This window comes from Neodiprion lecontei, chromosome 7 (assembly GCF_021901455.1).
Source record: "Neodiprion lecontei isolate iyNeoLeco1 chromosome 7, iyNeoLeco1.1, whole genome shotgun sequence".
In the NCBI taxonomy this organism is placed as follows: Eukaryota; Metazoa; Arthropoda; class Insecta; order Hymenoptera; family Diprionidae; genus Neodiprion; species Neodiprion lecontei.
The window spans coordinates 11860545-11929923 of record NC_060266.1 but is presented as its reverse complement, the minus strand read 5'-3'; the positions used below and the strand labels follow the sequence as shown (position 1 = coordinate 11929923).

General features: G+C 39.8%; 2 protein-coding genes and 1 long non-coding RNA gene across 3 annotated transcripts in view; 2 read left to right on the top strand and 1 right to left on the bottom strand.

Annotated features, from left to right (window-relative positions):
- The first annotated feature begins 25834 nt into the window (after positions 1-25834).
- LOC124295540 (uncharacterized protein K02A2.6-like) lies at positions 25835-30076 on the top strand. Its single transcript, XM_046745951.1, has one exon. It carries the CDS (start codon positions 25835-25837, stop codon positions 30074-30076), a length of 4242 nt encoding a protein of 1413 aa, XP_046601907.1.
- A 14598-nt stretch (positions 30077-44674) lies between these two features.
- On the bottom strand, positions 44675-59638 carry LOC124295290. The gene is made up of 3 exons (XR_006905197.1): positions 59628-59638; positions 56676-56679; positions 44675-44991 (listed from the first exon to the last, which is right to left on the bottom strand). It is a non-coding gene; the product is annotated as an uncharacterized LOC124295290 (long non-coding RNA).
- Positions 59639-68984: 9346 nt separating this feature from the next.
- LOC107226483 overlaps positions 68985-69379 on the top strand; it is a 618-nt gene continuing 223 nt past the window's right edge. The window contains exon 1 of the mRNA XM_015667307.1: positions 68985-69379. This exon is cut by the window's right edge and continues 223 nt beyond it. Within this exon, the coding sequence (XP_015522793.1) occupies positions 68985-69379 (395 nt within the window).

Genomic DNA, 69379 nt, shown 5'->3' with positions numbered 1-69379 from the left:
TTTCAGATATGTAGATGACATAATTACAGCTGTCCCTCCGGATAAAGTTGCAGAAATGCTATCTGTCTTCCACAGTTTTTATCCGAGACTACAATTTACCTCTGAATTAAAGTCTAATCACCGAATTAGCTTTTTAGATGTCCTGATCATCAATGATAACCAGCTCATCAAAACTGATTGGTTTCATAAGGCTACTTGGTCACAAAGGTATTTAAATTACCATTTTCACTATCCCAGATCCTACAAAATTGGAACGATTAATTGCTTGGTTGACAGAGCGATCCGACTCTCAAGTATGGAATTTCATAACAAAAATTTGTCCTTGATTCAGCAGGTACTAAGTAAAAACGACTATCCACCTCGCCTGCTCAACGAACATATACAGTTCAAATACGATTCCATCTTGTCATCGACCAGCCCCAACAATAATAACGATGCATCTACTGCACAAGCTAATCAAAAAAACTATATTTCTATCCCATACGTTGCGGGTTTGTTTGAGTCACTCAACAGAATATTCGTTAAGTATAAAATTCAATTTGTGGGTAAATGTGCACATGATCTATCCTCTATGTTTGATTCTGGTAAGGACCCCTTACCCCCGGGTATGCGTTCTTGTGTCGTTTACAAAATTCCCTGCAACCAATGCAACATGTCCTACATAGGCCAAACTAGTAGGCAACTACACACCAGGATAACCGAGCATAAACGCAATATCCATGAACACGAGGATAATTATACTGCACTGACGAGACATGTCATCGATTTCGACCACCCCTTCAATTATTCTCAAGCCAGCATTATTGACGTTGAACCGTTGTATTATAATAGGCTATTGTTAGAAATGTGCAATATTGTTGCACATCCTAATTCCGTCAACCGAAAACAAGACATAGAACATCTGAGTAATATTTACACCTCTGTGATACGACCATTGTAATTATCCATTACCGACTGAGCTTGCTCTCGATTTTGCCTCCTTAACAAAATTTTGGTTTCCTTTTAACCCGTTGACTCTGCGTTTGCTCTGATAACTATCGATATCGACCTCCCCCTCACTACACATTGGACGTTCCACTTGTGCAAATGTGCTCTGGATTCAACCTATAACGGCTGTGTGTTTTATTTTATTTCATCAAAATTAACAACAAATATGAATTCTAGGGAACTACGTGTCGCGAACGCAGTGTGTTTCGGTTTTTGTTTTTTATTGTTTTTATTGTTTCTATTCATTCATTAATTACCAACACGCATTCGATGTAATTGGAAGTGTCATCCCATACTAGGTAATTCCTCTCTTTTATACTTGCTTAAACATCCTTGCATATTATCTATACCACTATGTTTAATTTTGTTAAAACCTAGTTGTACATTATTTTATTTTTGTTCGTGACAAATGTTTAAATAAATTGTTCTGAGGAGGGCCCCCATCAGGGCCGAAACGTAAACACCATGAAAAGTGTTTTGAGTTGTGACCTTCATATCCAAGAATAACATTAATCAACAAATCATCAAGGTCAAGATAAATCGTCTTGATCAGTATTTGTCGTCCTTCGTAGAGCAGAATCAGAGAAACTGGGACTTCTGGATCCCTTTCTTCCTCTTATCTTACAGATCTACGATTCATGAGACGACGAAGCAGACGCCAGCCCTCATGCTTACTGGAGGAAATCTTCGACTTCCGTCAGATTTAGAGAAAGGCCCTGTTCCTGTGCAAAGACAGCATCAAACAGATTATGCCTTTTTATTACAACAACGTTTAGAAGAAATTCATCACGTTGCTAGGAGTAGAATTTCTATGGCTTCAGATAAATTAAAAACTCGTTATGATATTCGAGCCAGAGTTTTAAAATTTAATCCTGGAGATTCTGTCTGGCTCTTTCAACCCCGAAGACAGAAAGGACGATGTCCAAAACTACAAAGAAATTGGGAAGGCCCTTACTTAGTGGTTAACCGGATAAATGATGTTGCTTATAGAAACCGAAGATCTCCTCATTCGCGTTAGAAAGTGGTACACTTGGATCGTCTTGCTTCATTTAAAGAAGATCAACCTGGAACAGTCTCTTCAAGACCAGGAACATCCTTCGAGGTTAGATCTTCAGACGTACACCTTTGACGACTGTGATCGACTTGACCTTCTTTACAGTCGGTCATCAATTGGGAGAAGAATCTGCCTTTTGGAATTCATTTGAGTAAAACTCGATCGCTTACGATCATTATTGAAGGGAATATCGGATGCGGAAAAATAACTTTCACCAAGAGGTTTTCAGCAGATCGCCAGGTCTGTACACTTTTAGAACTTCTTGACGAATATCGAGACGTAGCTGGAATTAATCTCTTAAATTTTATATATCAGGACCCAGATCGTTATTGCTATTATTTTCAGCATTTCGCTCAGATGGTTATATTGGATAGACATCTTCAGACGACTTCATTGACTGTAAAGGTGATGGAAAGATCGATATTCAGTAGCAATTGTTTCGTAGAAGCTCGTCGAAGGTTAGGTAATTTTCGCGACTTCGAATCTCATTTATTGATGAAAAATTTCGATCTTCTCATTCGCTCGTCTGAGCTTAGAGTAGATTTGATTGTTCATTTGCGAGTTTCCCCCGAAACTTGTTTTGCTCGAGTAAGTTCCCGTTCTCGTGGGGAGGAATCGAGCATTTCTTCAGAGCTACTCAGAACTATTCATGAGGTTCGTGAAGATTGGCTAGTAAAACAAACCTTTTCTCATTTATCGGCTCCTGTTTTGGTTATCAATGCAGAATCCACAGCCGATCAAGTTTATTCTAGCTTCTGTCTTGCAAGGACACACGGACAAAGTTAAACCTTTGAATTTAATTTTTATTCCGAAAAATTTTTTAAATCAAATATTTACATTCACATAAATATTTAAACTGAGTGATTGGGAAATAAAAGGTAGTTTTAATAATTGTTTTTAGTTCAGCTTTCACAGCCTCGCATTTCTGACATCCTTCGGTTCGCTTCTCGATAAAGATTAAACTTTCTTTGCAACCTCTACAAGACGTGTTATCCTTAAGAAAGGTCACATGTAGGTCTACTTCATCACGCAGATGTTCGGGACTGGAATTTTCAAAGATTTTCAAAAATTAAAAACAAAAAAAAATTAATCAATAAGGAAGGGTCGTTTCTTGTGTTTGTTTTTCATTTACCTGTGGGTGAAACATGATGAGCAGAGGAAACCAATTCTTCCTTTTGCAATTTTTCCTTCGAAAAACCCGCAAGAAAACTCTTTCCATTTTTCTTGAAATTTGTTCTCCAACTTTTCCTCCGATAAGTTTTTGAAACTTGAAAAATCGAAAGTTTGAGCCAAAATTCCGGCGTTAATCGAATTATGAATTTGGGACATGTTTCTTCTAATAAAGATAACTCGATAATGATTTGTTATTTCTGGGTTATTAATCAACTCAAAATTTGTTTTCTTCGGTTGTTTTTTTCTAGAACCTTCTTCTCTGGAATCGAGTTTTGTGTCGGATAGGCTTTGGTTTCTTTTGAAATGTAAATAGAGCCACGATTATTTTTCGAGGTCAATGAGCGATTGCTTGATTTTCACATTTTATTAACCTTGAGTGTCAGTTTTGGTGAGCACTTTTTCAGGTTATTTGACACAGCCTTTTCCTTCCAATCTTTCCCGATTCCTGAGGATTACTGGTGGCCTTATTTTGAAGAAATACACAAAAATGATTCAGATAATATCGCTTCTTTTCTTTTGAATACATATTCAATTTATTTTATTCGTGCATTTTCCCAAATTCACTGAGTGAATTTAGTTATTATACCACCACTCACATTTGTCCTCTCAAACTCTATGGTGTGCTGTTTCTGAAGAAGACTAGGATCAGTCACCCATCTATTTCCCTGTTTGCTGTGTGAATTTTCAAAAAGGAATCTGCCTTTATCCTGTTTGGTCCTGGAATTTTTGGTTCCCGCCTCGATGTTTTCACCCGAACCTGTTTCGTTCGAACAATCCTTCATGAAGAGGATTCGATTTCTTTTCGACATCGATCTGGACCGTTGCTGATGACTTCAAATTCATGAAGCTACATAACACTTAACAACACTTACCGTTATAAAACAAGGCACATAAATTTTTGAAATTATTTAACGCTCAAATATCTGCTCAAGTCTTTCTGTGATTTACCTTGAGACTGTCGGCAAATGTCACATAGTAAAAAAGGGAGTCTTCGAATTTTTAGAGCCACAGCTCCAACTCACCTTAAGCACTGACTGCTAGATCACTTTTATAATTGTTTCATCTTTTCCGAGTCGGGACGACTCTTTTCCTCTGGGGGGAGTAGTGTTACAAAGGGTAAAATCACCCGTTTTGCCCCTTTTTAATGATCTAGTAGTCATCATAGATAAAAGACGTTTATAAACCTCTTATGTCTTTCAAAAGAATAAGCTTGCTGCGTCAACCAACATTATTTTAAAAACAGTCTTGTTTCAGACTTAAAACGAGAAACACATATCTTGCAATTAAAGCTTTTTCACGACATTTTATTTACGCCTTTGATTTTGGCTTGATAATCAAACTCACGGATCCATATTCATTTCCGTAACGTCTAAGAACGTTACAATATATATATGGGTCATTCCATGTCAATTCGACCAATCGTTGGAATCGACCACCTCGATTAGGCCGAATTTTAGTCAGGAGTTTTCTTTTATCCTATTACGAAGTTCTGCCGAAGGAAAAAAATTTGAGAAATTTTTCTCAAAAGATATAAAGAATTCAAAATTTCACAATTTTTCATATTTTTAAACTTATATTTTAAATATCTTGAAAAGTATTGCAAATTAATGAATGATTGATGGTTAATTCCAAACAGGAAACTTAGGGCTGTGAAAAGAAAAAATCGCGAAAAAAAATTTTGAAAAATTTGTGAAATTTTGAATTTTTAAAAGTTCTCAAAATTGACGCTCGACAATAAATTTTTGACTCAAATTTTTTTGTATATTACCTTGAACCAATCTTTAGAGATCCTGAAATTTTTGAAACAGTATTTTTTGATTTTTCCAAAATATGAATTTTTGAATTCTATTAAAAAAAAATTATTTTCTTGCAGAAGGTTTTTTCTCATTTTTATTTCAAATGTGTTTAGTAAATCGTGTGAGTTTGTAATTTTGAACCATTAAAACTTTATTTAGGGGCATAATGATGAGCAATAAAAACATTGATGATATTTTAGTGATCAATTTGGAAATCATACTCTTTGAGAAGATGACTGTGACACCTGTAATATCATTTGATGTTGAGAGTAATGAATAGAAGTGGTGACATCTTCGGATCAACGTATGAACCTCTGAAAATAAACGAAGTTAACCTTTCTATCTTCCAATAATAAAACAGTTATCATTCACAATAACAGTTCAAAAAAATTTCGCTTCAAATCCTGGACTGACAATAATTATTTAATCAAGACTTAAATTGGAGGCTATTATTTACCCAATATTTTAAGTGTGGAACTATTAAAAAATGAGTGATAGAAAGTACAAAATGTTCAATTGGATTATTCAAAAACGAAACATGTTCTGAGGAAAAATTTATAAATTGTAAAAATTTTTCTGATGAAGATCGGATTGCTCTAACTTTGAGAAGTGGTACAGACGTTAGTTTTATTTGTTCTAAACATGACAAACGGTATCGTATTAATTATACTTCAAACCAGAAAGCTTGTGCTGATCCCTTCAAATTTCATGACAGTACAGTTTGTAGATCTTCAAAACCAGTCAGTTTTAAGTTGTTTTAACAGTGTAAGGGTAGTGTACCTTCTGTTATACCCGGAAGTAAGCTATGTATTTCATGTACAAAGCAAGTTTATAGCAAATTACCAAAACCTCAAAGTGAAGTTTAAACATTTGAACAGACTGTTGTCCAATCATCGAAACTATCTCAAACACCGGACCAAAAAGGAACTCCACTACTCACTCAAAACTTCATGGACAAAAAAATGTCTTCTAATTTATCTGAAAATCTGCAGTTATCACATGTTACGACTTCAACATCTGAAATATGCAGCTCGACCAGTGAAACTTTTACACCTACTGAAATGCATCTCGATCGCCTCAATTTCCCTGCCAAAATCTTCAATTTGCCTCCTATTAAAAGGAAAGATCTAGATCGATCACATACATATGCTGAACGGAAATATCATGATATGACATCAAAACTGGAATCATACTTTGAACATCTTGTAAGAAACGATTCTGATAGTATGAGAAATAAACAATTGAACATTGACGATAATCCTGCATTAACTGGAAAAGAAATGATAATGCAGTTGAAAGAAAAATATAATAACTGCATGAAAGCAAGTGGAAAATTACAGAGTTTATCTTTTGTTCTTTCAAGTTGGTCAACAAAGAAAATTGTCAAAATTTTCGAAGCATCTACATACATGGTGAGAAAAGTAAAACAAAAAGTGAATGAAGACGGTATTTTATTCACCCCACAAATAAACAAAGGTCACTCTTTATCAAAAAGTACTTAAGAAAAAATTCAACAATTTTATCGAAACCAAGATGTAAGTAGAAAGTTAGTGGTATAGCAATGGGGGTTCTACTTACAGATTCCTGTTACCGACACTTACTGACATTCTCCCCAGACTCAAACCCTTTTCCGCGATGACGTCACAGTCTGCCGCACCGACTCGAGGTCAAAACCAGGCAACCTTACCGACAGTTGTATCGGTCGACGGTAAAATTCGCACTGCTTTATCAACAATTCTTATCGGCCGAAGGTCAAAATCGAGCTGTTTTACCGACAATCTTACCGACCGAAGGTCAAAGTCTTTATGCAGTGCTCGTCTGCCAACGGTAGAGGGTGCAGCGGGGGCGAGAACTTTTTTACCGTCCCGCATTCTTTTCCCACGATAGGACTGCTCATATGTGACATTGACCACTCGAAATTCCTTTCCCACGGTAGGACTGCTGATGTGTCACATCAACCACCCCCACATTCTTTTCCAACGTTATCAACCACGTGACATTCCAAAATAATTGTTCCGAAAATTGTTTTTTATCCACTCGGATATCGCTGATGTGTAACATCAACACCTTACATTCCTTTCCCACGTTATCAACCACGCGACATTCCAAAATTGATGGTTCTGAGAATTGTTTTTCACTTACTCGGATGCCTGTTTGACATCAACCACGTGACATTCTTTTTGGCTTGTAACTGTCATGTGAACTCAACGATGAATTTTGAACGGGTTCGGTCAAGACCAGAGTGCAAGGTCGACCGATAGCCGCGGTACATTCAGAGCCATGCATCTGCGGTGTTGGGTTACTATCGCTCTAAAAATGCGAAACATAACTCGGTTTGAGTACAGCTCGGTCAAGGATGGAGAGCAAGGTTGAATTTTACATAAGCTTCGTATTGAAAAAAATTCTCTCTTAAGAGCAAAGGTGAAGGTGAAGGTTTGAGAGTACTTCACGAATATTCTTCAAAAAACAGTTTTATTGAGTAGAATTTTTAGGGTACAGATGACAATTACTTCACAACGATAGTACAATAATTCTATTCAACAGTATCATAACCAGAATGATATATTCGCCAGAAATGCGGGACCGTTCTTCAAGATGCTTCTGCGCAGAAACACAAATCGTACACCCTCGCTATCCAAACGGTATGATGATTTTGTTGCCAATTTTGAAGTATCAAAACGTTTTGTGCTGCACAAATTGCGTTGGGTATTGTATGAACGTCGCATCGCAGAGACACAGCTAAAGTTTTTTGCAAGGTTTGAAGCGACGGACAGTCATATTCCAGCATATCGATGATTCGAACCTTCGGGAAAATTTTCAGCAACCGATCTCGTTTTTCATCTCCTTTTACGTACACGGTTTTAGCTTTGCACAGCCTGTCTTCAATGGTCCACTCAACTTCCTCAAACGGTATGGCTCCAAGGTGAACCGCGAAAATCGCGTTCTAACCAAGAATTTTGGCTTTTGTATTTGATGTCCAGACAATCCCTTTCGTGAGGTGGCTTGAAGAAAAACATTGATAGAGATGCTTCGGAGTAGATTGAAATTGTAGCCAATTCTTCCAATGTGAAGGTATTGTTAAAAGGTCTACGAAAGCCTTGTATATCAACGATGAACTCCATCTTTGAACTGTGTTAGATGGTGGGAACGGGTCAGCTTTTATACGAACTTTTTGACCCCACCACTGAGCGGGTTGTATCCGACAATACGATCGTGAGCAATCAAGCGGTACGCCAATGTTTCAGCAGATAAGTTGGCTTCAGCTTCAAATTCAAGACAGATGTCGACAGGTCCGTACTTCAAAGATTCGTTTTGGTTTGAACAGTCGATAACGAATCAGGGGACGTCTCGAAGGAATTCACTCTTTGTCAGCAACGGCTCGGGGTTCTTGTCGTAGTAGGTAGCTTGGAAGTTTGCGTACATCTCGTACAGGAGCGCGTACAGGTTACGATTCATGTTAAGGTTCAGGTTACCGTACGGATAAGATTGAGAGTTTGAAAATAGCTTCACGTCCGTGATATTGCAATGATCGAAGTGACTTGCGTTCTTGCCGGTCTTGTTCTTTCGACTTGTTTGGGAACCCAAAATGACGTAACGAGGTTTTTCAAGCCGAGTGGAAGTTTTCACAGTCCAAACGTGTTTCGATGTTGTGGGAAGTAAAGGATATTCGTACAATTCCCAACTGCGGAAGCTCATCGAAATAGGCGGATCTCTCTGAATAAAATTTAGTAGGTCAACTTTTTTCTGATCCGCGAGTTTCAAATACGGTATTAGCCATTTCACCGCATTGATCGTAATTTTGAATTCCTCCTCATGAGTCTGCATGATTGCGTTGACGTCAGTTTTTGATCCCGTCAGAATTAACTCATGTTTAGCGTTGACAACGATCTTGCGGTAGTCTTCGGTGAAACTCAGTATCATGCTGAGCGGTATCAGTACGTCAAAATTACCCTCGGCATCGGTTGATTTTTTCCTCTTTTCTACATCAAGCCATCCAGTGTTCTCCATCAGACAAGTCTGACCAGGGTGCAGGGAAGCGTAACCCTTCATGAAACTTGTCAAGCCAACGTTCTTGCTTCTATCAATCTCAACTGCATTAATTTCGTAGCGAATTTCTTCAAACACATAACAGATCGCGTTGTTCACGAGCTGTGTGTTCACAGTAGCTGTACCATCAGGTTTGAGGAGTAGTCCATGGATATGAACCGAACTATCGCTGGGTAATATGCTTAAATCCTGATACTGAACGGTGATTCTAATTTCATCGCTGTTGTTGAAAGTTGACGAGGCGTGAGGCTTGCGAGCGTGAATCTCGTAATGCGCAATGGATTCGTCAAGGACGACTGGTGTTTGAATGTTTAAGATTTCTTCCTCCATGGTACGTAGCAGATGATGAAACAGCAAAATCGGATTTTGAGTTGTCGGAAATTCCTCTTCCAATAGTGGTCAGTTTCAGACCCAGGGCTATCAGGAACTCCACGTTTTGAGGTATGAACGGTTCGAGAATCGATCGATGACTGACTTGATCGGGGCATGCCGACTTACTAATATACCTACTCTTTGACAGTCTGTTATATACAATTCCCACCGTTTATTGCGATTTGATATGTAGTCTCACAGTAATAACCTCTCCACAAAAATCAACCAGGTCTCCGTCTTGATCCACCAACCGAAGCTGAACGTGATCTATGGTCCTGACGGTGATCGGAAGGTAAATGACGTGCGACGGTCCTTCCACGATCTTATATCCTGGTGGGACAGTCTAGAAAAACTCGTGAATAGTGTGTACTTTGTGTCCATTGACCCAGGCGCCCATCGTCATGCTACATTCGACTTGCAACGCTTTGACCTTGAGTATAGTTACAGGCACGTCTGATTCGTAAATTTTATCGACCTCCGATACACGTGGTGTGAATCCCAAAAGTTTAGCAATGCAATCATTCGGCTCAAAGTTAATCGTGTGGTTGCATGTGATTTCGATGCGAGATGTGTTATTGTTGGGTTTGATGGCGAGCCTGATGTCTGTATTTCTTAGCACGTTTTGAAGATACTTCTCTATGTCCTCAATCTCGTAACTGCCGGTAGGTATGGTGATCATTTTATAAGCTACGTGAATCTTATTGTGACCACCATCAAAATTGGGAATTGAATCAAAGGTGAACAATTCGACCAAGGCAAGAGCATAACTTCTATCTCGAGCAATTTTGATCGGTGGAAAATATTGTGCCCCAAGAATAGAAGAGGTTCCCGAAATCGTGAACGTTAACGAATCATCCATGACTGCGAGTGGTAGACTGACTTTGATGGATCACACACCATGTTTTTATAGCTCACCACTCAGAAATTTCAGACACAAGTGTCCGCATACAAATGTATCATAATCCTGGTACCTTTCATGATTGTATTTAACATTACCAACGCTGAGGTATTTTATGAGGTCTGAGGGTGGTTGAAGTTTGCCGAAACTGTCAAAGTAATCGATATTATTGTCGCGTTTCTTATATGCAACCCAGTGTGTTCCCAGACCGTCTTTATCGTCAAGGTTGATTATAGCTGACTCGTTTTTTTGTGGACTGTTTTCGAGCATTTCGTTTCTCATGAAAACACCGCGGAAATGCGGAACCTCAAAAATTTTTGCATATTTTACCGAGTCACAATCAGTAAACGCTCGACGTGGTAGCATCGCGTCCAGTTTTTTGAAAGATGAAGAACAAGACCTGTTTTGTACGGATTCATATGAAGCCTTTTGCCCAACGCGATAGCTTCCATAGTTTTGTTGTGTCGCTTGCTCTCTCCCAGTTCTCGTCCAGCAGCACTTGCATCGTTCACAGCTTTCGCCATACCTGCTGCACCACCGGCTAACGCGCCTGTAGCACTAAGTCCAGCGAGAATAGGAATCAGAAACGGTAAACAACTACCGACTTTTGAAGGTACTGGTAGGATGCGAGGTGTACGCACTCTACATTTATCACCCGCTTCTTTAACGGCGTTCTCAGCTCCCTTTAGTGCAGATTATATAGCTACTTTTGCTTTGTGCTTGGAACCATAGAACGTTTCGCAGTATTTATAATTTTTTTCAAGGTCACATTTTTTGATTTTCGAATTCCCATTTCGAGTTTTGATTTTACTTTCATTGCAGTTATTATAGCTGTTGCCCAAGCGGCTGCCTTCTCACTCAAATTCACGTGACTTGCGAGAACCGATCTCCAAGTTCTCTCAGCCAACACCCTGTTAGCCTCGATTTTAACTTCAAGATTTCGACGATTCTGCGAGTAAGCAATGTCGTGGTCCTTGCAAGCTGCGTCAAGAAGATTGATTCCCGGATCACCCCGCGCAGGTCTCTTTGTCAATTTTGTACCAGGCCCACACTATTGATAACAAGGTACATGCAATTTGACTGGAAGGCTGTTGATGATTTTATTCACCGGACCCTTGCCACGGTGTTGCCGCCTGCTGCTTCGTTCACCCCTGTACGCAATCATGTTCGTGCGTTAACTGAAGAAAAGTGCTTTAAAACGAGATATTAATAGCAAATCCGATCAGTCATGTCCGAGATGCGGTTCGAGAAACAACCTTCTAAGCTTCCCGTGATGAATTTTGACAAACTTTAGGAGCAAAATGCCAAATGGCACGAACGGCATGGTGAATTTCTCCCGAATAGTGTACGTGTCATATTCTGTGGACCGTCGAATTGTGGTGAAACTAATGCGTTGCTCACACTTTCAACCCATCCCAACGGACTCGGATTTAAAAATATCGACATCTACTCGAAATCTCTCAACCAACCTAAATACCAATTGTTGAAGCAATTGTTGGACTATGTTGAGAATACGGAGTATTTTGCGTTTACCGAGCGTGAGCACGTGATTACACCGGAAGAAGCAAGGCCCAACTCAATAATGATATTTGACGATGTAGCGTGCGAGAAGCAGGACAATATGAGAGCTCACTTTTGCATGGGTAGACATCACGACGTTGACTGTTTCTATCTTTGTCAGACGTACGCGCGTATTCCCAAACATCTCGTGCGCGACAACGTGAACTTACTCGTGTTATCCAAACAAGACGACATGAACCTCAGACACGTATACAACGACCATGTCAACACCGGCATGTCTTACACAGAGTTCAAAAGTGTGTGCTCTGCATGCGGGAACGGTGAGAAGTTCGGGTTTCTGGTGATCGACAAAGACAGTGAGCTCAACGAAGGACGATACAGGAGGGGATTCGATTCTTTTGTTAGCCTGGAGTAGAGATGAAATATAACGTTTTAGAGCAAGAGACGCAGTAGCGTGCAGACTTAGTCGCGTCAAAATGCAAAGCTCTGAAATTTCCAAGCACAAAGATGTCCTACATCAGATCGCTCAAGTAAGTGCTGCGATTCGACGAAAACACAGATTGCTCAAGTCGAGCAAGTAATCCACGACTCAGAAATCAAGTAACGTTTTCAAACCAGTAGTGACTCCGCTGCAAGAACTGGTGAATGGTACGAAAAATTTTGATCCTGTAAAACAAAAGGTGAAAGAAATTAAATATGAAATAAAGCAGATGAGAAATGAAACGAAAATGGAACTGTCTCGGAAATGGACGATTCCTTTGCTTCGGCAGGAGATGACACAAACGTAGAAACACCGGTCGAGAAAATTGAGGATGAGTATTTTGCACTGATGAGAGATGCGAAGACAAAAGGTGAATTGGACAACGTGTACGGTGTATGCAACCTCTCTGACGGACCGATGATTGGTGGTTCGTTGATATCTTTTGAGAGTGACTACATTCGTATTGGCGATACGCTTTACCCGAAAATGAAGGGTTTGCTGGAACTTTTGTTCAAAAAGAAGCCCGACGGTTCTTCTGTGAGTGCCGGAGATCGGAAAAATTTTAAAAACATAATCCTCGCAACGAACGCACATAAAAAGTATTACTCATCCGATGGGGCTGTTCGGAACGATAACAGTTACAAATTTCAAAATGTCATTGTCGAATTAATGGATTATTCCCCATCACCTCGCCGAAGGAGTGAAGGTCTACTTCCGCAAGCTATGATCACTCGACAAGGTGTCGAAACGGAATACGTTTTTCGGGATAATCCAAACGAGTTAGTGGGGCGTCTTTGTTTACTCCTGGCATCTTAGGCAGCGTGAAATCCGAGTCACAATAACGAAATAATCTCCATAATCAAAGAGCCACGCGAAGCAGGAATCATTTATTAGGCAGTTCCCATCGTTTTTGCATTCATTACCGAGATAAGCATCGACGTGTTTTGACGGCATCTGGATGAAAACACGGCCGCGAGCACTCGCGGTCCTCCGGGTGTCGGATTTCAAATAACAGCGATTGGGCATTACGATATATGGAACAAGAGACTGTGCAACGTCGCAGATCCCGCAGAGCCGAACAATGCTGTAACGTTAAAAATCTTGAGACGAAAATTCAACGTGCTGCAAAAATAAATCGACAACCTCGATCAAATGATCAAAGCTTTAGAGCTCACCACGGAGAAAGCCTTGGATACCTTTTACACAGACTTTCAAACAGGCAGAGGTCTGCCGATTTAAAACGCTGGTAACATTTCTCAATTGGACACCTGAATAAGAGCGTTGGAATATGAACGAGGAAAAGCAAGCACTGGTGACAGAACTGCACAAGTCTGCACGCCGGAATAACCCGCGTCGACGTGTAGACGTGCGCGGCATCGACAAGACCTGACAGGCGGATCTTGTTGATATGACGTCATACGCAGGATAAGACAAAGGCTATAAATACATGCTCACAGTCATTGATATCTTTTCAAAGTATGCGTGGGCTATACCGATAAAGAGCAAGTCTGGAGATGATGTTACAAAGGCAATGGAATCTGTTTTTGTTCAAGGACGGGTGCCGAAAAATTTACGCGTCGACAGCGGAACGGAATTTCACAACTTGAAATTTGAATCGCTTATGACACGCTACGGAATCAAACCTTACTCCACGTACAGTAATTTAAAGGCTTCGATCTGTGAACGTTTTAATCGGACGCTGAAAGGTAAAATGTGGACAAGGTTCAACATGCAAGGAAGTCACAAGTGGCTCTATATCTTATCTGATTTGGTTTTGGCTCACAACAACGCCAAACACCGAACCATAAGAATGAAACCGTCGGATGTCACCGTTGCAAACAAGAGGCTGTTATTACGTAAGGCGTACGGAGGGCTTCAAGCGATACCTCCCATATCGGCAAAATTCAAATCCGGTGACAAAGTTCGAATCAACAAATTCAAAAATGTCTCCGAGAAAAGTTACACTCACAATTGGACGACTGAAATATTTACGATAAGTCGAGTGGAAAATACTCATCCTGTGACGTACAAGCTCAAAGACCACCGGGATCAACCCGTCGGTGGTGGTTTCTAAGAACAAGAGCTCCTCAAGGTTGAACATTCGGATATCTATCTGGTGGAGAAGGTGCTCAAGAAGCGTGGAAGAAAAATATACGTTAAATGGTTAGGTTTTGACAATACACACAATAGTTGGATAAACGAATCGGACATGTAACATTTGAATGAATGAATTTTTTTGTAAAATACGTATGTGTCTCTTGATTCTATACCCGACACATAACAATTATGCATCTTTATTTTTTAGACAATCGACAGACATATGCATCGTTTTACAAATTTATATATTCCGGAGCGTTCTTATTCACTATCCTACATAATAATATTTCATACATCATGGTACAGGTATAAATTACAAAGCCAAGGTGCAGGCTTGTAGCCCCACGGAAGCATGTCGGTTATGTTTCGAAACACGATCCGCTTGTCGTCATTCCAGCTCAGCGCCACTTTCTGCTGTTCTACGGTGTATACCTCGTGCTTTCAACTTAATATCAAATGCTGATTTGTAGACAAATTTTCACGGTCCAAAACACATTTCAAATAATTGTTGAAAGTCATTTCTCTCAACGCTGATCACTTGACATCTTTGGCACGTTTACAGTCTTTCTCATCTCTCAAGACTCGGAATGCGTACAATTTAGCTCATCATCCTACAAATTCTAGCATTATTTTTTCGTTATTCTCATCTTTCATCAAACCGAGAACTTTCATGTTCCCTACAGGCAATCCATGAACGTTGCCAAGCGGATAATCAGCGTATCGAATTTATGCAAGTCCTCCTTCATATGTTCGTATATGTCGGGGACGGTAAAATTGTAAATCAAACTGTCGGTATCCGTGTACATTAATTCTGCTCGGTTGCCAAATTTCCGTTCAATATAATCATAATGAAAATCGTAGATATATGTTTTAGCCAGATCCATGATGGAGAAACCTGCATTCAGCGGTTTATTCAACTTGACTTCCGTCTTACTCATTTCGACGATAATTATATCTTTGTCGAAAACGGTGCAGCTGTGAAAATTGGGTCTGGCTATAGTAGCTCTAGCACCGTATCTTCCATCCCATTTCGTGGTTAGCCTGACATCTCTATACTTCCTAACATTTTCCATTGTTTAGCCAAAAACTGCGTTGTTCATCAGTATATAAAAATTTTTCTCGAATTCGCTGAGATTTTTTGCGCAAATCGGTATTCAAATCCATTATTTTTTGATCCACCGGGTCTGTCTCAATTTGAGGACTCTGTGAATTTTGAGTAATTTTGAGCCTAATTGTGAGCATTGTTTCAAAGCGCTACAGCGAACGACGAATTTTTACTATTCGAGATCGTAGGTATATAGTGCTCCAGACACAGTGGTAAATCCTTATGAATTTCAAGCAGTTCCTCAGGATATTCCAAATCCACCTCCAGTGTGTAACCAAACTCCGCATCGTCCGAGATGGTAAGAACGTCGTATTATCTGAAGTCTGATACCCATTCGAAGGAACTGTATGGCAGAGCGAAGCTCAACGTTAAAGTACATGAGATAAGATTCTTCGACCTCAGGATCGAATGCCTCCCCCATGTACCTGTTGTCAGCCTTTGCGTATCTGTTAGAGCACTGTGACACACCACAACGAATACCTTTTCCGATTGTGACGGGTTTTGAGTCCGCACGAATAATATGGGGGGGGAGACAATTAGAGACGGGGCGGATATAATTGGTAAAACTTGATGTGTATATTTGAGCAAAAGGGGCCGACTTAAACTAAGAAAATTACAAAGGGTTGTACACTCGAACGGGGGCTGATCACGCCTCAGCCCTTAGCGTTTCTTAATACTAACTTACAGGTAAGCGCGCGGGGGGGGGGGGAAGAGTGGGTGAGGTGCCGGGGAGTGTGAAGTCGGGAGGGTTGGTATTGCGAGGGGATGGGGTGGTGTAGCGTGACGTGGAGTGTGAGGTAGAAAGGGTCGGTATTGCGAGGGGAGGAGCAGATCGGCGGTATAATGCAGGCTGACCTGGTGTCGTTGGCGTGTGTGTGTAACGGTGTTGAGTGGGGCGTCTGTGTTCCCGGTCTCGTCGTTCTCTCTCTCTTTTTCTCTCGTTCTATCTCTCTCTTCCTCGTTCTTTCTCTCTCTTCCTCGTTCTTTCTCTGGTCACGTCTATCCTGCAGGTAGGGTGCTGTCGTACTGAATCTGGCGCTCGGCTCTGCCGAGCGTCGGGGGGGCTTCGGTGATGTTCGGGTCTTTCCCGACGGGACAGGGCTCACCCGTTCGGCTCTTCCCCGCGGGTTTGGGGTTTGTTGTGACTTGCACTCTAGGTGCAACGTCACACGATAAACATAACCATATTCATGTCGGTGAGAAACTCAAGCTCGATGTCGGTACACTTTAACATCGCATCTAACGACAGACCTGGCGCGGTGTGATAATGTAACGACTGGCTGGCGTACCGACACCGAGAGTTCGGCGCGTGCCCCCAAATATTGTGCTTGGTGGTGACAAGCCCAAATCTCACTACCCACTCGATAACCCCACCACATACCGGTAATCCAATCAAATCGCACGATTTACCGTACCCCTTCTTCAGGGGACGCGGCCAATATATATATGGGCTATTCCGCGTCAACCGGATCAGTCATCTCTCAGATATTTTTTTAATTTGGCATGTGGATTGTGTAAGGGGAGTTAGATTTTTGTGCCAAAGCGCGAATCTCATAATGCAAAATTCGATTTTTTATTAACAATAACAAATTAGACTCCCATTTTTTTCAAAAATTCATAACTTCGGCAACAAATTAGATACAATTTTTTTTTTTTTTCAAATTACGCGGAAAGCTCCATAGAATTTAAAAAAAAAATACGAAATGGTAAAAAAAAGTTGTTATCAATTGTTTATTTAACAATTAATTTTTCAAAGATTTTTAAAACAGTGACCGACACGATCAAAAAATTTTTTTAAAATTCTGACATGTTCCTTGAACTGTACTACAACCTGTGAATTAATTCCAGAGGGGTGTTTTTCTTCGTTTTCGAGTAAAAAATCATTAAAGGTGTCGATGCGCATGAAATTGCGGCGCGTCGAGTCTCTACGTAATGGCGGGCGGCCGGTTGCCGTCCACCGCTACCCCGCGGCGGCGTCGCGGCGTTATTTTAGAGTCATTTTCACGATGTAGGACATGATTGAAAAATCTGAAAAAAATACTGTACCTTCACAAGGCCTGCTCAAAGCGATAAGTGAAGTTTCAAGAATGTGTTTTTCACCGTTTTTTTATTACAGAGATTCAAAATAACAGTTACGCACCATGAGAGTGCACATAAATGATAATAATTACATAACTTGCTACTTATTTTAGTACTTATAATCACCCCCGAAGATATGTGGAAGCTGCGAAATGAACGCACTTACAATTATATATTTCATACAAATAAATCGCTTATTCTATGGATACAATCTATTAATCTTTGATCAAACTGGGCATTAAACTTAGAAATGTGAGCAAAGGTTTTCGTCATAACTTACATGGCTATCTTAGCGCATAGATTTACGGGTAAATGACTCATCAGAGGAAGAGTAAACCCTACATTCTACAGTTTTTATAGATAGAGGTAAAAATGAATGGAATCGTCGAGTGCCTTCAACCGTTATTGCTTGGTTCAATCGCGGCTTCAATAATTTTTCATGTTCTTCGTGTTCGCTGTTGCTGCAGAAGTCAAATGCGATATTTTTTAATGCACTCACACTCCATTCGAATAATTGCCTTGGAGTCAAAATAAGATTTTCATTGGGCCGCTGTAGGCTTGCACGTGCAGCAAATCTTTTCACAGTTCCACCAATGCCATCACATGGACTTTTTCCATGTGACGTTGCAAAGAAATGCCATTCAGCCTCGACATTGAAGTCGTCAAAATGATGAGTCAAATTAATGAAGTTGCTTTTATTTTTATATTGTGCACTAGCACCGTCAGTAAAATAAATCATTTTCTTGATAACTTCACTACCGAAGAACTCAAAAAGCTTACCGATTAGTTTCTTCTGAAACAGATGGACCGCGACTGTATTATGTTGTAGATTTTCTGATATGATAACGAAGCTTTTATGCTTTAAGTCCTCATTTTCAACATAATACACAACAAAAGGATGGATGGTAGCTTGATTGTTATTCCAGTGGAAGCTTTGAATTTCATCTTGAACAACAAATGCATAGTTTTCAGCAAAGTCACCCAAAACTAAGAACTCCCCTGGTTGTAGACGATGTTTTCTGTCTTTCAAATATGCACTTTGCTGTTTAGCAATGAAATCATGTTTCTTGAGGGCTATCGTCTGTTCCTTTAGCGTCTCGAGGAACGTTTCCGTTTCTTGCGTGATCGTTTCTAAAACAGATCGATCCGTATGAGTCCACCGTTTGTAGCTAATACTTTCTACGAAATTATCGTCGAATAAACTTTCCATTTCGTGTGTAACCATATCAAAACTTGGACAACTACTACAATCACCGAGATAGCACAAAGGATTTGGAGAGTCACACGATATCTGTTTTATCAAATCGTGGTACGTTCTTTTGAATGTCTGACAAATTGAGCTAACCGCCACCAACATAAGTTTCACATTCTGGTGAATTTTGCAAACACAAACTGTATGTGTTCCTGTTGGTCCAGCTAAAATACACTGCTTTGGGCGGAGTTCCGCGAATTTTGTAAATCCAATTTTATCATTCGGATGCTGTTGCTTGAACGCGGCGTAAGCTTCCTTCAGATCACACAAAACAAGTCGTTTTTGGACTTGATGTTTTGAACCATCCACATCGCGAAGAGTGACAAAATCTTTCTGACCAGGCATGATCCGACTTATTTCATCAGAACAGTAAAATTCCACTACATGAGAGACAACATCATCACAAAGAGTGCGAGATGGTCTTGGATCTGGGGAGGATCCAAATCCACGCTCACTTTGCAATATTTTAGCTTTACGAGCCATTCTATATGAACAATCAAATTGTAACTCCAATTCTCTGATGGACCAACTACGAGGAGTCATTGTGAGATATTTAATTTTGTCCGCGACACACTTCGCGTTGATAAACAATTCTTTCACATCACACAACAATTCTTGCCCGATATCATTCTCAAGAAACATTTCCACACTGCTCTGTTCACTAATTGGTGAAGGTGAAACAAGATCGTCACCACTCGCATAATTATGATTCATATCACTTACCTCGTTTTTATCAGATGGAGTAATTGTGTTGCATTTGTACAATTTTATTCGACAATCCATGCACACATATTCTCCTAGGTCCGGAAACTTTTTCCGTAATGCTGGTGTCACTGGCTTTACCAAATTTCGCACCCAATTATGGCCAACTCTTTGGAAAGGATTACAGCACCGTTTCACATCTGTTGTAGACATTGCTTTCAGAAATGAATTACTTGTGTGAAGAATGAGACGATGTATTGCACTGATCGCTACACTGGTATTCGATTGAATGTTATGCATTTTGAAATGCTCGAAATTTATACTCGTTCAGAATAGTGCTTCACCCACCCAACAACTCTTCTGATTGGTTGAATTCCACCAATGGGGCTAACATAATGAAGGTGCATTTCAATGTACCTGACTTTAGCCAAATGACCCCTTCGCGGAATCGAGGTGGTGACCCGGACTACCTGGATAATGAAGGATTTAGGTGACGCATGCACAGGTGGACGTATTCCATATCCTGGAATATAGTGCTTCACCCACCCAACGACTCTTCTAATTGCTTGAATTCCACCAATGGGGCTAACATAATGCAGGTGCAATTCAATGTACCTGACTTTAGCCAAATGACCCCTTCGCGGAATTGAGGTGGTGACCCTACCTGGACTACCTGGATAGTGAAGGATTTAGGTGACGCATGCACAGGTGCAGGTATTCCATATCCTGGAACAACACTTGACCTGTGTTCGTAATTCATGTTTGAATCATAATGCGTCATAACAAATTTCGAATCTCTGTAATAAAAAAACGGTGAAAAACACATTCTTGAAACTTCACTTATCGCTTTGAGCAGGCCTTGTGAAGGTACAGTATTTTTTTCAGATTTTTCAATCATGTCCTACATCGTGAAAATGACTCTAAAATAACGCCGCGACGCCGCCGCGGGGTAGCGGTGGACGGCAACCGGCCGCCCGCCATTACGTAGAGACTCGACGCGCCGCAATTTCATGCGCATCGACACCTTTAATGATTTTTTACTCGAAAACGAAGAAAAACACCCCTCTGGAATTAATTCACAGGTTGTAGTACAGTTCAAGGAACATGTCAGAATTTTAAAAAAATTTTTTGATCGTGTCGGTCACTGTTTTAAAAATCTTTGAAAAATTAATTGTTAAATAAACAATTGATAACAACTTTTTTTTACCATTTCGTATTTTTTTTTAAATTCTATGGAGCTTTCCGCGTAATTTGAAAAAAAAAAAAAAATTGTATCTAATTTGTTGCCGAAGTTATGAATTTTTGAAAAAAATGGGAGTCTAATTTGTTATTGTTAATAAAAAATCGAATTTTGCATTATGAGATTCGCGCTTTGGCACAAAAATCTAACTCCCCTTACACAATCCACATGCCAAATTAAAAAAATATCTGAGAGATGACTGATCCGGTTGACGCGGAATAGCCCATATATATATATGTAAGTTTGTGGCCTGTCTACCCAAACTTATCTATGAAAAACAACAAACACGCTGAACGGGTTACGGAAAGGATAACCAAGAGTGACCATCGCGGAATCATCGCCTCGGGAGAGAGGGGAGTGATTGACAGGCGCTCGAGACATCCACTAGCGTCATAGTGAATGCTCTGTAAAATATATTGTAAATTATATTGTAAATTATTCTTATCATTGTCAACTAAGCCTACAATCCCGATCGTTAAAACCGACATTGTTGTTGATTTAGGTGAATATAAGTGTTATAATTATTTTTGTTATTATTTATGTAATTATTTGTGATTGGTGTTAATATAATGTTTTAGTATCGTTTCTACATCAACCCAAGTCGTTGAGACTCAGGAATTATTATTTCCGCAACCCTTTTAAGTTATAAGAGTCACGCTTATAACTTAAATATATATATATACATATATATAAATATATATATATATATATGTAAGTAGCAATTCAAGGAGAATTCTTCTTACAGATTCCTGTTACCAAAATTCACCGACATCCTCTCCGGACTCAAACCCTTCTCCGCGATGACGTCACAGTCTGCCGTACCGACTTGAGGTCAAAAACGTGCAACTTCACCGACAATTGTATCGGTCGACGGTGATAATCGCACTGCTTTACCGACAATTCTCATCGATCGAAGGTCAAAATCATGCTGCCTTACCGCCAGTCTTACCGACCGAAGGTCAAAGTCTTCACGTCGTGCTCGCCTGCCAACGGTAGAGGCCAAACAATCTCAAATCTATGAATTCACCTAAAATTATTGAATAATATAAAATAAAACAATATTGCTAGAATTTATCGGTTCTGCTCCTGGTTATTCACACGGGTCAAATTTTCTAATCTAATGGCTCTTATGGAATATTCCCTGTTGCTCTGGACATCCCGTGCTATCGTGGATTCCATCCACTTATATGACTTTAAATAGGAATTAAGCGCTTTGCTTGAAATCCCTTATCACAATCTATTGAAGCTCAATCCGACAAAGCCCTCCGGACGAGGAACACTTTGTTATCAAAAACCTGAGTGCGAAAGTTCAGCGCTTTGCCGGACAACTGCCCTTTCTATACAAAATCTACCCTGTACTGTGAGTCAGTTAGGCGCTGTGCCGGATAACTGCTCTTTTACAAAATCTATCCGTGAACAGTGCATCAGTTAGGCGCTGTGCCGGTCAACTGCTGGCGATGCTCCCTGCGGTTCTCCTATTTATACTCGTTTTCGAGTTCTCGTCCCGCTACATTCCCGTCGTCTCCTCCCCATCCACGACCTTCGAGTCAGGTCAACGAGGCGTCGGTCATCATCCGTGGTTGTTGTGATTTTTTGTACGTTATGGGAACTGCTGATGTCGATGGCGGTCTCAATCAGCTGTCTGTTATAGTTGTTGCTGTGCTTTTGTGTATGTTACGGGCGATCTTGATCAGCTGTACGTTACACTATTGCAAATTAAAAACTCAACTAAATCAACTTACAAAATATTTTGAGCAAACACGAATTAACACTGACGATCATAGACTTCTCAAAACTGAACGAAATCGCGCGGCTGGAGACGTTTCTGCCGTTGAAAAAAGTTTCGAACCTTGAAGCCTACTTCGAATACAGGGTCAGCGGTGTTCGTCGGGTTTAAACGAAATTTGGTGATAAAATCGTTTTGGATTGGAGGACTAGTTTAAGAGTTAAGTTTAAGATAAAAGTTCTCCAAGAAGATGATGATATATTCCAGATGATGGTGACAGACCGCAACTAACGACATTCGGTTGAGTCCACGCTATCTGGGTGAGCCATATAATCAACTTGAATTTGTTTATGTGTAATCTGAGTATCATATTCACATATTTTATACCACTCAATAGTAGGACGTTCAATATTAAACAAAAAATATCAAAAATTATATGTATTTGTCACTCAGCGCTAAGCCATCCTATTCACCTTCAACCCAAAAAATTTTTGTGATAGTAATTCAAATTGAGTTTCACAATCTAAGAAAGTGCTATTCTGAACACTAATAAGCTAAGACGAAGGTTTTTAGGCTGCGTTTGAACCTCGTAACTGTAGCGTGAACTCTATGATGAGGTTTCAGCGGACTCAGTCAAGGATAGAGTGCTAGGTTGAGACGCAGTTAGGATTTCATTTGACAAGTCTTTATTCATTTTATACAATGTAACTATTCTAGTGCGTACCGCTCCACGAACACTGACAGCTTCACGCGCATACCCAAACATATGTATAGCTGCCGTATAAAAAGGACGTTTATCACTGCAAATGATAATTCAGTATCAACTTATCAAGTATATGTCAGGAAAAAGCTAAGGATGGAATTCACGAAGTGTTTGAGATTGATGGATATTATGGAAACGGCGTACAAAATCTTAGGCAAATCATCATAAACAGCAGAAATTCAAAAATGGATAAAATGCGGAAGTCAAAATATTTGGCTTCTCAACAAAATTTTGTGAAAGGCTTCATCGATTGGAGAAAATATCAGAATTATCACAACGATCGGACTCTTAAAAGCGCTCACGGAAAATTTCAAACGTCTTCAGAAAACGAGTGGAGGTACGCAGAAAGAAAGAAGAAGCGATCGAGTTCACTGCGAAGTTTTGGAATCAGCTTCAAGGGGAGAATTCGAACTATATCCATCGTCAATTTGAAGCATGAAGATGTGAAGAGATTTATAGAATACGCAAAGGTACGAGCCGTGACAAGACTAAAAAACGCTTTGAAGAAAAACGGGAGCTTGAAAGCCAATGTTATCCTGGCTCGTAAATGTAAAGTTAAAAAGGATGATCACACGGTGGAAGAGATCAAATTTGTTAATACGAGGAATGAAATCATTCTCCAGACAACGGATATTAACGAATGGTTCATCGAAAAAGCGACAGGGCATTTGTTGAAAAAAGTGGAAGATTTCCAGGAAAAGGATTCAGGCCGGTTGTTACTTGAGATTATAAATCTTGCCGTCAACATTAACAAGTATACACCACTACGAGGTGGTCTGTATACCCACACCCCGTTACCTAAGCATATCAGTAATAAGAAGGCTGTGGTAAACATCAGAAACAACGACTCTTACTGCTTTCTTTGGTCGGTCAGCACAGCTCTGTTCCCAGCGGACAACAACAATCCCAACGCGACCAGCTCATACCCGCATTTCAGCTCAGTGCTACGGTATGATGGTATAACATTTCCTATGTCTCTAGACAAAAACACCATTTCAGAATTTGAGATACCTAATGGACTTTCCATCAACGTTCACGGTATAGACCAAGGTGATCGGGAAAAAAGTGAAATAGTACTGATTCACCTGAGTCAGAATGAGTCTGATAAACCTGTGATTCATCCTTTGGCGATAGAAACTGGAATCACTGACGATGACGTTAATATGGAAAATTATGAGAAAAAAAGAATCTTTGATTTCACTTGTATTCGAAATCGGTCTCGATTAACAAGTTCTCCAATTTCTAACTGTAATGGTCGTACTTGGTTATGTGATACATGTCTGTCTCATTTTTAATCTGAAAGATGTTAAAAAAAGCACAAAGTTTATTGCATGAGTTTGAACGAGACCAAAGTTGAATTACACACAGAGGGGGAAAGTTTACTGATATTCAAAAATTTTAAGCACAAAGAAACCGTTCCGTTCTGCATTCATGCGGATCTTAAATGTTTGCTGCAACCTACTCATATTCAACTGTAAAAAGACAGAACAATTTACCAGAACTATGTTCTGTACAGCGTAGCGTATTACTTCCATTGCGCTTTCGTCGATTCCATCTCAATGTTCAAAATAAACCGTGAAGAGACTTGCATCCAATGGTTTGTGAATGAGTTGGAGAAATTGGCACATTCGTTACGTGCATATTTCAAAACTGTTGTAGCCATCCAACCGCTTAATTGCAATCAGCTTAACGAATTTAATTTATCAACGGTGTGTCACATTTGCGAGAAACCGTTCACGCTCGAAGACGTCAAGCATCGTGATCACAGTCATTACTCTGGAAAGTACCGTGGTGCTGCTCATCGAGGCTGTGATCTAAATTGTAGGAACTCACATACTATCCCGGTGATATTCCATAATCTGTCAGGTTAAGATTCGCATTTTCTGATTAAAGTATTAGCGACAACTTTTAAGGATACTATTCAGCTTCTACCGGTTAATAAAAAAAAGTATCTTTCGTTTATGAAATTTGTTGAAGCAACGGACCTACAGTTTAGATATATAGATTCGTATGGTTTTATGCTCAGCAGCCTCGAAAAATTGGCAACGTATTTGAATGATAACCAACAGACAATCATACGTAAGTTTTTCACTAGCTCCGACAAACTTGAGTTATTGAATAGGAAAGGTATTTTCCCGTATGAGTACATGGATGGTTGTAGAAGCTTAAGGACGTTTAGTGTAGTGTTTACGACGTTACTCGATGTACAAATACTAAGTAAGAATGTATGTAGTCACGGTACAGCGCGAGGCAGTTGGTCAGCGAGCGCTGAGCGTGACACACGCAATCACCTTATTTACTTGTTTCCTAATAAAATTATTCTATAGTGTTAAGCCTGATCCCGAGTGTTATTTATTTGAGAGCCCCATTACAAAACATTACAACTGGCGACGAGGTTCATTCGAACTATAGTGCAGGGTTGGCTTAATAGTGCAAATTGAGCGGCCATTTTTGCGTTACACGCTGTATCCGATAGCCACGTAAGCGTAAAAGCACTACACAAAGGAAACCGGGAAAATTGTGAAGCGGACGACAAAATTAATGTCGGGCACTAGTGGAATTGATATTGATTACTCTGAAACGTCGTGGATTAAAGAGTTAAATAAACCTAAACTAATTGCAATTTTAACGCAATTGGGATTAAAATTCGACAAAGCGGCAAATATCGACGTACTACGAAAAATTTTACGGTGCCAGATACGAAAGGTGAACGAAGAGAAAGAAAGTAAACAAGTCGACAAGACCGAACCGCAGGGCAGCGTACAAGAAGATAATAAGGAAACAATACAATTCCACACAATGGCAGAAACCAACTCTAATATTTCACGCCTAGAATTTCACCTGGGTAAGGACGATTGGGAGATGTACACAGAAAGGCTCGAATTATATTTCGTAGCTAACGACGTCAGGGCAGAAAAACAAGCGGCAGTGTTGCTAACGAAAATTAGTCCCGATACCTATAAACTTGTTCGTCATCTATGCGCGCCCGAAAAACCCAGCACCAAAACATTTGAAGAATTAGTGAAATTAATAAATAATCATCTTAACCCGAAGCCGTCAGAGACGATGGAAAGATGTACTTTTTATCAAGCGAGACAATCGCAAACAGAGTCAGTGTCGGAGTTTGCGGCAAGATTAAAAAGTTTATCGATTAATTGTAACTTCGGTGACGCGAAAATAGCATTACGCGATCAGTTAGTGTGCGGACTGAAAGATCACACTACAAAAACGTTATTATTTCGCGAAGATAAATTAACGTACGACTCAGCCTACAAACTGGCAACAGCGCTGGAAACAGCCGAGAAGTATGCGTCATCGACAGACCAAGCAGCTGGAGAACCATCAAAGACAATAGTAAACAAAATAAGCTCGGCTCCAAAGCCAGAGTACAAGAGACAACTTCACACAAGAGGAAGGGGTGCAGATCGAGGTAGAAGGGGCGGCAACCAGCGTTACCTGAACAGAGCTCCGATGAATAGGGGTAACCGCTCGACGAGTGAAAACGCGAGCGCAAATACTAGGCGCTCGTCAGCATGTTTCTGCTGCGGAAGAAACAACCACTGGGCTCGTGATTGTTATCACCGGTTCAGCACGTGCAACTCGTGTAAAAGGAAAGGGCACCTGGAGACGGTGTGTACAGCACAAAAGGCGGTACAACACCTTGAGCAGGAGTCTGAGGATCAACAAGGGGACAAGAACGATTTCTTCATGATGGATGATGGCCGCGAGAGAAAATCATCGAGGATGACCAGCAGCAACGCAAATTGCAGTAGCGATAATATAACAGCCGAACCAATGTATCTAGATGTATTAATTAATAATAGGATTCTAAAAATGGAAATGGACACAGGTTCGTATGCAACGATCATATCTAAGAGAGATAAAGACAGATATTTTCCAAATTGCGAGGTAAAGTTGATTAGTAGTCCATTAAACGCATACGGTAAGGTACCTTTAGAGCATGTGGGAACACTGGATAATTTGCAGGTAAAGATAGGCAATGAGAAAGCCTCACTGGGAATGAGAGTAATGAAAGGAGATGGTCCAATGTTAATTGGCAGGCAATGGCTAAAAGTTTTTGGATTATGGCCTCTAAAACTGAATAAGAGAGCAGATATGTGTAACAAAATTTATGGAGTAAATGAAACGATGGGGTTCCCAACGAAGTTTCCAAAATTGTTTGGTAAAGGTCCAGGTTTATATAATAAAGGAATGTTAAGATTAACGTTAAAAGAAAATACTCAGCCAGTCGCATTGAAAGCTAGACACTTGCCATTTGCATTAGCGAGTAAAGTCGAAAACGAGATTGATAGACTGGTAACATTAGGCCATCTAGAGAAGGTGGACGTCAGCGAGTGGGCTACACCCATTGTACCGGTAATAAAGACAGACGGCACAGTAAGAATTTGCGGAAATTTTAAGTTGACGTTAAACCCAAATTTAGTTAAAGATAGACACCCAATTCCATTAATCGATGAGATTTTTTTAGCGCTAAGAAGCGGTAAAACTTTCTCGCAGATTGATCTCCAGCATGCTTACATGCAGATCCCGGTAGAGGAGAGCAGTCGAGATTACTTGACAATAATAACGCACAAAGGCCTCTACAGGTATACCAAAATGCCGGAAGGTATTGCGTCGGGCCCGGGTGATTTTCAAAGGAAGATTGAGCAATGCTTAGCGGGAATTGACGGAGTAATTCCGTACATTGATAACATATTTTGTACCGGCAAAGACGATAAAGAGCATTTAGAAGCGCTGAACGCTGTATTTAAAAGACTCGAAGACTATGGTTTCAAAGTAAATATTAGCAAATGTGATTTTTTCAAAGAAAAGCTGGACATTTTGGGTTTTGTTATAGACCAGAATGGGCTTCACAAATCAAAAACTAAAGTCAAAGCAATGATAGAAGCACCAACGCCGGTAAACAAAGAACAATTAGACTCATTTCTTGGGTTGATCACTTACTACGCGAGATTTCTGCCACAGAGAGCAGAAAAACTGAAATGTCTTTATGAGTGTACGAAAGCAGATAATTTTAATTGGACAAAACAATGTGACAAAGCGTTTGAGTGGGTCAAGGGGGAGTTGGTATCGCCACGAGTGTTAGCACACTACGATCCTAACACCGATTTGATCTTGTCCTGCGACGCATCCACATACGGGTTAGGAGCGATCCTGTCACATAAATACAAAGACGGTACCGAGCGACCGATAGCGTTCGCGTCTCAAATAATTCCGGAGAAAGAAGCGAGCCGTGCGATAATTGATAAGGAAGCGAGTGCAATTGTATTCGGCTTTAAGAAATTTTATAATTATGTATTCGGCAAAGAGATTACGTTGAGAACAGATCATAAGCCTTTATTTTTTATTTTTGGTCCAAAGCAAGAGATCCCTTTAACTATTGCAAGTAGGCTGCAAAGATGGGCATACTTCTTATCACGATTCAATTACAATATTGAATATATTAAATCACAGCAAAATGGTAACTGTGATGCACTTTCACGACTTCCAATCAATGATGCAACTCCAGTGTTCGATGACGAATTATCATCAATAAACTATATATCAGAGTCGTTACAAACGTTAAGCGCGGTAGAAATTGCCAAAGAGACAAAAAAAGATAAAGTATTAAATAAAATAGTTCGATATGTAAACGGTACATGGCCAAGTGTGAGTGAATTGAGTGAAAGGGAACAGAAATACTATGCGAAACGAGACGAGCTGTATGTCGAAAAAGAATGCTTGTTATGGGGGTATCGCATAATAGCGCCAGAATCAATGAAAAACAGTGTGTTAAGTGAATTACACGCCTCACATTTCGGTGTGGTAAAGATGAAAATGCTAGCGAGAAGTCACGTGTGGTGGCCGAATATCGATAACGATATCCAGAATGTATCGGCAGCATGCAGAGTGTGCGTGCAAGAAAGAAAGAAACCACCGAGTGTTCCGTTAACGCCATGGCCGTACCCAGATAATTGTTGGAGTAGGATTCATATCGATTTCCTTGGCCCATTCCACGGACATATGTTTATGATAATTGTTGATGCGTACTCGAAATGGCCAGAGGTCATTGATATGAATAAAAGTACCACAGTACCGCGAGTACTCGAGGAGGTAAAAAAAGTGTTGTCACGATTTGGTTTACCAAGACACGTAGTTACCGATAACGGTACTCAATTTACAAGTAAAGAATTTCAAGAGTTTTGTAAAATAAATGGTATTAGACAGAGTTTTACAGCACCGCACCATCCAGCAACAAATGGTGCAGCTGAGAACTTTGTAGGCACGTTTAAGGACAAAGTCGATAAAATTGTTCAAACCGGTAAACCTCTCGACTACGCAGTTAATCTTTTCTTATTCGACTATCGATCAATAGAACACTGTACAACTGGCAGATCACCATCGTTTATGATGTACAAACGGGAAATTAAAACTAGATTTGATTTGTTACGACCGAGTGTATTGGATAGCGTAGAGAAACAGCAATCTGCACAGATAGCGAGAAGAAAAAGCAGTCGAATTGTTGAATTCCAGATAGGTGACACGGTGATGGTTGAAGATTTTAGCGTTAGAAGCAAAGCGCGGGTACGAGGTACAATAACAAAGAAATTGTCACCGGTAACGTTTCTAGTAGAAACCGCACCCAACAAAACATGGAAACGACATGTCGATCAAATTATCCGATACACGCCCGAGATTGATGATATAAATAAGTCAGTGCCAAAGGTAACAACGAACAAATCTGATATTGTATTACGTCGTTCAAACCGATTGAAAAACTAAGTGTAACAGTATTTCAAAAGGGAGGAATTGTAGTGTTTACGACGTTACTCGATGTACAAATACTAAGTAAGAATGTATGTAGTCACGGTACAGCGCGAGGCAGTTGGTCAGCGAGCGCTGAGCGTGACACACGCAATCACCTTATTTACTTGTTTCCTAATAAAATTATTCTATAGTGTTAAGCCTGATCCCGAGTGTTATTTATTTGAGAGCCCCATTACAAAACATTACATTTAGTTACCGACCAAGGAAAAATTTTATTAAAAATTGAACAACCAAGATATTTTGGATGAAAATTACGGGCACGCATGCAAAGTTCGGCACGCTTTTAGGATTGAAACGTTAGGAGAGTACTGAGACTAATGTTTGCGGACTGACGTTCTTATATTGGCGAACATTTTTGAAAACTTGCGGCAGAGTTGTTGGGCAACGTACAACCTGGACCCGTTACATTATGGGGAGGTTCTCGTCCAGAGGCCCGAAAATGTGCGTAATTTCATGATTTTTTTTTTTGAGAGTACATACGTATTTTTTTCAAAAAACTTTTGTGGCATTTATTTGTCTATATTTCGAAAAGTTTACAAAATTTTTTCAAGTAAAAATCATACAAAATGGCAGCTCCAGCCCTTACTGACGACGGTCGTGCGCGGTGGTGGACAGTGTGCGCGGGGCACTCTACAACCTTGCCAAGTGATCTGAAACGAAAAAATCAAAAAAAATCTTAAAGTAGATGAAATTTGGGGGGCCTCATGAAACTCCAATTTTTAAAAAACCCTTTTTAGAAAAAATGGGGACCTTTTGAAAAAAAAAACACCCTTTTTGCCTCTTTTTATTTGTTTTAACGTTTAAAAAAACAATACTAAACATTTTTGTTCGACAAAAAACGCTTCCTGCAGGCCCCCTAAATTTAATAAGCTTTAATTTGAGCCGCCAAACGTCGAAATCGGTGTAGTAGTTGAAGCGGAATTGCACTCCGCGCGCAAAAAAGAGGTGTTTCGAGAAAAACGCGTTTAAAGTTTGACGAAGAAAAAATCGTATGTAATGTTTTTTTTTTTGACACTTACATCTAAACAGCTATTCCTGAACCATACGGGATTCCTTCCTCATCTTCAAAAATCATGATTTGCTGAACTTTGGTGCTGATTTTGTCAATTCTGGCCTTTTTCGCCAGCACTGATAGATTCGCCTCCGCTAATGTGATGCGTTTATCGTCCGTCTTCGCAGCAAAGTTTTTACTATTTATTCCTTTGACGATCCCTAATGTCTTCATGGTTGTTAATATTTTCCAGACCTTAAGGATGAAAATAAAGCACTACAAAAAATAAGTTTTTTTGTGTCGATTTTGACTAGAACCTCCCCTTATTACACCGCACCCGGGCTGTTGTTTGACACAATGCTGAAGTGTATCGACATCGAGTTCGAGCTTCTCACCGACGTAGATATGACTATGTTCATAGAAAAAGGAATTCGAGGTGGTGTGTCCCAATGCTCTACTCGGTATGCAGAAGTGAATAATAGGCACATGGGAGATGCTTTTAATCCAGAGCTATAGGAGTCGTACCTCATGTACTTTGACTTCAACAACTTGTACGGTGCTGCCATGAGCTCTGCTCTACCGTACAATTCCTTTGAATGGATCTCAAATTTCGAGCGATTTGATGTTTTTACCATCTCGGACAAAGCCTAGTTTGGCTACATATTGGAGGTAGGCGTGGAATATCCCGAGGAACTGTACGAAATGCACAAAGATTTGCCACTTTGCCCGGAGCACTACATACCTCCGACCTCGAGTGGCAAGGAACCGAAATTGACGATCACGCTAGTCTCCAAGCAAAACCACGTTATTCATTATCGCGTTTTAAAACAATGTTTGGAGTGAGGTTTATAATTAGTTGAAATATATCGAGTTCTCGAGTTCAGAAAATCAGCGTGGTTTAAAAAATCAATAGATTTGAATACAGATTTGAGAGAAAAAATTAAACAATGAATTCGAGAAAAATTTTTATGAATTAATGGATAACGCTGTTTTTGGCAAGACAATGGAGAACAGGGCACAGGAAAACAAATTTGAACTCACTGGTGATGAGAGAAATTAACGACAACAGAGTCAGGGCGGCTAGGTGGTCTAGTGGAGTAAGTCTCCGGTGAAGCATCTCTAGATACCAGGTTCGATTCCTGGCTCCGTCGTTAATTTTTCAAATTCACCAGTTTGTCAAATTTACATATTTCAACAAAAATTCTCTCGTAGATTAATGATTTGCGCACCAGCATCTCATTTATTAGACGGCATTGCCGTCTTACGGGCTTCTCATCGGAAGCAAAGGATTCAAAAAGGGTAAACATAACATCTACACACTACAGTCTCCTTACATCGTGCATGCAGAGAAGAAATTCTCACTCACAATGGAGAACGTTCGGAAATACAGAGATATTGGACTGATTATGAAATAGGGTGGAAGTTGCGGTGCTAGAGCTACTATAGCCAAACCAAATTTCCACAGCTGTACAATCTTTAATGAAAATATGATAATCGTTGGAATGCGTAAAAGGAGAGTCGAACTCAACGAACCAATGTATGCAGGCTACTCCATTTCAGATCTTTCAAAATCTTCTATCTACGATTTCCATTATAATTATGTTAAAATGAAATTTGGACATCAGGCAAAATTAATGCATACCTACACGGATAGTTTAATATACCACTTCACTGTCCCCGATATTTACGGATGCATGAAACAGGACTTGGACAAATTTGATACATCCAATTATCAACCTGATAATGTTCACGGAATGCTACTAGTTGACAAAAATGTCCTCAGCTTGATGAAAGACGAGTGTAACGCAAAAATAATGACAGAATTTATTGGTTTGAGGACGAAATCGTATTGGTTAGGACTCATGGGGAAGGATGAGGACAAAAAACGAGCTGAGGGTGTAAAAGGATCGCTATTAAAAAATCTAACTTTGAATGATTATTTGAAGTATGCTTCAGAACACAAAAATTTAGTCGATCATCAGAGTCTGATACATAGTCAGAAGCATCAGGTCTATACCATAGAACAGAAGAACGTAGCACTGAGCTGAAACGACGGAGAGCGAATCGTATTTACAAACACGACCGATACGCTGCCGTAGGGCTACAAGACCTACAGTTATACTGCGCATTGGTGTGAATTGTATCTTCCAGGTGTAAAAATAAAGGCACACATTTGAAAAATAATCTCGGTTATTCAATGTTACATATCACATTCATCCATCCAACTGTTGTGTGTATTGTCAAAACCTAACCACTTGGCGTATAATTTTTTTCCGCGTTTCTTGAGCACCTTCTCCACGAGATAGATTTCCGAATATTTAACCTTAAGGAACTCCTGTTCGAAGAAACCACCAACGATGGGTAGATCTTGATAGTCTTTGAGCTTGTACGTCACAGGATGAGTATTTTTTACTTGGCTTATTGTGATTATCTCCCTCGTCCAATTGGGAGTGTAACCTTTCTCAAAGACGTTTGTGAATTTGCTGATTCAAACTTTGTCACCAGTTTTGAACTTAGCTAGTTTGGTAGGTTTCGCTCGAAGCTCTCCGTACGCCTGACGTAATACCATTCTTTGGTTCTCAATGGTGATATCAGTTGGTTTTTATGGTTCGGTGTTTGGCGTTGTTGTAAGCCGGAACCAAATCGGATGAGATATCGAGCCACTTGCAGCTTCCTTGCATACTGAACCGTTTCCACATTTGACTTTTGAGCGTGCGATTGAAGCGTTCGCAGATCAAAGCCTTCAAATTACTGTACGTGGAGTAAAGTTTAATTCCATAGTGTGACATAAGTGATTCAAATTTCGAGTTGTAAAATTCCGTTCCTCTGTCGATATATAATTTTTTCGGTACCCGTCCTTGGACAAGCACAGATTCCATTGCCTTCGTAACATCATCTCCAGACTTGCTCTTTATCGGTTTAGCCTACACGTACTTTGGAAAGATATCAATAACTGTAAGCATGTACTTGCAGCCTTTGTTTTGTTCAGCGTATGATATCATATCAACAAGATCCGCCTGCCAGGTCTCGTCGATGCCGCGAACGTCTGTACGTCGACGCAGGTAATTCCAGCGTGCAGGCTTATGCAGTTCCGTCACCAGTGCTTGCTTTTCCTCGTTTATATTCCGACGCTCTTAGTCTGGTGTTCAATTTAGAAATGATTTTAGCGTTTCGAATCGACAGGTCTCTGCCTGTTTTCCAAGCAGGTGTTCAAGGCTTTCTCCGTGGTGATCTCCAAAGCTTTGATCATTTATTCGAGGTTGTTAATTTGTTTCTGCAGCACGTTGAATTTTCGTCTCAAGATTTTTAAAGTTACAGCATTCTTCGGCTCTGCAGGATCTGCGACTGTTCCGGCGTCCGCGGAGCTTACGACGCTGGGACGGGGTGAGTGAGACGGCACATTACGGGTCGACACGATAGCTTTCCCCCTTCTATTCCTTTCTTTGTTAATCGTCCTCTACCTCAATCAAATAAGCAACCTCTCCCTTCTGATCAAATAAACAGCCTTTTATTCTTAATCAAAATAAACAATTTCTCTGTGGTAATTGAGACAAGCAGCCGAATACTCTGGGCGAAGTGACACCTCAAGACTGAGGCATTGATATTCAAGAGATAAAGAGAGGGATTCCCGAGAGCTATCAACGCCGCCGTGGGCTGGAGACGAGTGAGTGACTGTTCTCCCGGCTGGCCCGTCCTCATCTTGCAGCAGCAGCGCCGCCTATCGGGTGGAACGCCGTGGGACGGGGACCTCGTCGGGATAAACGTACTCTCGAGGGCGGCGGTAGTGCCGTGATCTAACAGTGACATTGCACAGTCTCATGTTCTGTACATCGTAATGCTCGTCCGCTGTTATTTGAAATCCGACACCCGGAGGACCGCGAGTGCTCGCAGCCGTGTTTTTATCCAGATGCCGTCCAAACACGTCGACCCTCATCTCGATAATGAATGCAAAAACGATGGGAGCTGCTTAATAAATGATTCCTGCTTCGCGTAGTTCTTCGATAATGGAGATTATTTCGTTATTGTGACTCAGATTTCCCGCTGCCTGAGATGCCAGGTATAAGCGAAGACGTTCCACTAACTCGTTTGGATCATCCCAGAAAACGTATTCCGTTTCAAAACCTTGTCGAGTGATCATAGCTTGCGGAAGTAGACCTTTACCTCTTCGGCAAGGTGATGGGGAATAATCCATCAATTCGGCAATGACATTTTTGAATTTGTAACTGTTATCGTTTCCAACACCCCCATCGGAAGAGTAATACTTTTTATGTATCGGTGCGAGGATTATGTTTTCAAGATTTTCCTGATCTCCGGCGGTCACAGATTAACCGTCAGGCTTCTTTTTGAACAAAAGTTTCAGCAAACCCTTCGTTTTCGGGTGAAGCGTATCGCCAATACAAATGTAGTCACTCTCAAAAGATATCAACGAATCACCAATCATTAGTCTGTTTCGGAGGTTGCGTACACCGTACACGTTGTCCAATTCACTTTTCCTCTTTGCACCTCTCACCAGTACAAAATGCTCATCCTTGATTTTCTCGACAGATGTTTCTATGATTGTTTTATCTCCTGCCGAAGCAAAGGAATCGTCCATTTCCGAGACTGTTTTATTCTTCCTGAATTTCTTCCACCTCTTGTTTTACAGGTTTAGTATCTTTTGTAACATTCACCGGTTCTTGCAACGGAGTCACTACTGGTTTGAAAACGTCACTCGATTTCTGAGCCAGAGATTCTTTGCCCGACTGGAGCAATCTGTGTTTTCGATGAATCGCAGCACTTGCTTGAGCGACCTGGTGTAGGAGATCTTTTTACTTGGAAGTTTCAGAGCTCTGCATGTTGACGCAACTGAGTCTGCAACGCTACTGCGTCTCTCGTTCAAAAACGGTAGATTTTATTTATTTTCCAGGCCAACAAAAGAATCGAATCCCTTCCTGTATCGTCCTTCGTTAAGCTCACTGTCTTTGTCAATCACCAGAAACCCGTACTTCTCACCGTTCCAGCGTGCAGGGCACACACTTTCGAACTCTGTGTAAGACATATCGGTGTTCACATGGTCGTTGCATACATGTCTCAGGTTCACGTCGTCTTGTTTGAATACATGAATAACTTCACGTTATCGCGCACGAAATGGTTGGGAATACGTGCGTACGTTTGACAGAGATAGAAACAGTCAACGTTGTGATATCTGTCAATGCAAAAGTAGGCTTTAATATTGTCCTGCTTCTCGCACGCTACATCGTCAAATATGATTATTGAGTTGGGTCGTGCTTCTTCTGGTGTAATCATTTGCTCACGCTCGGTAAACGCGAAATACTTCATATTCTCGACATTGTCCAACAATTCGTTCAACAATCCGTATTCCGGTTGATTGAGAGTTTTTGAGTAGATATAGATATTCTCAAATCTCAGTCCGTTAGGATGGGTTATGAGTGTGAGCAACGCATTAGTTTCACCAATATTTGACAGTTCACAGAATATTGCACGTACTCGTATACTGTTTGAGAGTAATTCACCATGCCGTTTGTGTCTTTTGACATTTTGCATTGAAAGTTTGTCAAGATAGGTTGTTTCTCAAACCGCATCTCAGACATGATTGATCGGATTTGCTATGAATGTCCCGTTTCAAAGCACTTCCTTTCGGTGAACACACGGACATGATCATGTGCAGAGGTAAACGCAGCAGCAGGCGCCAACATCGTGGCAAGGGTTTGGTAAATGAAGTCATTAACAGCCTTCCAGTCAAATTGCATGTACCTGGTTATTAGTACTGTGGGCCTAGTACGAAGTCAACGGAGAGACTCGCACAGGGCGATCCAGGAATCAATCTTCTCGACACAGCTTGCAAGGACCACGACATTGCTTACTCGCAGAATCGTGAAACTCTTGAAGTTAGAAACGAGGCTGATAGGGTGTTGACTGAGAAAGCTTGGAAACGGATTTTCGCTCCGGACGCCAATTTAGGTGAGAATGCAATGGCTTGGGCAATAGCTAATACAATAAAAGTGAAATCAAAACTTGGAATGGGAATTCAAAAATTTGAAAATATGAACTTGAGAAAAATTATAAATGCTGCAAAACGTTCTATGGTTCCAAGCAACGATGCAGAAATAGCTATCGAATCTGCGCTGAAGGGAGCTGAAAACGCCGTTCAAAAAGCGGTGGTTAAATGTAAGGTGCGAATACCTTGCGTTCCACCATTACCTTCAAAGGTCAGTGGTTTTTCACAGTTTCAGATCTCTATTTTCGCTGAATTTAGTGCTACAGGCGCGTAAACCGGTAGTGCGGCAGGTAAAGCAATAGCTGTGAACGGTGCAAGTGCTGCTGAACGAGAACTGGAAGAGAGCAAACGATACAACAAAACTGTGGAAGCTATCGCGTTGGGCAAAGGGCTCCATATGAAACTGTATACAACAGGTCTCGGTCTCCATCTTTCAAAAAACTAGATGCGATGCTACCACGTCGAGCGTTGACTGATAAGGACTTGTTGAAATATGCGAAAATCTTAAAGGTTTCCCATTTCCACAGTGTTTTCATGCGAAACGAAATTCCTAAAAACGGTCCACGAAAAAACGAGTCAGCCGTAATCAACCTTGACAACAATGACGGTCCGGGAAAACACTGGGTTGCATACAAAAAACGCGACAATACTATGGATTACCTTGACAGTTTCGGCAACCTTCAACCACCCTCAGACCTCATGAAATAACTCGGCGTTGGTAGTGTTAAATACAATCATGAAAGGTACCAGAATTATGATACATTTGAATGCGGACGCTTGTGTCTGAAATTTCTGAGTGGTGAGCTATATAAACGTGGTGCATGATTTATCAAAGTCAGTATATCACTCGCAATCATGGATGATTCATTAACGTCAACGATTTCAGGAATTTCTTCGATTCTACAGGCACAATATTTCCCACTGATCGAACTTGCTTGTAATAAAAGTTGAACTCTTGGCTTGGTAGAATTCTAACCTTTAATTGGATTCCCAACGTTGATCGTGGTCGCAATCAAATTGACGTAGTTGACATATTGATCACTATACCTACCGGCTGCTCCAAGATCGAGGACATAGAAAAGTATCTCCAAAACGTGCTAAGAAATACAGATATCCGGCTCAACATCAAACCCAAAAATAAAACATTACGCAGCGAAATCACATGCAACCGCACGATCAACTTTAAGCTGAATGATTCCATTGTTCAACATTTGGGATTCACACCACGTGTATTGAAGGTTGATAAAACTCACGAATCAGACGTGCCTGTAACTATACGCAAGGTCAACGCGTAGCGAGTTGAGGGCAGCATTACAACGGGCGCCTGGGTCAATGGACATAAAGTACACACTATTTACGAGTTTTTCCCGACTGTCCCACCAGGATATAAGATCGTGGAAGTACCAGCGCATGTCATTTATCTTCCGATCACCCTAAGGGTCATAGATCACGTTTAGCTCCGGTTGGTGAATCAAGACGGAGACCTATTCAATTTTCGTGAATATGTTATTACTGTGAGACTATATATCACATCGCAATCAACGATAGGAATTGTATTCAACAGACTGTCAAAGAGTAGGTATATCAGTAAGTCGGCATGCCCCGATCAAGTCAGTCAACGATCGATTCTCGAACCGTCAACACCTCGAAACGTGAAGTTCCTGATAGCTCTGGGTCGAAAACTGACAACTCTTGAAAGAGGAATTTCCGACAACTAAAAATCCGATTTTGCTGTTTCATCATCTGCTACGTACCATGGAAGAAGTAATCTAGAACATTTGAGAACCAGTCGTCTTTGACGAATCTGTTGCGCATTACAAGATTCACGCTTACAAACCTTACGCGTCGTCAACTTTCAACAACAGCTATGAAATTCAAATCACCGTTCAGCATCAGGATTGAAGCATATTAACTAGCCGAAGTTCAGTACATATCCATGGACGTTCCCTCAAATCTGATGGTACAGCTACTGTGAACACACAGCTCGTAAACAACGCGATCTGTCATTTATTTGAAGAACTTCGCTATAAAATTAATGCAGTTGAGTTTGATAGAAGCAAGAACGTTGGCTTGACAAGTTTCATGAAGGGTTACGTTTCCCTGCACCCTGGTCAGATTTGGCTGATGGAGAGCGTTGGATGGCTTGATGTCGACGAGAAGAAAAAATTAACCGATACCGAGGGTAATTTTGACGCATCAATACCGCTCAGCATGATATTGGGTTTCGTTGAAGACTACCGCAAGATCGTTGTCAACGTTAAACATGAGTCGATTTTGATGAGATCAAAAACTAACGTCAATGCTATCATGCAGACTCAAGAGGAGGAATTCAAAATCATTATAAATGCCGTGGAGTGGCTAACACCGTATTTGAATCTGGCCGATCAGAAAAAAGTTCAACTACTCAATTTCATTCAGAAAGATCTACCTATTTCAATGAGCTTTTGCAGTTGGGAATTGTACGAATATCCCTTACTTCCGACAACATCGAAACACGTTTGTACTGTGAAAACTTCCACTCGGCTTGAAAAACCTCGATACGTCATTTTGGGTTTCCAAACAAGTCGAAAAAACAAGACCGGCAAGAACGCAAGTCATTTCGATCATCGCAATATCACGGACGTCAAGCTATTTTTAAACTCTCAATCTTATCCGTACGGTAACCTGAACCTCAACATGAGTCGTAATCTGTACGCGCTCCTGTACGAGATGTACGCAAACTTCCAAGCTACCTAAAACGACAAGAACCCCGAGCCGTTGCCGACAGAGAGTGAATTCCTCCGAGACGTCCCCTTATTCGTCATCGACTGTTTAAAACAAAACAAATCTTTAAAGTATGGACCTGTCGACATCCGTCTTGAATTTGAAGCTAAAGCCAACTTTTCCGCTGAAACATCAGCGTACTGCTTGATTTTTCACGATCGAATTGTCGAATACAACCCGCTCAGTGGTGAAGTGAAAAAGTTGGTATAAAAGCTGACCCGTTCCCACCATCTCGCACAGTTCAAAGATGGAGCTCATCGTTGATATACAAGGCTTTCGTAGACCTTTCAACAATAACTTCACATTGGAAGAATTGGCTATAATTTCAATCTACTTGGAAGCATCTCCATCAATGTTTTTCTTCAAGGCACCTCACGAATAGGATTGTGCGGACGTCAAATAGAAAAGCCAAAATTCTTGGTTGAAAGGCGATTTTCATGGTTCACCTTAGAGCTGTGGGAACATATCGTTTGAGGAAGTTGAATGGACCATTGAAGACAGGCTGTGCAAAGCTGAAATCATGTACGTGAAAGGAGAAAAAAAACAAGGTAGGTTCCTTAAAATTGTCTCCAAAGTTCAAATCATCGATTTGCTGGACTTCGGCTGTACGTCGCTTCAAACTCTGTAAAAAACTTCAGCTGTGTCTTCAACATGCGACATGCATATAATTCCCAACGCAATCTGTGCAGCACAAAACGTTCTGTTACTTCAAAATTAGATACAAAATCATCATACTTTTCGGATGTCGAGGGTGTACGATTTGTGTTACTGCGCAGAAGCATCTACAAGAACGGTTACGCATTCCTGGCGAATATATTATTCTGGTTATGATACTGTTGAATAAGATTATTGGACTATTGTTGTGAAGTGATTGTCAACTGTACCCTAAAAATTGTAGGCAGTAAAACTGGACTTTGAAGAATATTCATAAATCAATATAACACCTCTACCTTAGCTCTCAAGAGAGAATTTTTTTTTCCAATACAAATCTCACGTAATACTCAACCTTGCTCTTCATCCTTGACCGAGCTGTACTTGAACCGAGTTATGTTTTGCATTCCTAGAGCGACAGTAACCCAACACCGCAGATCCATAGCTCTGAATGTATACTACTGCAGCTATCGGTCGACCTTGCACTCTGGCCTTGACTGAACCCGTTTAAAGTTTATCGTAGAGTTTGCATTACAGTTACAAGCCAAAAAGAATGTGACGTTGATGATAAAGTATCGACACCGAGTGGGTAAAAAACAATTCTCAGAACCATTAATTTTGGAATGTCGCGTGGTTGGTGACCCTGGAAAAGAATGTGAGGTGGTTAATGTTACACATCAGCAATTCTACCATGGAAAAAGAATCTGAGGTGGTTGATGTTACTCATCAGCGATATCCGAGTGGATAAAAAACAATGATCCTTTTTCCCGAGAATAGTACAGCGAACGTGTCACGAGAGGCAGCACTAGTAGTAGGGACAAACATAAAATATTTAGATTTAACGCAGTGTTATTTACGTGATATAAATTTATGATTTAAAAATATAAATGAAACACAAAAAATTTTTTTTTTAACAATTACAATGCCAACAAAGCATTGCAGTTTTGCGAAGTGTACGTCGGATAACCGCTATCCGGAGGAAAAGGTGTTTTTTATACCATTCATAAAACCTCATATTGATGGGGTTAGATGTAATAAATGGATACATGCATCGAGGAGAGTGGATTTAACAGTAGAAAAAATAAATAAATATTCATATGTGTGCTCTCAACATTTTATTGGTGGAAAATGACCTACTGAAGAAAATCCAGATCCTGTTTCTACAACGATTAGTAAAGTAAGTAATAATAAATTTTTTTAAACTAATTATGTTAGCGATTGGAGTAAAAAAAATTGGTATTGAAATATTAATTATTATAGACGTAGTAGACATGAAAAAATTTAACTTAAGTAAAAAAAAGTTTAAAAATACTATTTATAAAAAATGCACATACCGATCTAGTAATTTTCTACATGTGAATTTTTTTATTCTAAAGTTTTAGCCATTTTATAGACTGATTTGCTACTGGAGAAAATTAATTAATGTCTGCTAGAGTCAAAGTCATAAATAATTGACAAATTTATTACTAAAGTTATGAGTAAATAAATAATTTTATTACCTGTTTAAAAAATTTTTCTTAGTAATAAACTTATGATTTTTATAGATCCCAAAAGCACGAAGCAAACGTCTTTCAACATCAACGATCGACTCTTTGTGCAGTCCGCTCCAAAAATCGAAAAAAGGGAAAGATGTTAACTCAGAGTTCTCAAATCCAATTCAGCAAAACGATACTCAAGATATTCCATTAGATAACTATTCAACTCCTCAATTCACTGAATTACCACTAAGTAACGAAGAGCACATCAATGAATCTGTAGCTCATGCAGAAAGTCTAACTTGTATGGAAGTTGAAAGTATTTTTGTAATAAAATCACAAAAAGGGATTGAAAAACTTACGAAAAAGTTAAGTACATCTACTGTTAATTATGAATCATGCATGAATGATCGTAAAAGGTTTAAGTTTCATACAGGCTTAACCCTTTCGGCCCGATCGGTGACTATTGTCACCCAACGCCCGACGCTCGCTCTGTCCGAGCGGTGACTATAGTCACCCAACGCCTAACGCTCGCTCCGTACGAACGGTGTTCCGCAAGTACGGACGCTTGCCGCGACTGCTCGGTCAGCAGGGACGGCGCGACGTCCGTACCGAAAGGGTTAATGCCAGAAGATTTTGATATTCTGTGGAATTTCTCAGGTCCGCCAACTGAATCATCACTGATGATCTGGCATTGACGATCTGATACTAATAAACGCATAACGATAAAACAATTTAAAGCATTATCGTTAAAAAATCAATTATTTTTAACTCTTGTGAGATTACGATGTGGCTTTTTATTGTATGATTTGAATTGCCGGTTTGGTGTCAGTATGGGATATATTTCTAAAATAACAACAACCTGGATACAACTAATGTATTGTAAATTCAAACAACTAAGTAATTTTCCATCAGCTAAAGATATCAATGAAAACTTACCTCAAGCCTTTAAGAAATTTAAAAATGTACGAGTAATTATTGTTTGCTTTGAATGGAACATGGAAAAGCCAAAAAATTTTAGTCAACAAGGAAATACGTATTCGAGTTACAAATCTTATAACACAGTGAAGTTTTTGATTGGAATCATACCTACTGGAGGGTGTTGCTTTCTTTCAGAAGATTTCGAAGGACGCATAACTGATAGAAGTATCACCGAGATAAGTGGATTTCTTGAATATTTGGAGAAAGGTGACTTAATATTAGCAGATCGTGGTTTTAACATAAAAGATTTATGTAATAAGTATAAATGCACAGTATCAACGCCACCGTTACTGAAATCAAGTAAAAAATTTACAAAAAATGAAGTTAAAAGAGCAAGAGAAATTGCTTCGGCTCGAATACACGTGGAACGATTCATTGGTCGAATGAAACAGTTCAGAATAATGCAAAGAATTATGCCCAAAACTTTATTGCCTATTGTATCACAAATTGTGTTTGTAATTGCAATGTTAGTAAATTTTCAAGAGCCACTTGTTACTTGAATATTTCAATACAATTTATGAAAATAATTATAATACTATTACTATTTTGTTATATCTGATTAGTTCAGTAAGTAGAGTATTATTAGTCATAAGATTTAAAATATTTTTTAACAAAAAACAATCATAAAACATTTATAGTAATAACATACACATATCTCATGCTATTATTAAAAATAAGTTAACTGTAGTTTTTACTGCACTAATATGTCCATCACAAGTAGTGGTAACTTTCGTGGTAGTCTCATCTCAAAAAATTCCATAGCTAAGACATTATGGACTTTGCATAATTTAGTTGTTAGAGCATTTATAAAATTTTCGCCTCGAGAAATCTTCTCGACTACAAAACCATTCTTAGGCGTCCACACGATAAAGTCACAATATTGTAATTCCAAAATAGCTACTGTCAGCTGAATTTGGTAGTAATAAGCATGATTTCTTTTCAAAGTAATTTGATCATTTTCAACCGTATAGCACAGATTACTTTGATCTTTGATTTCAGCTAAATTAAGAGGTGAGAAATTTTTTAATTTGTAAGGACACTTTACTTCAATACAGTAGAGCAGTTCATTGTTTTCCACAATTAAGCCATCTGGGCTGCAACCAAGTCCTGGGAAGCGATTATTAACAATCAATCCTGGTTTTTTAATCTGAGTCTTATTAATAGACGTAAGGTAATCTTGGATTGCAGTTGATTCATTTTCTCGACCGTAAGCAATCGCAGGCAAGTGACTAATATCTTTTGTTTTTTTGTCATAACTTTGTATTCATTAAAGGGCATAGCCGGATAAGCAGGTCGAATCGGCCCCCGCTGAATTTTTTGTCGGTACTACAGGGATCAATTTGGACCCAAATGAAAATAATTCAGTGAAAATTTCAGCTATTAATCTTAAACGGTTTCCGAGTAATTGAAAAAAAACCTATTTTTTAGTATTTATTTTTTTTTTAATAGTAAAATTAAAATTTTTTTTTTGCTGATTTTTTTTTAAATACTTACGAGTAAAAGCTGTGAAAAAATTTTTTTTTTATGATTTCTAGACTAATAGCCGATTCTTAAACTAAAAAACAAAATCACAATTATTTTTTTTTATGCCTATTTTAAAACATGCAATCACCAAATTTGGACAGAATACGTCTTTTATACTCCTCTGTACTCAGGAATTTTTTCAATTTTTTTGGTTTGGTGCAACGTCATGAAAAAAATTAAAAACCAATTTTTTGTTAATTATTTTATATTTCAACTGCTTAGAACACTACTTACAACTAATTATAAAATGTATTTATTCATAAAAATATTCATCAAAAACGTAAGTGGTCATCAAAATATTTGTTAATATTTTCGTCAATCTTCATCACTGTCTTCATTAATAACTACACAGCGCCCGGTATTATTGAAAATGCGACTTAATTGCATATTTTACTGACAGGATCATACCAGCTTTCTCAAGCAGTGTCATACTTAGCTAAGATGATGGATGAAGATAATAATATAAGCCTTCAGTACGTAAGATCGGCTGAAAACATTCTTAGATTTCAAGTAAGATCTCGGCATATTAATGCAAAAACATATCGCTGCTTCATTGAGTATCATCGTGGCAAAAATGGAGTTAACGGAATTTCTCGATATTGCTGTGATTGTGCCAACGGTCGGCGTACAGTTGGTTGTTGTTCGCATGTAGCAGCTATTATTTATTACCTATCACATGCTAGATATTTATCGAGAATTGTAAGACCAGCAGAAATTTTAAGTCGCATTTTCAATAATACCGGGCGCTGTGTAGTTATTAATGAAGACAGTGATGAAGATTGACGAAAATATTAACAAATATTTTGATGACCACTTACGTTTTTGATGAATATTTTTATGAATAAATACATTTTATAATTAGTTGTAAGTAGTGTTCTAAGCAGTTGAAATATAAAATAATTAACAAAAAATTGGTTTTTAATTTTTTTCATGACGTTGCACCAAACCAAAAAAATTGAAAAAATTCCTGAGTACAGAGGGGTATAAAAGACGTATTCTGTCCAAATTTGGTGATTGCATGTTTTAAAATAGGCATAAAAAAAATAATTGTGATTTTGTTTTTTAGTTTAAGAATCGGCTATTAGTCTAGAAATCATAAAAAAAAAATTTTTTCACAGCTTTTACTCGTAAGTATTTAAAAAAAAATCAGCAAAAAAAAAATTTTAATTTTACTATTAAAAAAAAAATAAATACTAAAAAATAGGTTTTTTTTCAATTACTCGGAAACCGTTTAAGATTAATAGCTGAAATTTTCACTGAATTATTTTCATTTGGGTCCAAATTGATCCCTGAAGTACCGACAAAAAATTCAGCGGGGGCCGATTCGACCTGCTTATCCGGCTATGCCCTTTGTTAAATCTTTGCTTGTATAAAATGACTTACAATCTGATGCAATAATTCGGTATCTTCGTGCATTGAGCCATGCCGAACTATTTTGTTCTACCTGAAGCTCAAATGGACCAAGCGTTGATGAGCTTAAATTAGTTTGAAACTCTGCAATTTTTAATTTTAATATTAACTTTTGATCACAGTCCAAATCATAATCATCATACTGTATTTGCAGTAAGTCGATCCACATTGATTTTTCAATTTCGTATTGTAAGCGTTGAATCAAATCAGTTGTCATTATATCAGCACTCACAGAACTGCTTAGATTCGACTGCGCACTAAAATCAATTACTTTTTTTCTATTAGCTTCATTACAATTTTTTTTACGCTCTTCACTTGAATTTTTCGTTGATTCAACTTTTTTATACTCAGCAGTGATGATACTTGATGGATTATTTCCAGTTTTGCGACCTTGATTCCATTCTTTTATTTTAGAAGTACAAGTTAGCGGTTCAAAACCATGTTGAAGCGTATATTCTTCCAGTTTAAAAAGTAATGCTACAATATGTGAGCAATTAAAAGATTCAGACGGTGGACATTGACATGCAGCATTTATTACGTTTCCATCGTCATCAAGACCTATTACCACATCGTAAATCGTAGTTTTAAAGGATGATTGGATTTTTGCTCTTAGATAATAAATATTGTTACAACTATTATCTTGTAAATCTTTTATACGATCACTAGTACAGTACAATCTACCTCTTTGAATGGCTTTAAAATTACCAGAGACAGGCATTAAATCGTCGTCCATTTCTTGATCATCGTCATCGCTTTCCTGTGAATTTTTACTTTCTGTAATGTACTCATGTATAATACCGTAACAAAATGAATGAGGAACCTGTTTAGATGGAAATGTTTGCCAATTATCATTAGGATAGAAAGTAGTATGGATGGGTAATGTTGTAGATGAATCTGACGTCACTGTTGATCCAGATGTAGATGCCAATGAGACTGTTAAAGATGCTTGCAAGCGTTGTTTCTTCTTCACTAACCATATTCCTTTGTCGACACCTTCAAAAATAACTCCTTCTCTTCCGTTATTTATACAATCGTTGACCCTAATGCGTACCAATAAAAGATTATCAAATTATTAAATTCTAACTAACTGATAAACTCATCACTGAGAGTCATCATTTATATATGTTTTCAAAATTATTAAAAAAAAAAATTGAATGAATAAAAAATGAATAGTTAATTTTTTCACTATTAATTACTATTGACTAGAATTACATATAACCTCTATCTGTTACTGAATCATATTCGTTTATTTAATTTTTTTTCATTACCATCTATATTTGATTCATATTTCACTCTGAAATAAATCTGAAATTTATTATTATTTTCAATTTCTCTTATTACACTTTGAATCTCCCGCTATTTTTTCACTACAGTCTGTATACAAACCTGTCAATTAATTCTTTTTTTTCCGGTAACTTTCAAATTACGGCACGCAAGCCAACGTTTTAGTGTTACTACATTGTTGTCTTTAACGGTTGCAAATTTTAGTTTTGCTCCAAGAACGTCGTCTTCTGTTAAAAACATTTTTCTTTTAGTGCACTTTACTGTGTGTTTATATGGGGGTTAGACACTGTTTGTCCATACCGAACTACTAGCGCTGCTAGTGAGTAATTTTTCGTACTTTAGGAAAAAGGCTCATTCTTCGAACCAATAATTTTGAAATGTCGCGTGACTGATGACGTGTGAAAGGAATGTTAAGTAGTTGACGTTACACATCAGCAGTCCTACCGTCGGAAAATAATTTGAGGTGATTAATGTCACACATCAGCAGTTTCATCGTCGGAAGAGAATGCGGGACGGTAACCGGCATCCAGGTCGGTAAAAAATTTCACGCCCCCCGCTGCAACCTCTGCCGTTGGCAGGCGAGAACAACATAGAGACTTTGACCTTCGGTCGGTAAGATTGTTGGTAAAGCAGCTCGATTTTGACTTTCGACCGATAATAATTGTCGGTAAAGCAGTGCAATTTCGACCGTGAACAGATACAATTGTCGGTAACGTTGCACGTTTTTGACCGCAAGTCGGTACGTCATCGCGGGAGAGGGCTTGAGTCTGGGGAGGATGTCGGTAAGTTTTGGTAACAGGAATCTGTAAGTAGAACTCTCCTTGAATTGCTACTTATATCTTTATATATATATATATATATATATATATATATGTATATATATACTATATGTATATATGTATATATATTGCAACGTACCGGTTACCCGACATACTTGTACAGGTAACCAAGTACACGAATGATAGATCAACATGAGTAGGATAACCTCTACACACGACGTGGCAACAACATCGGGATTATAATCGGGGTATATGAGAACCACGCTGAGTAGCACCGAGTAGCAGTGTTCCAGCAAAGAGCGGACCTGACCCATAATATTTAGACAGAAGATAGGAGCAGTGTTCCAGCATAGAGCAGACTTGTCTCGATAGCTAGGTAATAGGAGCAGTTTTGAGCATAGCGCCACCTGACTCAAACCGGAGGTATAGGGACAGACGAGGCAAAACGCCCGCCTGATTCAAAAAGGGGAAGAGGGTAGAAGGCGATAGTAGATAGTTAGAACAAATCTATTCAAAACATAGATTCTAGTAAAACAGAAGTTATTTTATGTTATTTTTTTTTTTGTACTAGTTTTGTTTTCGACACAACTCATTATTATTATTATTTCATAAAATGTATATTTATTGTACATTCGGTGCGTTACAATATAACCACGGTTGTTTCCTCAATTGATAAGTAGTATCTCGGATAGTTTAGGGATTCAGCGACGGTGACACTACCTCACACTTGGCATCGTTGTGACAACCATGACCCAGTCGTAATATTGTGGATCCCGAGCCCAATTGAAAGCCACGGCAATCCACCCTGGACTGTACCGCATCTCGATAAAATGAAGAGCAGGAACGGTGAGCACGGTAAATTCAAACGTTGCATCGTTGGAGGGACTACGGCAACGACATCAGCGTTCGAGATCTTGGAGTCGGTTATTACACAAACAACGGCTGTATTCCAGTCCTAGTTGTGTAAATAGACGGCGAAGGTGACCCCTCCGCACGTCAAGGTTGAACCAAAGTAGCATAGGGGTTTTTTTTTTGAATAGGCAATACCTATCTTTCTTGTCCCTATTCCCTTGAGATAGCCCGAATTTAATATCAATATCATTTATAACATCTTTCTGCAGTGACCTCACAACCGATGCGCTTTCCACGAGCAGAGCAGCTCTTGAGAAAGGCCGCAAACGTTACAACATATTGTTACGGAGGAACCTTTTCACCCCGTAGGAGTAAACAAGGGAATATTATGAACAAATGAATTACTTGGTAGCTGCGTCAACCACTATTATTGTAAAAACAGTCTTGTGCTGAACACAGATCTGAATTCACGTGTTTCTCTTAAATACACTATTTTACTAAGATTTCCTCACCAGTTTTCACCACTCTGGAGCCCGTACATTTTAACAGTCACATTTGTTACATTAGTGTCCGAAGTGTTCCGATTTGAGTCGTTCTCAGTGAGAATTTGAGAATATTTTGAAAATCTCCATTCCAAAGAGAGATATCGATTCAAAGATGCCTTGTACAAGATCTTCTTATCGACTTGCGGAAACGGCTCTTCATCCTCAACATACACAGCATCAATCAACTCAGGTTTTGAGTTTAATGCAAGAAATTCTTCAAAATCAACATGAGGAACGTCTTGAACGAAAGGGAATGATGGTACAAATTAATAACTTGAAGAATCAGATCCAAGAAAATTATTCTCTCAGGAATAGATCTCCTTCCCCTGTTGTTTTGAGAGATTTTCCAATAAATCAGAATCAGGTAACAAATTTTACACAAAGGTCAGTGCTATTTTGCCCTTCTTTCAATAGAGCTTCAGTAGAAAATAGAGTGTGTGAGAACAGAAATCTGCATAGACTTGAACTCCCAGAATCCTTACACGCTCTAAATTATCATCATGCGATGAACGCTAGATCATGCCAAAATTTTGTAGAGAACGTTGAAAGAGACAGTATTCTTCATTCTGCCTCTAATAAAAATCTCAAACTTGTAACTTTTGACGGTTCGACTTCCTGGACTGATTATGAACGTCTGTTCCAGATCATTGCTCGAATAAATAATCAGGAGCCTGCCATTAAAGCTGCTAATTCAACCAATTCTTTAAAAGGTCTAGCTTTGGCTATTGTGTCTTCTCTATCGAATTCCGATTAAGAAGATTATGATAAAATCTATTTTTCTTTAAGACTCAGATTTGGATATGAACATTTATCTGAATTTTATTATACACAATTAGAAAATAGACGTCAGGGTCGAGACGAAGATCTTGCTACCCTGGGTCATAATATTGAAGGATTAATCCGAAATGCTAGATTTATCAATGCTTCATCTGATCAAAATCTTCAACAAACTTGAGGATTGGCTGCTCCCACTTCACTTTATCAAGTAATGATTAAAGGCTTAGAAATAGAAGCGATGAAAGAACAGAATCTCAGTTCCAAACGTATTCGTCGAATTGAAACTCATGAACCAATAAATGAAATAACAGAACAATCCATTGAATATCAAAATAGAAATGTTTCTTTTTCAAATGATGATTCTCAGTCACAAAATTATATAAATAATGATTCTAGAAAGCTTGAGAGGGAACGTCTTTTCTGTGAAAAGAAAGGACATACTTTTGAATTTAGTTTTTTATTACATAAATCATTTGAACAAAGAAAACTAGAAAAATTGAAAAGGGAAAATAGTAATAATAATAATAATAATCAAACCCGGAGAAATTCAAATTCACAAAATAAGTCTAAATATGAATTTGTTATTCGTAGAGGTATTAATTCTGGTCTCCATGCTGGAGGAAACATTAATGGAATTGATTGTGTATGGGTTATTGATACTGGAGCTGAGACATCTGTTATTCGTTCAGATTTAGTAAGAAATTTCCCTTTGAGTGCGCCTTCTTCAATTTCACGCATGACAATGGGACAAACTTCCAAGGTCCTTGGCAAAATTTTTGCCTATATTGATATTGAGAAATATTCTCAAATTTCTCATGAATTGTTTGTTGCTGATATTGAGGATGAGGGAATTTTAGGAATGGATTTTCTTTCGAAACATAATTGTAATTTGAATATACAGAGTCTTACTATCACGTATAAAGTAATAATTATTCCACTTCTTCCAGTCAAACCTGCAAATTCTAATCAATAAATTCAAGACTCTGCTTCTTTAATAAGAGGAATAAAAGAGATTCCAGACTTTCTCAACGACCTTTACGAAAAATCTTCAGAAAAATCAGATTCAATTCAAGAAAATCAATTGAAAGATTCACACTTAGAATTTCGTGAAGCATTTGCTAACGGTAAAAATAATTTGGGACAGTGTTGAGATCAATGTTGAAAATAATATTCCTATTAAACAAGCAGCTCGAAGAATTCCTATCAATAATAGAGACGAAGTCGGAAAATTGGTTCATGATATGATTTCGAGTAATGTTATTGAACCCTCTTCAAGTCCTTCGGGATCTCCAATAGTCCTTGTAAAAAAAAAAAAAAATGGATTTAAAAGATTTTGCATTAATTATAGGAAATTGAGTGATATTATTCAAAAAGATTCTTATCCCATTCCTAGAATTGAGGATACTTTAGACTTGATACCAGGAACTCATTGTTTTTCTACTATTGACTTACAAAGTCGATATTAGCAAGTTCAAATGCATCCTGAGGATAGAGAAAAGACGGCATTTGTGACTGGGCTTGGAGGACTTTGGCAATTTAAATTTATGCTTTTTGGTTTATGTAATGCTCCTGCTACTTTTGAAAGATTAATGGAAATAGTTCTTGAAGATTTAACAGGTAAAATTTGTTTAGTTTATATTGATGATATTATAGTTTTTGGTGAAACTTTTGAAGAAGAATTATCTCATTTAGAGATAGTTTTTGATAGAATTATTGAAGGGGGATTAAGAACGAGTCCAAAAAAATGTAAGATTTTTTCAAGAGAAGTTAATTTTCTTGGACATGGTGTAAGAAGTGACGGAATAAAAACTGACCCAGATGGAATCAAAAGTATTAAAGAATGGCCTATACCTTTGAATAAGGTTGATGTGCAAAGTTTTATTGGACCATGCACATATTACAGAGGATTTGTAAAAAATTTTGCATCTATTGCTAAACCCCTCCATTCTTTCACTGGAGAGAAGATCAAATTTAATTGGACAACTTATTCTGAAGAAGCTTTTACCAAATTAAAAATGCATTTGATTTCTCCACCTATTTTAGCCTTTCCAATTCTCAATGTTCGGTTTATTTTGGACACAGATGCATCTGTAAAAGGTATAGGAGACTGTTATCTTAAATTCAAAATACCGAAGAACGAGTGATTAGTTATCTTAGTAGGGTTTTGAGTAAAACGGAAAGGAATTATTGTGTAACTAGAAGACAGCTGCTAGCTATTGTGGAAACAATCTCTCATTTTCATCATTATCTTTATGGTAGACAATTTTTGATTCGTACGGATCATGCTTCTTTGAAATGGCTATTATCATGCAAAGCCCCTGAGGGTCAAGTAGCCAGATGATCAGAAACATTAGGAACTTACGATTTTGAAATTAGACATAGAACTGGCATACTACATGAAAATGCAGATGCTCTTTCATGAAGACCTTGCGAAGAATTGGGGGATTGCTCTCAATGCTCTCGTTTAGAGAAACAATGAAATGATTCAATACAGTTCAGAATTCTTTTTCTTCAAGATGAATCCAGAGAATGGAAATTACTCCAGGATCAGGATGAGGTTCTAAAAAAAATTCAAGAGTGGAAGATGGTAGGATCTCGTCCGGAATGGCAGAATATTTCAATAAGTAATCAAACTCTGAAAGTCTATTGGACACACTGGGATTCAATATTTTTGTTGGATGATTTGTTATACAGGAAATGGGAATCCCATGATGGAAAGGATATTAAATGGCAATTAATTGTGCCTAGACAAAAAGTTTCAGACATTCTGAATGAATATCATGATTCACCTTATGGTGGCCATTTTGCTGTCAATAAAACGTTGAATAGAATTAGAGATGTCGTTCTGATGTTGAAGATTGGTGTCTCGTATGTACTTCTAGGAAAGGTCCTCAATTAAAGAGAATGAACCCATTGCAAATTTATAACGTTGGAGTTCCTTTTGAAAGAGTTGCTATGGATATTTTAGGTCCATTTTCTGTATCGAAGTCAGGTAATAGATATGCTTTAGTAATTTCTGATTATTTTACAAAATGGCCTGAGAATATAGCAATTCCAAATCAGAAATCTATCACTATAGCAAAAGTTTTCGTCATAGAATTCATTTGCAGATATGGTTCTCCTATTGAATTACATACAGATAGAGGAACTAATTTTGAATCAATTTTCATGAATTAAGTTTTGAAGATTATGGGAATAGAGAAAACTATAACTACAACTTTACATCCTCAATCAGATGGTATGATAGAGAGATTGAATGAAACATTACTCAAATATTTGTCCAATTTTATAGATAAAAATCAAAGAGATTGGGACAAGTGGATTCATTCATTCCTTGTGTCTTATCGTTCTGCAATTCATGAGGCGACGGGCCAGACTCCAGCTAGAATGCTTTTTGCTTAAAATCTTTGGCTTCCTTTGGATTTAAAAAAGGGATCACTTCCTTCCGACGAGTTTCATCAATCAGATTTTCTTAATGGTTTTCAAAATAGGTTGGATGAGATTCATAATTTTGCTAGAAATAAAATTCAAATGGCTTCAGATAGAATGAAAAATCGTTATGATTTAAAAGCTAGAGATTTACATGTTAAAACTGGAGATTTAGTTTGGTTATCTCAATCGATTTTTACAAGATAAGTTTATTCTCACCCTTTTAGAACCTTCAGAAGCTTATCGTAACGTTGCTGGTGTGAATTTATGGGAGAAGATTTATGAGAATCCATCTCGTCATAGCTTTCATTTTCAACATCATGCAATAATAGCAATGCGAGAAAGGCACCTTAAGAAAACGTCTTTACCTATCGAAATCATGGAAAGATCTATTTTCAGTTGTAATTGTTTCGTAGAAAGTAGGAGAAAACTAAAAGGTTTTGAAGATTTTAAAGCTTACTTATGAGAATAAAATAATAGAATTTTAGTTGAAAGTTCTAGAGATCTTGAGGTTGATTTGATTGTTTACCTCAGGTTATCTACGAAAACTTCTTTCAATCGGATTATTTTACGAGCTGGAGAGGAAGAAATTGGAATTTCTTTGTATTTTATCGGAACAGTGCCTATAGTACATGAAAATTGGTTAGACAATGGAAAATGTTCTTCTCTACTAGCTCCTGTTTTTATTCTTAATGCTGAAGCTTCAGCTCACGATGTATATAGGGAGTTTTCTGACGTTATGACGGGTTAACGATGTTTATAACCTGAAATGGATGATACTGTTACAGCTCTACACTTCTCTCTATTTTTCCTACTCGCTAACTCTCCCACAGTTCTTACATGAATCTCATGGTCTCTGTCCTGTCCTCTTATCTCCCCGTAGTCTCACGCTATTCACTATCGCGCTTACTCATCAAATTCTATTCCCTACCTTTAGCATCTTTACACCTTTTCTGCACCCGTACGTTTCAAGTCTCTAGCTACACTCCTATTCTAACTCTCGACAACTCCACATCTGGACTTCTTATATATCTTTTGCACAGCACAATTCATTCCTACCGGTATCTCAACTTCTACGCAATAAACATGTAAGTTTGTGGCCTGTTTACCCAAACTTATCTCTGAAAAACAACAAACACGCTGAACGGGTTACGGAAAGGATAACCAAGAGTGACCATCGCGGAATCATCGCCTCGGGAGAGAGGGGAGTGATTGACAGGCGCTCGAGACATCCACTAGTGTTATAGTGGATACTCAGTAAAATATATTGTAAATTATATTGTAAATTTATTCTTTTCATTGTCAACTAAGCCTATAATCCCGATCGTCGAAACCGACATTGTTGTTGATTTAGGTGACTATAAGTGTTATAATTATTTTTGTTATTATTTATGTAATTATTTGTGATTGGTGTTAATATAATGTTTTAGTATCGTTTCTACATCAACCCAAGTCGTTGAGACTCAGGAATTATTATTTCCGCAACCCTTTTAAGTTATAAGAGTCACGCTTATAACTTAAAAACATATGATCGATGTATCAAAGATACTCAACTTTATTTAATCCTCATGCTGATTTCGGGTTGACCTAAAACGTAAAAGCAAAGCCAACCAGTTTACTCCTACCGCTCAGGAGTAAATTGTACTCACGCACTTAACATTGGTGGCAGCGGTGGCCTTCGCGTTCCGGAAATCCAATGATACAATTTTACGTGTGTGCTACGCATGAAAAGCCATCTGATGGACCGATTCCAAAGTGTGCAAGCTCAGTAATATTAATACAAAAATAATACCACTGTGTGATAGTGTTGAAGACACTCCGAAAGTCATATTCTACGTTTAACGCAATCAACGATCTCTGATTCACACAAACGTCTTGAACAAATCCGTATCTCCAAATTGATGTTGCTGAAAAACTATTTCCTGCTGCTACTACAACGACATCTTCATTCTTCACGAATTCTAGTACAACACAACGCACATCGACGTCATCACCGCCGACAGACACGAAATCGCTGGACCAACATCCTCACGGAAGAATGCAACATTTTCTCCCATTCCTTTTCTTCATCTTTTCTTTGTAAGTCGACAAATCTCAGATTGAAATTTACAACATGACTACCGAAAGCGCTTTTCCGCACCTGCCTCTTAAAGATGCATTGGCCGTGATTCCCACATTGAATTGCACTAATATGCCCGTATGCGAATTCATAACTATAGTAGAATGCGCAAAACAAGCTGTTTCAGCCGGAGAACTGAATTTATTCTCCACACTCATTCGCACGAAAATCGAAGGCGACGCGAGTAAATATGTAGAGTCAGATAACCCGGATTCTCTTGGAGATTTGCTGAACTGCCTAAAACAGGCCTACGCATCTAAACAACATCTCCCAGATATCCAGCTAGACCTCGCACAATCAGCACAGAGGCGAAACCAATCAATCAAATCAATAGATGCCTCAGAATCTATCAGTGATGTTCAAGTGCTGAAGAAAAATATCAAAGAAACTGCAACACTAAGATTTATGAAAGGTTGACTAGACGAATAAGAAATAAGAGTAGCTCATGAGAATCCATAAACCCCACAAATGGCTATAGACACGGCCACCAAGACTGAAAAACTATTATCGGATAGACTTAAACTAGCCTGGTACCGTAATACTAACTACGAAACTCGAAACCATATGAAATTTAGTATATGTGAATAAACCGATCACATTAATAAATATTGTCCTCAACAACCCTTCGTATTAGAAGTTTGTAGATACTGAAAAAAGGTAGGTCATAGTATAGAAGAGTGCAGAACAACGCAGCGCAACGACACAACTTGCACGCAGTGTGATCGCAAAGGCCACACAAACGATAAGTGCCGCTCAAATCGGTCTCAATATCCCCAGAATCCGAAAATCCACCAAGATTTAAGAGTTTTCCAAAATAACACTAATCGTCAACAACAAAACAATCACAACACCCAATATCGAGCAAGAGACCCGACAAACCAACCTTTAGACCAGACCCGAAATGACAGTCAACGCTCACAACAGTATAATACAACAAATCCTTCACAATCAGATTTTAGGGTTAATTATGTGACACAAGACTACTTGAACGAGAATGGCGATGCAGGCGTCCACCCGGGAGTTTCATGCAAAGCAGAGCAACATCACGAATATTCAGGCAACGCAAGCTATTTAAACGAGTTCAGGGACGGCTGCGCTGACACATCGATCTCCCCCAAACCAGAGCAGCGTCCAAACCAAACGTTAGCTCCGTACAAATGGAATCTGGCCCTTTACAGATTCGAACACAATGCCCGCATTCTTTGAATGGGTCCGTGACACTAATAATAGATACTGGCGCTAATATTAATTTGTTGAAAATCGATAAAATTGACCCAAGAGTCCACGTCACAAAGACAGACATTCGGCAGATTTCAGGGATAACGGAAGAATCCATCAGAACAATAGGAAGTCTCTACATCGAGTTAGCTAATACACGCCGCGAATCCCATCTTGTCGATAACTCCTTTCCTATCATCGAAGACGGTATACTGAGTTCAGACTTCTGACGTTTGGAAAAGGCGACTATCTGTTTCGAAAACAACTACCTCATCTCTCGCGGAACCGGCGTTATTCCCTTTAACAAGCATAGAACCAAACAAAAGCACCACCGCGTATCCTCACAACATCAGTCATACAAACACCGAAGGATCGAATAACCACCGGTGAAGTCACACGACAAACCCAGCACATTTATAGTTAACACCCGTGCTGATGTGAACATAATTAAACTCGGAGAAATACATCCGGATGTTCCGTATAAATTATTCGAAGGTCAGATCCACGTTACCAGTGCTATACATGAGCCAATGAAAGTATTAGAAACAAGTAGCATTCGAATCGGTGACAACCTTCATATATTCCATATAGTCGACGATCTGTTCCCGATACAAGAAGAAGGAATCTTAGGATCGATGTTTTTACGGAACGAAAATGTAACGATATCTTTCAATGCAGAAAAAATAATCTCGAACACTACTAGCAAACCATTTTACCTCCTAAAGGAAGACTACATATTGATACCACCACGAACGGCTCAGGTGATTGCACTAAAAATTTCGAATCCCTCTGTAAAAACGGGATTCATAGAACAGTTAGAAGTAGGCGCTAACGTATTCCTGGAATAGGCCCTGGTTACCAACCAACAAGGGTTTGCTTACGTTGATGCAATAGGTTCCAACGAATCAGCTGTAGAAATAAGAAAACCAGTCGTCACACTAGAAGAAGTCGATGAACTCGCGAGCACCGCCACGCTCAGTGCAAAAACACACCTAACGCATACAAGTACTGCAAGCAGCGGACAGGTCTGACTAGCACAGGTCTTACATGAAAAAAAAGGATCGAGAATTGCGTTCTTCCCACATCCCCAAATTACGATTCAAGACGCCTTGACATTTTAAAAGAAAAATTACGATTGTACCGTTTGAATGACGAAGAAAAACAATTGATAGTTGATCTTGCTATCGAATTCAACTATTTATGTTTCCTCCCAGGTGACACCCTGAGACATACAAACTTAGTCAGCCATACGATCCCTACTACTAATGACGCACCAATTCATACCAAACAATACAGACCCCCAAGAGTACACAAAGATGAAATACAAAAACAAGTGGTCAAACTCCTTGATCAAAACATTGTCACACATTCTTCATCTCCTGACAGTTCTCCGGTCCGGATAATCCCCAAGAAATCAGATGCTAGCGGCGAAAAGAAGTGGCGAATGGTCATTGACTCCCGAAAACTGAACGAAAAAACCGTCAGGGACGCTTACCCGCTACCAAATATCGTCGATATCCTAGGTCAGCTGGGCTCCGCAAAATATTTCTCAACCTTTGAACTGGCTTCCGGGTTTCACCAAATTGCAATGCATCTCGATCACAGCGCAAAGACCGCTTTTTTGACTCCTCACGGCCATTTCGAGTATACCAGAATGCCATTTGGCCCAAGAAATGCCCCATCCACCTTTCAACGTCTGATAGATTGGATTCTATCGGGATCACAGGGTATTGATATGTTTGTCTATTTGGTTGACAAAGTTATTTACTCCCGATCCTTGGAGGAGCACGGAACCAAATTTCGGAAACTCATGACGAGATTGTCTGATGCGGGACTAACCCTCCAGCCAGATGAATGTGAATTTCCGCGTTAAGAAGTAGCAAACCTAGGTCACATCATCACTCAAAACAGATTGAAACCTAATCCGGAGAAGATATCAGCGATAAAAAACTACCCAGTTGACAAGAATCCTCAACAGATTAAACAATTTTGAGGTTTATAGGCCACTACCGCAGATTCATTCCTAACGTTTCAAAAATTGCTAAACGTATTAATAATTTGCTAAAGAAGAATAGCCCTTTCTTATGGACAGCAGAAGATTAATTTGCATTCGGAAATCTACGCGATAGTCTGTGTCGAGAACCGATACTGCAGTATCGCGACTTCGAAAAACCCTCCGTCCTCACAACCGATGCTTCAAAGTATGCAATAGAAGCAATACTCAGTGAAGACAAAGGTGGCGAGGATTTACCAATCGCGTATGCATCGAGGGTGTTCGCTAGTTGTTGCTAGCTTTTTTCGACCGAGCCGCTTGGAAGATGTGATCGCTCTGAAGTCAACGATGAGATTTTGTGTTGTTTATAATATTGCTGTTTTATTCCAAATTACATATATACACAAGGTTATTTAATATTTGGGGTCCACGTGATGGAAGGAGTAGTCGTGGTCCCCTGGTATCTTGGTGAAGGCTGCAGTGAGGAGGATGGGCGACTGATTGGTGCGGAGCTTGGTGGCGGCGTATAGTGGCTCTTCGGTGATCCAAAAAAGCGTCTTGCTGTCGACTGACTGTAACGTATTGGTGGTGCAACTTGATTGTAGCTCAATGAGGATGAGACCGAAGTTTTCCTGACGATCGGTGAGATCGGTGGTCTCTTATCCCAGCCGTGGCTACACCTTAACAGCGGCAAACCACGCGAGCTGATTGCGGGACGCACGCGTCTGCGTGGGTGGCGTCGGCGGCGCGTGTGACGTAGTGGGTGCTGTTCACTGTGGCGCACGACTGGAAAGTGTGTGATGCTTGTTGCGGCGCGTGACTTGTGCGGCGCGCGACAGGAGAGTTGGTCTTCACAAGGTGGTTGTGAACAAGGGTGTTACAAAAGGCTGAAATCAATTACTCGATGTCCGAGAAAGAATTCTTAGCAGTCGCTCATGCCGTCAAACATTTTCGCCCTTACCTTTACGGTGGAACCTTGACCCTGGTAACAGACCACGAATCGCTCAAGTGGATCAAAAACGTACGAGACCCGACTTCTCGATTATTGCACTGGAGACTGAAGTTTCAAGAATATTCCTACGTGACAAAACATGAAAAAGGAATAGCGAACTCCAACGCAGACGCGCTCTCCAGAAATGCACCTGTCGATTCTTTCCGAATTCTACCTATTACCTCAAAACGGCCACGAGCCGATACAGAATGCTCATCTACTGACGCCCACAAGCGCGCCAAGTAGCTCACCATCACCCAACACGTGCTTGCGAACCAGATACGCTATTTTCATCTACTGGCGCCCACAAGCTGATGAAACACTCGGAACAGCACCCAATACAAGCGTGTGGATCTGCACACGAATCTAACAGCCCTTCCCCACGGAGACGAACCAAAGCATTACAAGACACCTTGATTTCCACTGTTACCTATGACTCGAGTGCCAGTATGACTGACAATAGCAGCGCAACGGAGGCACCGATCGTAAGCGATAAAACGATTAAGCAAACTACGGAACGAGATCAACCACTCACCTCATCTAAATCTAACCAAAACTCCGGTGAGCCCCAGGGTCGTAGTATTGAAATACGTGAAGAACAGTCCGACACACTGAATCCGCCGCACCTGAAGCCACTACCAGTAAAGGACGAAATTACGCCCCTCGATTCACGGAATTCGTAACAGATCTTAACCACCGACCATTGACGCATAGTAAATTCATTCAAGAGATACGCGCCAATCTCCTCGACAGACAAGATAACCCACTGCATCTCGGCAGACTGCAAGACATCACAAGGAGTCGCGGGACAACTGATCAATAGGAAAATAATCACCCGAGATCAACTACAACAACTAGACCCTGAAGTAACGAACGTATTGACACTGCCACATGGTAACCGCCTCAGGTACAATCTAGTAACCAAACAATACCACTACCAGAAACCAAATGAAGAAATACTGTTCAACGCCCTAGTGAATCTAAAGAATTGCTTAGAACAAGACAAAGTCAAATCGCTCTCGATTCCAAGACTAGGCTGCGGCTTAGATAAGTTAGACTGGAACCTTGTTAATCAGATGATCAATTACATATTTAAAGACTCCGACATAACGATCACCATTTGTAATTATCAAAACCCGACTTATGACTCGACATCTTCTGAATCTGAAGCAGACGCATCAACACCCAGAATCCCTGCTCCCCCTTTAACTCGTCGGCCAATGCGTCGGACCGGCACTAGGTCAGCTCCAAGACATGCTCCGGTTTCTACTCCCTCGCGCTACCCAACTGATATCTCCGAGAGTGACTCCGTGACACATGATCCGGAGTCAGCTGTTGATGACACGGATAGCGATGCCTCCGTTGTACCTACGGCAATGCTACCACCTTCACGCTCACAACGTCGCGACAATCCCGAAGACCGAAAACCGGACCGCCCCCATATTGACAATGTCAACTTTTGTTGTTTAGATTACTTCATACAAAATCAACATGACATATTACCAACACCCAACGTAACCGAAACTAAGACGGACTTCTCATGTTGTCCGACAATTACGCTCATTTCGTATTAGCTAATTGTCGTTGGACTGAAAGACTAGAAAAACAGTTGATACACAGAAATCTGATAAGCATGGAATCCTTTTAAAACCAGAATCCAGAAATATCCGACGTAATCAAAACTTGGTTGGAAAACAACAAACACATTTTTACTCTCGTAGTGAAACCACGTCAATCAGACTCAGGCAGACTTGAGGACATTTTCTATACGTTAGTGAACTTGAGGATTATCTTGTCCGGACTAGACATTCGGTCCATACCTTTTCCCATGTCAAGACCGGGAGTAGATGATATTCTACGATCTATCTTCAAAAAACTCATTTATCACATTTTTGCGGATTCAAACATTCGAGTAACACTTTGTAGAAATACTACAATTATACCAGACGAACGATTACGCGAAGACATGATCAAAGAGTACCACGAGTCACTGATCGGAGGACACCAAGTTGTTACAAAAATTTTCGATAAAATAAGGGAAAAATATTTTTGGCCAAATAGAAAAAAGCAAATTCAAAATATCATCAGATCTTGCGGCAGTTGCCAGAGGAAAAAACTAGTCAGGATCAAAAAAAAATTACCCATGGCAATCACTGACATGCCCGCAGAGGCCTTTGACAAAGTAGCCCCAGATTTACTTGGTCCGCTCCCTGTTACGAAATCGAATAACCGCTACCTTTTGACGATCCAGTGCAATTTGCCCAAGTTCTTAGACGCCATTCCAATTCCCGATGCTACTGCAAAGATGATAGGGACAGTATTCGCTAAAGAATACATCACGCGCTATGGATCTCCATGAACTACACTCACTGACCAGGGACGAAACTTTATGAGTAGCGTTTTCAAAAAAATATACAGGCTCTTCAAAGTTAAACAACTACGAATAACCGCCTATAGACCGCAATCAAACGGCTCATTAGAAAGTAGTAACCGTGTAATTACCGAATACATTAAACATTTCACCAACGCAGGTGAAGATTGGGATGAATTCATACGTTTCGCTATTTTCTGCTATAATACAGCGAAACACGACAGTACACATCATTCACCTCACCAGCTGATTTCCGGCTCGGAAGCTAAACTACCGACAGATGCGATACTGAGCAACACATCCACGCATACATACGATACATTTCTTCTCGATCTGATAGCGAATCTCACAGACATCTGTAAACGCGCCGCGTTGAACCTGAAACAAGCTAAATAGAAAAGTAAAGAACACCACGACAGAACGATTAACCCACAACGATTTAAAGTAGGACAAACTGTTTACCTATTGAACGAAACAAGATCAAAATTCCAAGATCATTACAAAGGCTTGTATGTGATCTAACGCATAATAGATGACGTTAACGCCGAAATATACCTCACGCTAAACAAAACTAAAATAGTTCATCTTAATAAACTGAAAATCGCACATACATAGTAAAATCCCACATTAACCCCTTCAATAGCAAACACAGTACAACCGATAATAACAAGACGCGATTAGCTCAATAATCAAGCTTTTTCAAACTCAGTAGAATATGTATATCATTACAGGGCCAGTGTGGAAATCACCGACCACGATGAAACACCGCACACAATACAACAACTTGACGTCAATCCCGGCATCCACTTTGATCAAATAAACATTCTACGAACATTCAACAAAGAGTGAACGCTAATCAACTATATGGATCTTGGTAACTTGTTATCCCAGTTATTAAAAATTACAGACTATTTGAACAAAATGAGCGAAAAATGTACTACATTAGCAAGTAAATGCGATACGAGTGACCACATAGAATCATTAGCCAACAGAATTAGTACAATCAAAGAATACCAGAATTAAATAAAATCATTAATCGGTCATCGCACAGTTAACAAAGCGCATTTGGAGCTGTCCAAGTGAGCAACGCGCAGCAACAAAAGAGGAGCCTTATACTTTGTGGGAAGCCTCTCCAAATCACTTTTTGGAACACGAGATGTAAAAGACGGTGAATACTCGAACCAATAGATAAATAATCTATACAACGATACAAACCATCTAGCAATCCTGCTAAACAAACAAACAAATACAGTGCAATCGATACTGGGCGCATATCGTAACGAACTAGATAACGTTGCATCCCACAACTAATTACAAGACCGCATGTTAGCAACCCTAAGCAACCAAGTGACTATCTCGGGAAGATTCATGTCCACAAGGAAGACTGCAATCTCACTTATTAGACACCTCATTGACCTAGACAGATACATGAATAATTACGAACTTGATCTTAACAACCTAATAGACGCTATCCTCTTTGCACAACAAACGTTTCTTAAGCTGGAAGAAACACTTCATCAAAATCGAAAATGACCTACATGGGGATTCAGTGCTCTTCAGTTGCTAATTTTTTCCCCAAATTTTGATTTTGTTGCTCCAGTAATTTTGCCGAAATTAAGGGCGATGTCAAGTTCAAAAAAAGTTGGCAAAGCCAGGCAAACGGATGACGGAATATTAACGAAAAAATGATAAGAATTTGTTGCTAATTAGTTGCTCGAACAATACACTTATTTTGAACTGAAAGAATCAACCCCTGCTCCGGAAACCACCCCCAAGTTGTCACGTACAAACAATACGCTTGAAATATAATTGAATGTACTGAATATTTTGTTTTCAACCAATAAATCACTGAATCAGGTGAATCTGTCGTATCTCAGATTTTGTTGCTCAACCCCCAACACCCGAAACTCACCCCCATGCCAACGACGCTACACAGAAATGACAGAACGCGCGGATATAAGAATTCGCTAAAAATTGATTTCAGATCCGCGAATTAGTTGCTCTTGATGCGCCGCATCTCCGATTTTGTTACTCGACCCCTAACACCCAAAACTCACCCTCATGTCAACTACGTTACAGAAAAGTGATGGAACGCACGTTTTCCATTAATATGCTGTTATTTGGATTCTGCCGTTTCACCCCTGATAAATTAAAATTACCCGTTTGTCAACTTATCTTGATAAAAATTAGAGTTTCACATGTCAAAGTTGCTGGGCTCTATATCTAATATCCAAAGTTAACGCTGTTGATGGGATTGCCATGATCGGAGAATGAGCTCGGCCACGAGTCATATCCACGTTTCAACTCGGCTTTGCGATCCAACTATTCATGCTGCAATAATGTGACGAGTTAAATAGTTTTGAGTGCCCGTAGAACGCTCAATATCATTCTATTCTCCGAATGTAATTCCTCGTGGCTTGATCGGCGTTTATGTCTATCGTATGTTAATGACATATGTCGGTTGTTCCGCGATTATTTCATCAGCATTTCATTTTACCTCTAGTCTCATTTGTTCATTTGTAGAGGATTTTGTAGTCTTTCTTCACCTTTAGAGGACGGTAACACCTGTATACGGGGGCGACGCATGATCGACACATCACCCATAACAGTCTTAACATATTAGATACCTTTTTTATGCATTTTCTAAAGGAGACCATGAATCCGAAATCCCCGTCCGCTAAACTTATTACCTTCGCTTTCGTATCAATTTCCCAAAGACGTACTGATACAATATGTCGTATACAAATATCTAAAAAAAGTCTCATTTTACGCAACAAGAATGCCAGAAGATGTATTTCTGTATTTTAATTACCACTCATTGCAGGTATACATATCCTTGCATCATTTTCACTAAAAACAGAAGATTTTTCAACAATTAATAATTAATATAAACTGAAACTTGGATAAAGATGAGATTTATATAATTGTATATGTCATGAAAAACGAGAAAATCCAAATATCATTCAAGGCCGATAAAAATGGGTCACGTATTGTAATTCAGTCTCAGGTAACCCTGTGATGTTTTTTTTTTTTTTTTGATGCAATAACGGAATAACGCACATATTTCTGAAAATCTCAGAAGTTGTAATTTTCATTAACGACTTGGAATTATATCCAAGTTGACCGATTCTCAGACCTATCTGGGCTGAACTATTTTGATTTTTATTAGAAATGGAATTAAAAATAATATTAAACGCAGAAAATTAAATCTTTACTTTGGCTTTTGTTCTAAATGTACGAGGAAGGACCGGTTTTACTTGACTAATATCGCTAGAAGACTGAGGGCTATTCTAGACCCCTTAGCGCCTTCAGGAGCCCGTGGGCCTCATTTTTCGGCCGCAAAAGCAGCGTGATACTTGAGAAAGTGCAGATAGCCATATATCGCGGAAAGAGTTCTCTCTTTATGTTTATATTTTCTCTCTGGCACTTTCCACGTCGATTCGTTTTTGAACCCATGATCCGAAAGGGACATGATTCTAGGTACTAGTGATTCAATAATCCATAATTTTGATCGATACCACAAGGAATATCGTCGACATGTAGTACGGTGATATTCGATCCGATGTACGCAAAACATAACATCTTACACTCGACTTTCGTTTCATATCTGCTTTGTTTTGACTGTGATATTTAGTACAGGAGGTTGGATAGATTCAAGTGTGGCGGTGTTACAATGTACTTTCAACAACATTATGTAACTATATTATTATAACTATATACCTTACGCTCATACGCAATCCAGAATATAAACCATCCTATCTCCAATATAAACTTACTTTTGCAAATACTTATCCTCAAATATCCAACTAATGTTGCTAAACGCATCATTTAATATTCAAACTACATTTATAATGCGACTACATACTTGTAAACACACACTAATTATCATTTTCATGTATACCGACAGCATATTATATTCAGATTATAAATACCATACACTACCAATAATAAGTAAAATTGTAAAACCAATATGCAGCATATAGTTTGAAATCATGTTTCACTACTGTATATGACATTTTCACCTTCCTGCTTTCCATATTCGGGACCATATCTACCGCTATGCTTCCTCTGACGGGGGAGGGTGTTACGTCCAGCATACCACTTCTCTCTATTTTTCCTACTCGCTAAATCTCCCATAATTTTTACATGAATCTCATGGTCTCTGTCCTGTCCTCTTATCTCCACGTAGTCTCACGCTATTCACTATCGCGCTGACTCATCAAATTCTATTCCTTACCTTTAGCATCTTCACATCTTTTCTGCACCCGTATGTTTGAAGACTCTAGCTACACTCCTATTCTAACTTTTGACAACTCCACATCTGGACTTATATATCTTTTGCACAGCAAAATTCATTCCTACCGGTATCTTAACTTCTACGCAATAAACATATGATCGATATATCAAACATACTCAAGTTGATTCAACCCTCATCCTGATTTCCGGTTGGCCTGCAACGTAAAAGCGAAGCTAACCAGTTTACTCCTACCGCTCAGGAGTAAACTCCGGTCACGGACGTAACAATACTTTCAAAATCAACAATAAGGGAAAATTTTGCAAAGGATCTTGTTATTTTTAATCCTTATTAATTGCAATTGTGATTTCTAAAATGGAAATTAAGATTTCAGGTTCTGTCTTGACACTTTAAGATGTCGTGGATCATATGTTTTTTATGAGTACCCAGCCTGTTTTGAGGAAGAATAAGGATCATGTTGTTGGAAGATTTCTGAGAACAAGATTGTTTCATTTCATTATCTTCATTTTCGTATTATTATTCTAGGAGAATTATTTCATCTAAAAAATAATGATAATGATAATGATGATGATGGTGGCGGTGGTAGTGGTGGCGTGGAGCTGATGGTGGTTGTGCTGATGATGATGATGATGATGATAATAATTCGCGCAGATGGCGGGGGGGTTAAATCCCTCGTTCGGAACGTGGCGACCCCGCGTACATCGAGTGAGTCAAGCGGGGACTGAAGTTGACATGGGCCCAACGGATGGCCCCCGAGGTGGCCTCAGGAGGCGAATTGTGCTTGAGAACCTGGTTCGCTCGGAAAGTAACGATCCCGGGGTTTTCTAGTAAGTCGGATGGGACGGAAGTCAGCACAAACCCGATGAAAGGCTCCCAAGGCGACCTCGGGGGCCGTGCTATGTTCCGGCACGGTACGGGGAGTTGCGCCCCCGAGAGACCGTTTAGCATTCAGGAACTCATATGGAGACGGTAACAACGTTATACCTCAGGTGGCAGCCCCGGCACAGGGGAAAACCACCCTGGGTTCCGACCAGGTGAAAGCCCTAGTGGCCCATGGCAGCGGCATAGATTCTGAGGGCCGCGAATTGTGCAAAGACCAAGCGACAAAAACTGCAACGAAGACAGCAGACACGAGAACTGTGAAGGCGGACACGACGACACTGGGACAACGACGACGAAACAGGACGGACAGCGTGTCAAGCACGGGCAGCGGAGCGAGTTGCGCATTCGCTTATCCACGATCGGCACGGAGACACGAATCATGGACGATATGGACCTGACCGATGTATTGTTACTGATTCACGGAACAGCAAAAAGAATGGCCGAGGCAGCGGCCTTTTAGAAAAACATGAATATGTCCGTTAAACTGGGCATAAAGACTATCCTAGAGGCTGTCGACGTTGCGCTTAACAGGCGCGCCAAAGCAGTCACGACAGATCACAAGACGGACAACTAGATGACGGAGACGGACGTTGAAACGGAACAACGAACTGAAAACACTCCGGATACTGAATGAAAACGGGTGGCGACTGGAACCACTCCGGAATCCCTTCAAAAGAGGGCAACGGTTGCGGAACCCGTCGTCGACTGGCAGACCGTGACAAAAAAAAAAAAAAACGGAAGACGCGGACGGACCGGACAAACGCGACAACGGACACGACGGCCGGCGCTGAGGGGCGCAGAGCGGCTCCTAAGCATTGGGGGACGGCTGTGCTCGTCAAACCCGGGAACGACATGTCGTACTCCGACATCGTGAGGAGGATATGGACCACGGTCGACCCTGCAAAAAGTGAAGTGACGACTCCCAGGAAGACGAAGAGTGGTCTGTGTCTTCTGAAAATAAAGACAGACGCCAACAGACAAGACGACTTCCGACGCGTCCTGCAGGACGCAGTCGGCGACGCAAGAAACGTCAGGGCCGGGACCTCCAGAGTACAACTGGAGATTATAGACCCTGACTGTGTCACGACCAGGAACGACGTGATACAGGCACTGCGACGGGAGACGGGAGGAGACGCGGACTTCGAGGTCCACATCTTCGGTCCGAATCAGGCCGGACAGTTTATGGCCGTATGAGACCTAGAGTCGCAGGAAGCCAAAGCGCTGCTCGGCCGGGGACGGATCGGGATTGGATGGGTGGGGTTCCACGTCCGACCACGACTGACGGCGACAAAATGCCACTAGTGCCTGGGATATGAGCACTCAAAGGCAAAATGCAAAAAACACAGACCGGACGAAGAGCCGCAGAAAATGTGGCGAGACAGGACATTACGCCACGGACCGTGAGAACAGACCGGCCTGCCCACTGTGCACCGAGGCGGGCCACGGTGATGCGGCGCATCTCGCGGGCTTCGGGAGGTGCGTGGTGTACCAGTGTGCGCTAGAGAGGTGCAGAAAGCAGGCTGGAAGACGGACAGGATGATTTAGGGTAATCTAAACTGCAGTAGGAAAACAGACATGCTACAACCACAGATAGCAGACGAACACGACACCGACATTCTGATCTTGTGCAAGCCGTACAGGATGCGACATACGCAGGATGAGATCACGAACGAGACCAAGACAGCAGGTATCTGGGTGAGGGGCGCTGCCCGAGCCCGGATAACCGCTCGTGGCGTCGGGGACGACTACGTCTGGGCTAGGGTGGGCGCTGTCACTTACGTCAGCGTCTACCTGACCCCAAACTGGGCCGTGGCGGAGTTCCTGGCGAAGGTCGCGCTCCTCAAGGACGGACTCAGGGCCCTGCCCAGAGACCTCTTGGTCGCGGGGGACCTCAATGCGAGGGCGATCGAGTGTGGCATGACGGAAACCAACAGACGTGGACGGCTGCTGTTGGAGACGGCTGCAAGTCT

What these genes read in the sequence shown, in the direction of transcription:
- LOC124295540 (XM_046745951.1), top strand. Translation starts at nt 25,835, where the DNA reads ATGTCGGGCACTAGTGGAATTGATATTGATTACTCTGAAACGTCGTGG.